The sequence below is a fragment of the Scyliorhinus torazame genome, chromosome 4 (assembly GCF_047496885.1).
Source record: "Scyliorhinus torazame isolate Kashiwa2021f chromosome 4, sScyTor2.1, whole genome shotgun sequence".
In the NCBI taxonomy this organism is placed as follows: Eukaryota; Metazoa; Chordata; class Chondrichthyes; order Carcharhiniformes; family Scyliorhinidae; genus Scyliorhinus; species Scyliorhinus torazame.
This window is the reverse complement of record NC_092710.1, coordinates 223,045,200-223,117,288: the sequence shown is the minus strand read 5'-3', so window position 1 is coordinate 223,117,288 and position 72,089 is coordinate 223,045,200.

Here is a 72,089-nt window from a genome sequence, read left to right as displayed (position 1 = left end):
CTTGATACTGGTGCTTCTGCCAATTTGCTCAATAGGCTTGACTTCTCAAAGCTGAAGCAAACTCCGAAAATCAATCAATCAATTTGTTTACTGCGCGACTACAATGGCGATGTCATCACTCAATGGGATCTTGCTACTTGTTAGTTACCAATAATGACATAGCGATTTCTCTAAGATTTGAGATTGTTGATTCAAACAAGACTTCACTCTTAGGTGCGCAAGCCTGCAAGGATCTATACCTAATCCAGAGGATTTATAGTGCGAGTTCATCTCAACCACTGAGACAAGGATTTCGACTGATCCAAGTCAGAGCGGAATAGGAGCAGTTCTGTTACAAAAGGATGACAACTCATCATAGTTACCTGTTGCCTATGCTTCCAGAGCGATGATGCCGAATGAACAACGGTATGCACAAATTGAGAAAGAATGCTTGGGTTTGCTGACAGGTGTTTTAAAGTTTCATGGTTATGTTTATGGCCTTCCTGCCTTTACTGTTGAAACTGACCACTTGTTCATATCATACAAAAGGATCTAAATGATATGACACCAAGATTACAGAGGATCTTGATGAAGCTGTGTAGATATGACTTCAACCTCATCTGTACTCCAAGCAAGGACTTGATAATAGCTGACACTCGCTCTATCACGTTCAATCAATTCAGAAGAAGAACCTCATGAATTTGTACAGCTCAAGTGCAGCTTCGAGCTGGAACTCTTCCTGCTTCAGATGTGAAACTGAACCTCATACGTGAAGAAACCAAGAAGGATTCAATGCTTCAAAGAGTCATGGACCATCTCAACAATGGTTGGCAAAAAGGGCATTACTCCAAGTTCAGGAATATTCAAACAAATGTAACAGTTGTGGATGGATTTTTACTTCGACTTTATCAGATAGTTTGACTCCCCGACCCATGATTCTTCTGATATATGAAGGTCACCTTGGCATTGAAAAATGCAAGAGCAGAGCAAGATAAGCTGTGTATTGGCCGGGTATCAACCGAGACACCACTGATATGATACTTGGATGCGAAACATGTCAGATATTTCAACCTGCACAATGCAAGGAAAAACTTCAACATTCATTGGAGACATCTCCATGGTCGAAAGTAGAGATTGATTTGTTTCACTGCAATGATCATGATTATGTGTTAATCATCAACTACTATTCAAATTATCTGGAAGTCATCAAGTTATCAGATCTCACATCCAAATGTTATAGAAGCGACAAAGGAAACTTTTGCCAGACATGATATTCGAACCACTGTCATGTCTGACAATGGGCCATGTTTCGATAGTTATAAATGGGCTGAATTCTCTCGAGAATACAACTTCGCTCACATCACTTAGAGCCGCACTACCCTCAATCAAATGGTGAAGTTGGGAAAGGAGTTCATATCATCAAACAACTTCTTTACAAAGCTTTGAATTCTCATGCAGACATGAATCTAGCGTTATTCACCTATAGAGCAACTCCGCTTCCCACGGGTCTATCACCAGCGCAATTGTTGATGAACAGGGAATTAAGGACTATCTACCGTCCATTTCACTACCTGATCCAGATCATCTACCTGTAATACAAGAGATAAAACATCAATGAGAGAAACAAAGAATACATTATGATCAACATGTAAGTACTCTGGACTCACTGCTTCCAGGTGACACAGTCAGGATCAGAATGCCTGAAGGAGGTTGGTCTGCTCCTGCAAAAGCTATTAGACAAGCAGCACCACGCACCTATATCATTCAATCAGCTGAAGGAACAATTATTCGACGTAGTCGTCAAGCACTATTGAAACTCAAACAACACAATAACATCTTTCTAGATCTACAACTCCATGAAAGTATTTTTAATGAGACAATGGCAACTTCTAAAGTCCGTGAAGATTCACAGAGGACAGTAAAAACTTCTGAGTCTCCTCTTCGTGGTTTAAGAAGGTCAACCAGGAAAAGAAGGAAGCCGGACAGACTCAATTTGTGAATCATTCCTGTTCAACTTTTTCATTATTGATTTTTCAATACATGTCAAAGTTATATACATATCGTGTATTTTAATAATGTTATACATTTTTTCCTTTGTTAATAGAAAAGAAATGTAAAAGAAAAATGGGGATGTAATGATATGTATATAGGCAAGCTAGTGAAGGGTTAATTATTACATCTCAGTGTAATTCAAACACTAGAGGGCACCACTAGTTCTCAGTATACATAATCAGACCTCAGGGAATGCTGGGTAGTTAGCAAAGGAAAAAGCCTGAGAACAGCACGAGGAGTAGATTAGATTAGAGAGAGTTAGCACAAGGATATTATTGGTGGCTACTAGATTATTGATTACTGCTAGATAGATTCAATATTACTTTATCATTAATTATAGCTCAGTAGCCACTGACCAGGCACAGAAAGAGATCAAGAAAAACAATTTAAGGCTCTAGTGGCTTTAGTCACTGATTGTAATCTATTGTCACCGAGCTCCTAGCTCCTTGACTATGATATCAAAATAAAAAGCGGACACCAGTGCGCCCATTTCCAGAGCAAAAAATATCAAATGTTGTTGGGTTAGACCCAAAGGACACCTGGAGAACAATTAGTGGTGTATTTGTCTTCCATCGTTTTTAAACATCTAGGATGGTCACCTAAGCAATAGGTTTTCTGCATTTTAGAGTCATAGCGTGCGATTTAACAAAGAAAAAAAGAGTCCCATTTAGGGCACGTTTAGCAGGGTGTTTCTTGGCGTTATTAAAAGGGACTCTTTTTTTCCGGGCCCCACCGAGGCTACACTTAGCTCCATTTCCTGCACTGTTCGTCAGTGCAAGAAGAGATTGGGGCGCCATCTTTAAATGCCGTCCCGATCACTCGATCCCTCCACCGGAGCAGCCGGACCCTCCCCAACGCCCCAACTTACCGTTTTGGGGGACCTCGAGCCGCCTTACCCCACCTTATAAGGGCAGGGCACCCCCGGGCCCAATCCAGGGTGTCAGGCTGGCAGTGCCAAAGTGTCCAGGTGGCAGAGGGTGACAGGATACCACCCACCCAGAGCCCGACTACCTGGCAACCTCTAAACGCCTGGTAGACCCCTCCTCAATTGCTGTTATGCCTGCTCCATATTTGTGGAAACCATTGCTAAACGGCACCACAGAGACGTTTCCCAAGCATTCAATCTTACGCCTTGGAAAACTCCGCACTGACATATTCAAGTGAGGCTAACTGCTCACTTGAATATGCTGATCTGGATCCTGCACTGTGAGTGCAAGATTCAGATTGCGAGATCTAGGCGTCCTGAGTGTTGTAAATCTTGTGAGAAGCCTCTTACGGGATTTACCGGCCTCGTCGCGTCACCAAGTTAGACCTGACGAGGCCATTCGATCACGCCCATCGAGTCTTACTGCAAAAAAGGTCTTTCAGCCCATCATGTCTGTGGTAGCTATCAAGCACCTTTCTATTCTAATACCATTTTCCAGCACTTCATCTGTAGTCTTGTCTGCTATGGAGTTTCAAGTGCTCATCTAAATGCTTCGTAAATGTTGTGAGGGTTCCCGCCTCTACCATACTTTCAGGCAGTGGGTTCCAGATTCCCACCGCCCTCTGGATGCCCTCTATATCTTCTTCCCTCTAAATTTCCTGCCCATACCTTTAATCTATGTCCTCTGGTTGTTCTTCAACTAAGGGGAAAGATTTCTTCCTCTTGACCCTATCTATGTCCCTCATAATTTTGTACACCTGAATCAGGGGCCCTCTACTGAGGGATCTGCTCCATTCAGGTTCTTTGAGTGTGAACGTGACCTCAGGCCGCCATCAAACAGGAGGGTTTTCCTTTTACTTTTCAAATTTATGTTGAGCCTGGAGGAATGTCACAGCATTTCCATCAGCCACGATCCGGTCTACTCCCATTCAGCATTTCTCTTCATATCTCTCTGCTCCTCCACCTCCTGGCAGTTACCTGCTGGTAAGGTTTACCAGCTGGGACCTGGATTATGTGGGCCCTGGCCTAATTTCCCATCCTTCTGGTGCACTCCTGGTAGTATGGGCTGAGGATTCTAAACCCCATTTCCTTATTCTTTGCGGGAACATTTTTGGTGAGTTTGCTATTTTGTTTCCCCCATCTATCAGTTGGAGTGTTTTACTGTTTTGTGCAATAACCCTTCTGGTAGTTTAGTCTTTCTTTTTGGAATTGCTCTTGCCACATGGGAGGTCAGAGGAGATTTAATAAGGGAGACCATTTTTCAGGTTAGTTTTGAACCTTTAGGTGACAGCTGTTTGAGTTGGCTAAAGGTTGGAGGAATATACACATAGTTATGCAAAATCTGTATGAGAGCAAGGGTGTCAGTTGGTGTTCTTGAATCATAAGAACATAAGAACCAGGAGTAGGCCATATGGGCCTTCAAGCCTGCTCCGCCATTTAATGAGATCATGGCTGATCTTTTGTGGACTCAGCTCCACTATCCCACCTGAACACCATAACCCTTTATTCCTTAATTCTCCAAAAAACTATCTATCTTTAACTTGAAAATCTTTAATGAAGGAGCCTCAACTGCTTCACTGGGCAGGGAATTCCATAGATTCACAACCCTCTGGGTGAAGAAGTTCCTCCTAAACTCAGTCCTAAATCTACTTCTCCTTATTTTGAGGCTATGCCCCCTAGTTCTGCTTTCACCCACCAGTGGAAACAACCTGCCCGCATCTATCCTATCTATTCCCTTCATAATTTTTTTGGTGAAGATAAAATCTAAAATAACTTGAAGTGTTCGACTTTGAAAGATATGAATGGTTGGCTCAGAGCTGGGTCTGGTGATGGGTTCAGTGCATCAGGAGACACAGAGGAAACTATTTATTGGCCAGTCATGATTTACACATTACAGTTTGGTGCTGGTTCCTTACAAAGTATTTATCCTGTCTTCCTCATTTGTTCCCAGGGCCTACAGATAGTGCACAGGGTGTCAGGCATTCTTGCCAATTGTTGTGATGCATGGTGCCCTGGTGTCTTCCGGAAAGGGGCCCTGGAGTTTCAAATTGGAGAGATGAGCTTTCAACATCATGAAACTATATGTGCTTTTAGCCAACTCTATATGTGGTTGTGGGTGCTGTGACTCTTCTTTTTAGAGTCAGCTCTCTGTACTTCATTTACTCTGTACCATACACTATCCCCGCCACCCATCACCACCCTGAGTGCCTCCCCCACAGCACACCCTACCTGCCCCACTTTTCCCACCCATGGCCAAGCCTGACAAGTATTGATTTTGAAGTTTGATGATGGCTGAAATAAATATTTATGTTACATGTGGGTATTTACCTTTAAATATGCAATCGCTTCAATTTGGATCTGAGCTCTGATTGGATTTACTTCCTGTTAGTCTGTTTCTGTGCTGTATATTCAATGTAGCTTCATAATTACTCAAGTAAGATTAATTGGAAATGTCAGGACAGTCACCGCATTAATTTGTTCATCTGTTTTGTGTAGGCAACGCAGCAGAAATATTTGAAAGCATTTCTGTGAAAAACATATCCCTGTTACGTACACCAGCAGGGCACATTCTACTCGTAACGTTTAGTAATGGACACTTTACCCATGAATAGTACTGCAGCAGGAGTTTCTGGATATCACAGTGCAGACTCACTTCAGCGTTTGATTGACTGCTTGCCAGGATTCTGCCGCCCCCAGACCTCAGAGGCTGTGCCAAACCTCTAGGAATTAAAGATTAATCCCTTGCTTGCATGCTGCTGTGAGCAATGTCGGAGAAAATAAATATCAGCATAGTTCTCTTTTAATTTCCATTCAACACTTATGTTTATTCATTATAAATATGTTGGCGATGGGGGAAAGGCTGATTGAGAGCTACCGTTGGGGTGGAAGGTCATCTGATGAAATCTCCAGGAACATATGAACCAGAGTTGGCAACAGTAAAGACTTTATTTTGTAAAATGTCTGCCGTAATTTGTTTTGTTGATTAAGTGGCTTAACAACAAGGTGGAGCCAAGGAGAAGGGTCAGCGTTTTTTTTTCAAATTCCTGCTTTGCGATGCAGAATTGATTTTTGTTTTACAATTCAATTCCTTTGCGTTTACGAAAGCTGTCTGTCTGCCTCTTTGCTTTACTGTTACAATTATTGGAAGAATATATTTGGGTGGGATCTAACAGTCACTTCAGTGGCATTTCCAGGACACTTCAAAAATAGGTGCAGATCAACCTGAACAAGCTGCCTTCGTGCAGTCATTAAATCATGCCTAAGGCGCTTAAGGATCGCTTGTCCCTTTTTTTAGAACTGATGTTTTAAAAGTTTAATCATCACTGAAGCAGTTTGTGGTGAACTTTGAACCATCTTTGGTGCCACTCCTTCCACAGATTTATGACGGCAAGAAACATGGCAACTGATCATTGATGTCTTCTCGATTTATTTTGCTATTTTTGACTAATGGTGTGAAAAAAGGAGCGAGGCAAGTTTTGAATTTGAATGCATTCTGGCAGCTTTATGTGTGTCGTGCGCAGTTATTTATTGGAAACATTTGCTCAACTTAAACTTAAAGATCTCAGTGGGGTCTTTTCACTAGCTTTTGTTTCTCCTGAAAAATACCGCTCGCAGTAAACCGATAAATGGATCAACGAAACCAACATCTCCACTGAATAGCGATTGTTCTCCAGAGAACTGACTTACTACTTTATAAAGATAGCATCTCCCAGGCTAAGAAGCACCAATGCACATAGGTAATAAATAACTGCTTGGAGTTGATTCAAGATTAAGTGTTTGATATTTGAAATAACGGATTTAATTAAGATAGTGGCCATGTGACTAGCTTATCTGGTAACAATGCGGGGAGGTTGTCAAAGTGGGCTGATGACTTGTTCATCTCTCTCTGGTGGGGGAGAATCCAGTTTACACTTGTTTCCGTTGACTGTTCTGCTGTAACTGAGGAACTGCTGTGTAGGACCTCTGAACAGTTAATGTTGTCTTCGTGGTTGCCACATTTAACGTGGCCTGCAGATATTTTATGTAATGTCCGAAGGGACCTCCGCAAATGTCCTCTCGAAAAGAGGCGTTGAGCCACAATCCCGATTGGCGTTTGTGGGTTGGTTTGAATGGTTGGAGCAATCAGAACACACTTTGCAAAACTAAACTAACATCCACAATTTGGGTAAAATAAATCTAATTTTCAACCTTCATTTTGGGGAACATGCACTCGGGTTCCAAAACCGAAAAATGTTTCTTGAAATCGGGGTCAATTCCAGAAGCATTAGTGTTGGTGAAGTGTGTCGAAGAACTTGACCATGGAAATGGATAATTTATTTACATTCATTAATCATACCTTTTTAAAAATAAATTTAGAGTGCGTAATTATTTTTTTCTCTATTAAGGGGCAATTTTAGTATGGCCAATCCATCTGACATGCACATCTTTGGGTTGTGGGGGTGAAACCTTTGCAGACACAGGGAGAATGTGCAAACTCCACATGGACAGTGACCCAGAGCTGGGATCGAACCCGGGCCCTCAGCACCTCAGTGCTAACCACTGCACCACCGTGCCACCCTATATTCATTAATCATACCTAACTGAAGAATTTCATTGAATTCTTTGGACTGATATTAACATCTTTAAAATGTTTGGCCTTAGCAGTGAATTTGACAGTATTGGTATTTAACAGTTTGCAGTTTCATAAAGAAGCTCTGTAACCTTAATATTTATTTATGATATGAATCGAAAATATTTTAAGTCTCCAGGAACAGCATAGCACTAAAATATTAAAATTCAGCTCTGTGCATGTTAATCCTTGCTGACATATGTACAGCAACATTTGGGTGCAAATTGAGTTTGGATGTGAATGCTCAGGCAGCGCTGGTTGACCACAAACACTATTTTCACGGGGTTTCATGGGAGGGGACAAGTAAAATCATGTTGCAGAACTGCACTGTCTCATTTAATTGTAAGAAATAATTCTTGCCATCATTTTGCATGAAAGCAGAATATTGAAGGCACGGACTTTGTAAATAAAATTAAGGTATTATACATCAATTGGCCCTTGCCGCTGCATATTACAAAAGCAGTTCAGTGAGCTGGATTTCTGTCAGCTCATTTAAATTCGCTGGGTAAGAAATTGGGATCAGATCCACTTCCTTTCCTGTTACCGCCGGGACTGAATTACGTACGGTTCGCAAAGTGAGACAGGACATGCTAATAGGCCAGCACTCTGCCCACATGAATTTGGAGCAATTCCCATTTCCACTGGCGTCGGATTCACTGGGATCGGAATTGGCACTGGAGAGCCTGACAAGCTGGAGCTGCTTATTAGCACTCCACTCCCCACACATGGAGAGTGAGCTGGACAGAATGCTAGGCGCAGTGGAGGAGAGATGGGACACCCTCTTCCCCAGTGTGGGCAGGAGGCTAAAGCCAGCCATTGTAAACAGGGCCTGGGCAGAAGTGGCAGAGGCGGTCATTGCTGCAGCCTCACCAGGAGGACAGGGACCCAGTGCTGAAAAAAGATACACAACCTCCTTAGTGTAGCTCGAGTGAGTCACCACCTCTGAGACCCGGCATCACTTCTGCCCCTCACTCCTCACTCCCAATCTCCTAGAGGCCAACAAAAGCCCACCCGCCTGCATCTCCTTTACATCCCACCCTCCATCAAACCCCAACACCTATATTGTCCTCTTTGGCCAGGTGCCTTGCACATACATGGGCAGCATGGTAGCACAAGTGGACAGCACTGTGGCTTCACAGCGCCAGGGTCCCAGGTTCGATTCCCCGCTGGGTGACTGTCTGTGCGGAGTCTGCACGTTCTCCCCGTGTCTGCGTGGGTTTCCTCCTGGTGCTCCGGTTTCCTCCCACAGTCCAAAGACGCGCAGGTTAGGTGGATTGGCCATGATAAATTGCCCTTAGTGACCAAAAAGGTTAGGACGGGTTATTGGGTTACGGGGATTGGGTGGAAGTGAGGTCTTAAGTGGGTCGGTGCAGACTCGATGGGCCGAATGGCCTCCTTCTGCACTGTATGTTCTATGCTCTATGTTCTATGTGTCGCGAACTACAGACCCCCTGGAGGACTCGCCTCTATGCGTCCCATCGTTGCCTTTATGTGTCCCCTAGGACAAGGGGGCTCATAATCAACTGGAGCGGCAGAAAACTGATGGGGGAATGCCAGACCTGAGAGTCCAAAACCCGCGGAGCAGAGGGCGATGGAGCTAATGGGTCAGGCAGTTGGGAGGGCAGTCTCAGAAGCGCAAGCTGGCACGTGGCAACCAAGTGAGCTCCTAATGCAAAATGATGTCGCTGTTACAAGTGAGTCACCCCTCTCCGTCAGACCACTCAAGATCTCACCATGTCAATAGTTTTTTTGTCATGCAGGATCATCATCAGAAGAGGCCGGGCCACCTGGGGTCACTGCCCCCCCCCACCCCCCCCAGCTACATCCCCAGCACACCCCGGAGCACCAGTCCAGGGAAGACTCCGACTTCTCGGCAGTGCTGTCACCTGCCCCCTCCACCATCACAGAGACTATCATCTGAGTGGGTGGGGCATTTTAGTGAAGAGGCTCCTGGCTCACCTTCTGGTGGGCTCTTAGCACTGAGGGAGCGGGTGGTAGGAGGGCTGCCCGATCCTCGGAAACAGCTGTAGCTCAGAGAGGTGTCGTAATTGTGGAAAGTATGATCCCATCTCCGGTAGAGATGCAGACACAGAGCCAGGATTTACACGATGGGGTGTCAGCAACTTTGCAGCACCTGCAGGTGCAGCTGGAGGAGTCCAACTGCCTTCAGGTGCAGGAGATCGTGCCGACAATGCTTTGTACCCAGGCCAACACTGAAGGGGACAAGACCTGGGTCAAGATGTCAGAGCCATGGGTCAAGGTTTCCAAGGCTTGGGGCAACCTGTGAAGGTCAATGGCTGAGGCTCAGGACAGGGGAGCCCAGTCACAGGCGGACATGTCCCAGGCGCACAGCATAACCAATATTAAAGAACATTATTTCAGCTGGTATCAAAATCTAGCTTTAAACATCCATTATTTTCCAGGAAGCAATTCCATTATAATCCACGTCAAAATGTAAAAATGGTAAATTTCTTCAAGATAGCAATTTTGAGTCGTGCTTGAGAAGGTACAAAACTGAAGCCTGCATTCTCCAAACATTCTGCTCCCCGGAACAAATGCCAAAATAAGCTATACAATTTTCAGGGTTCATGTCATTTTAAACCAAAGTTCAGTTTATATCACAAGAGAGACAGTAGAGACAAGGACCTATTTTCAAAATACGACCTCAGAAACAAAAATAAACTATAAAGAGCCTTGGACACACCACCTGAGAATAACCTCATTGACTGTCATTTCAGAGGCTGCCACTCAGAGTTGCCCATGGCTTTACCAAATACAACCCCTCTCCCAGCCCCACCAAAAATAAAACCTGGTGCCTCGTAACTCCATACAAACCAGGGATGAGCCCCGAGCCGCAGACATTTCAATTTTTCTTTCCTCCCTGCTGACCACCCCATTGCTGGCTTGCCCTCACTGCAGAAGCCGCGGACGTTTTCAAACTTGGCCGCCATTCTCAAAGTAAAAGACGGACACTCCTCCCGCGATCAGGACCACTGCAGCAATGGCCCGCCCGATCATTCCGCAACCCTTGCGACACCCGCCCGCAACCTCGGATCGTGTTTTCCGGGTCCTTAGGGGGGAGGGGGAGCAGCCCCAAGTCGTGGTCCACATTGGCACCAACGACATAGGTAGGAAAGGGGACAAGGATGTCAGGCAGGCTTTCAGGGAGCTAGGATGGAAGCTCAGAACTAGAACAAACAGAGTTGTTATCTCTGGGTTGTTGCCCGTGCCACGTGATAGTGAGATGAGGAATAAGGAGAGAGAGCATTTAAACACGTGGCTACAGGGATGGTGCAGGCGGGAGGGATTCAGATTTTTGGATAACTGGGGCTCTTTCTGGGGAAGGTGGGACCTCTACAGACAGGATGGTCTACATCTGAACCTGAGGGGAACAAATATCCTGGGGGGGAGATTTGTTAGTGCTCTTTGGGGGGGTTTAAACTAATGCAGCAGGGGCATGGGAACCTGGATTGTAGTTTTAGGGTAAGGGAGAATGAGAGTATAGAGGTCAGGAGCACAGATTTGACATCGCAGGAGGGGGCCAGTGTTCAGGTAGGTGGTTTGAAGTGTGTCTACTTCAATGCCAGGAGTATACGAAACAAGGTAGGGGAACTGGCAGCGTGGGTTGGTACCTGGGACTTCGATGTTGTGGCCATTTCGGAGACATGGATAGAGCAGGGACAGGAATGGATGTTGCAGGTTCCGGGGTTTAGGTGTTTTAGTAAGCTCAGAGAAGGAGGCAAAAGAGGGGGAGGTGTGGCGCTGCTAGTCAAGAGCAGTATTACGGTGGCGGAGAGGATGCTAGATGGGGACTCTTCTTCCGAGGTAGTATGGGCTGAAGTTAGAAACAGGAAAGGAGAGGTCACCCTGTTGGGAGTTTTTTATAGGCCTCCTAATAGTTCTAGGGATGTAGAGGAAAGGATGGCGAAGATGATTCTGGATATGAGCGAAAGTAACAGGGTAGTTATTATGGGAGACTTTAACTTTCCAAATATTGACTGGAAAAGATTTTAGTTCGAGTACAATAGATGGGTCGTTTTTTGTACAGTGTGTGCAGGAGGGTTTCCTGAAACAATATGTTGACAGGCCAACAAGAGGCGAGGCCACGTTGGATTTGGTTTTGGGTAATGAACCAGGCCAGGTGTTGGATTTGGAGGTAGGAGAGCACTTTGGGGACAGTGACCACAATTCGGTGACGTTTACGTTAATGATGGAAAGGGATAAGTATACACCGCAGGGCAAGAGTTATAGCTGGGGGAAGGGCAATTATGATGCCATTAGACGTGACTTGGGGGGGATAAGGTGGAGAAGTAGGCTGCAAGTGTTGGGCACACTGGATAAGTGGGGCTTGTTCAAGGATCAGCTACTGCGTGTTCTTGATAAGTATGTACCGGTCAGACAGGGAGGAAGGCGTCGAGCGAGGGAACCGTGGTTTACCAAGGAAGTGGAATCTCTTGTTAAGAGGAAGAAGGAGGCCTATGTGAAGATGAAGTGTGAAGTTTCGGTTGGGGCGATGGATAGTTACAAGGTAGCGAGGAAGGATCTAAAGAGAGAGCTAAGACGAGCAAGGAGGGGACATGAGAAGTATTTGGCAGGAAGGATCAAGGAAAACCCAAAAGCTTTCTATAGGTATGTCAGGAATAAGCGAATGACTAGGGAAAGAGTAGGACCAGTCAAGGACAGGGATGGGAAATTGTGTGTGGAGTCTGAAGAGATAGGCGAGATACTAAATGAATATTTTTCGTCAGTATTCACTCAGGAAAAAGATAATGTTGTGGATGAGAATGCTGAGCCCCAGGCTAATAGAATAGATGGCATTGAGGTACGTAGGGAAGAGGTGTTGGCAATTCTGGACAGGCTGAAAATAGATAAGTCCCCGGGACCTGATGGGATTTATCCTAGGATTCTATGGGAGGCCAGGGAAGAGATTGCTGGACCTTTGGCTTTGATTTTTATGTCATCATTGGCTACAGGAATAGTGCCAGAGGACTGGAGGATAGCAAATGTGGTCCCTTTGTTCAAAAAGGGGAGCAGAGACAACCCCGGCAACTATAGGCCGGTGAGCCTCACGTCTGTAGTGGGTAAAGTCTTGGAGGGGATTATAAGAGACAAGATTTATAATCATCTAGATAGGAATAATATGATCAGGGATAGTCAGCATGGCTTTGTGAAGGGTAGGTCATGCCTCACAAACCTTATTGAGTTCTTTGAGAAGGTGACTGAACAGGTAGACGAGGGTAGAGCAGTTGATGTGGTGTATATGGATTTCAGCAAAGCGTTTGATAAGGTTCCCCACGGTAGGCTATTGCAAAAAATACGGAGGCTGGGGATTGAGGGTGATTTAGAGATGTGGATCAGAAATTGGCTAGCTGAAAGAAGACAGAGGGTGGTGGTTGATGGGAAATGTTCAGAATGGAGTACAGTCACAAGTGGAGTACCACAAGGATCTGTTCTGGGGCCGTTGCTGTTTGTCATTTTTATCAATTACCTAGAGGAAGGCGCAGAAGGGTGGGTGAGTAAATTTGCAGACGATACTAAAGTCGGTGGTGTTGTCGATAGTGTGGAAGGATGTAGCAGATTACAGAGGGATATAGATAAGCTGCAGAGCTGGGCCGAGAGGTGGCAAATGGAGTTTAACGTAGAGAAGTGTGAGGTGATTCACTTTGGAAGGAATAACAGGAATGCGGAATATTTGGCTAATGGTAAAGTTCTTGAAAGTGTGGATGAGCAGAGGGATCTAGGTGTCCATGTACATAGATCCCTGAAAGTTGCCACCCAGGTTGATAGGGTTGTGAAGAAGGCCTATGGAGTGTTGGCCTTTATTGGTAGAGGGATTGAGTTCCGGAGTCGGGAGGTCATGTTGCAGCTGTACAGAACTCTGGTACGGCCGCATTTGTAGTATTGCGTACAGTTCTGGTCACCGCATTATAGGAAGGACGTGGAGGCTTTGGAGCGGGTGCAGAGGAGATTTACCAGGATGTTGCCTGGTATGGAGGGAAAATCTTACGAGGAAAGGCTGATGGACTTGAGGTTGTTTTCGTTGGAGAGAAGAAGGTTAAGAGGAGACTTAATAGAGGCATACAAAATGATCAGGGGGTTGGATAGGGTGGACAGTGAGAGCCTTCTCCCGCGGATGGATATGGCTGGCACGAGGGGACATAACTTTAAACTGAGGGGTAATAGATATAGGACAGAGGTCAGAGGTAGGTTCTTTACGCAAAGAGCAGTGAGGCCGTGGAATGCCCTACCTGCTACAGTAGTGAACTCGCCAACATTGAGGGCATTTAAAAGTTTATTGGATAAACATATGGATGATAATGGCATAGTGTAGGTTGGATGGCTTTTGTTTCGGTGCAACATCGTGGGCCGAAGGGCCTGTACTGCGCTGTATTGTTCTATGTTCTATGTAACCCACCCGCGGTTCACAACCCTGACTTTGAAAAACCTGTCCTGATGTAAGCATCACCCCAACCCCTCAAATTTGCCTTCTCAAGCCTACTCCAGCACATTAATCCTCACACCAACTTACCTTGCAGATACACCCAGGCCTCTCTGCCTCTGCACTTCCTCACACCTCCACCTGTCCATACACCACCGACACTAATCCTCACATTGATGCAACATTATGCCTCTCCTTCATTGTCACCATCAACAGAGACACTCCCGGTGGGATTCTCAGTTCCTGAGACTAATTGTTGATGCCGGGGCAGGATTCGTAGAGATCTTTGACAGCAAAACTGGCGCCACAACTGGACCAATTCAACAACCACGTGGAACACAATCGATTCCAATGAGAAACGGTGCCGGATTCGCCAGTTTCACGATTGACACTCAGGAGGCTGACAAGCTGCAGCTGCTTATACACACTTCACTCCACACACACCATTTCAGCCAACAAGATGGCAGCAACGAGTGCGGCACCCCATTTCACGGGCACCGAGTTTGAGACGCTGCTAGACACTATGGAGAAGAGGCGGGCGACTCTGTACTCCAGCCCGTTGCCGTCGCTTTGCCTGGGCACAGGTGGCAGAGGCAGTCAGCGCCGTGAGCAACATCGTCCGGACCGGCCAGCAGTGGCGTAAGAAACTGCACAACCTCCTCAGGGCGGCCAGAGTGAGTAGGCAGCACTGTGCCGCTAGCAAAAACACCCGTCCCACAACCCGTAATGCCACACGGACGGCGTCCAAACCCTCACTCTACACCACATGCCGGCACCCATACCAGCCACCATGGCCGGTGCCCTGGCAACTGAAGCCACCAGCTAGCCACCCAATAGGCTGCATGGATAGGACTGTGTAACACTGTTGCATTTTCTGTTGCGCCCCCCCCCCCTCCCCCCCACCCCGCCGCCCCTCCTGGGGAACGCTGCACATAACCGCCGGGAGAGGGAAAAGGCTGGAGGGAGACCGCAGGACCTATGGCCCCTCGCCATGGCAGAGCAGTGGGCCCTGCAGTGGTCGCAGGACTGAGGAAAGGGCAGTTGCCGGGGTGGAAGTCGGCCTCAGGCGAGGAAGTGAGACTCCGCTGAGTTAGGTTTTCCCGTGACACGTGTATCACCCCCCCCCCACCCCCAACACCACCCTCACCCCACACCCAGACCACCCCCACACCTGGTATCTGTGTGGGTGTTCTTGTTGCAGTTCTCCACGTCGGTCTGTGTCCTTCGGATAGGCTTCATCAGCCACGACTGCAGTGGATAGCCCCTGTCGCCCAAGGACCAACCCCCCAGCTGGGGTTGCACATCGAAGAGGCTGGGAATTGTCGAGTGTGCCAGGTGCACACTGCCCGGCTGTCGGGCGCAGAGATGCATGATGCGCAGCTGATGGTCACATATCAGCTGCACGTTCATCTAATGAAACCCGTTTTGGTTGGTATGGAGCAGCTCGTCATCTGCATCGTCGGGCGACATGCATCCCGTCGATCACCCCCTGGACCGGGGCAATTCGGCGATGGCGGTGAACCCTGCTGCCCGGGCATCCTGTTGGGCTCGGTTACATTGACGTGGATGTACTGAGCCGCCTGGGCATATAGGGCTTCCATGTCGGCACGGATGCAACTGTGCACCGAGGTCTGTGAAATCCCGGACTGGTCCCAACCTGGCGCCTGGAAGGACCCCGTCGAGTAAACGTTCAGGGCGACCGTCACTTTGACGGCCACCGGGAGCGGGTGTCCTCCCCCATACCCCCGTGCTTCCAGGTGTTATATGATCTGGCAGATTTTTCGCACTGTCCCCATGCTCAGCCAAAGTCTCCGATGGCATGCCTGGTCTGACAGGTCCTCGAATGACATGCGGTGCCGGTACGCACGAGGTCTCATGCGGCGTTTCCTTTGCTCCTCCTCATCCTCGACTTGATGGGCAGCCAGCTCTCCATCTTGCCTCCTGTTCCTCTGGGGCACGCTCTACTGATGCACGCTCCACTGCTGCAGCTTCCTCCTCCCCGAGCAGCTCCAGCTCGTGGAGCCGCAGGGCATCACCCAGGGTTGCGGCGATTAGGAGGAAGGCCACCATTGCTGTTTGAATTCCAACATCCGTTGTCTGCAGAAGGTGAAAGGCTGACATGTTAGCATGGTGAGTACCCCCCCATGCCAAACCAAGTCCACCCAGCTACATGATGGCTCCAATTCACACTGCTGGCTCCGCCACAACACGATTCCCCCCCCCACCCCGCCATCTCCGCACCACTGGACCCAACGTTGGCCAGCACTGTGGGGGCCCCCAGCCCTGGCGGCTGTCCCTGATGCCAGGGGGACCGTCGGGTGGCGCTGCCCTTGACAGCGGTATGCTCTGTGATCCCCGCCCGGTGCCCCCGTAGTAACTACAGCGGGCGTTCCCCTTGGGTGGATCACCTGTTGCCCCACCGGTGGGTGGTGGCTGGTTGGGTGGTGGTGGGTTTACTTAAGGGTGGAGTGCTGGGGTGGGGTGGGGTGGGGGGGGGGGGGGGGGTTGGGGCCCCCATATGCCTGGTGTCACTGCGGTACCAGGGAGCAAGATGGGTGTTCAGTGTGGTGCGCAGCAAGATGGCTGCCGTACAGACCGCGGCAATGGCAGTCTGTGCCTGGACACTGTCCCAGTCCCAAGGGGGGGGTCACCCTGGCCACAAGGCCCATTCCCTGTTCACCCCCCTCCCCTTCTGGCCCTGGCAGGGGTCCCCCTATCCTGCCAGCCCGACCAGTGTGCAGCCCTGCAGCCCACACTAGTGCCTCTCCATGTCCTACCTCCTCTCCCTCCCTCATCAGCCACGACGTTGTTTCACGATTTTAAAAAGTACAAGTGAACTGCGCCATCGGGAACTCGGCCCATCGGAGAATTAGCGGAGGCCCCGGAGAAGGCCGGGTTGCGCCCGCTAATGAACTGCAAAGGTTGTTTATTGTACATTTGTTTTGGAAAGCATTGATGCCGCTGTTGAGCTGACGGAGTATTGCGATTTGGTGTCTAAATCGGCACCCGCCACTATTTTGGCATCGGAACCGATTCTCCACCCAATTGCGTGGCACCCGTCACGGTTTTGGCATCAGCCAATGGAGAAACCCCCTGGGCTCCATTTTGCCAATTTCTCCTCTTGTGCTTCTAGCTTTAAACTCCAGAAAATTGCTTCTTTGGCATGTTCCTTTAAATACTGGAGCTGGAATCGCATTGCACAAGTTGTTATCACGCCTGCCCATGCGAGTTGGATGAATGAAACATGATGTGGTAATGCAGTAGCTGGGTTAAAAATCCATTCCCAGATGTTTACCCATTAGACCATTTAGTTCCAGCTTTCTCACATGATACTGCAACCTCCCAATCACGCGTGCAGCCAAGGGATTCTGAAATCTCTCATCCGCAATACCCTGACTCATAGTACCCCGCACCCCTGGCCCCATCGGTGGCCAGCATACTATTATAATTCTGTAGAACTTCAACCCACTGTAAGGATTAGCAGGAAAGACTGAGTTCCCTAGAATTGCTATTTCTGTGCCAGGCACCTGCAAATGTTAAATTATTTCTCTGTGCGAGTCTTTGGCTGGGTGGATCTTGGGATACAAGTGCAAAGGACTACTACAGATAAAGATTTGTGCAGAAAGTATTGTGACTGGCAAAATTTCTAAAATTCCAAATTTAAACCATGCCCGAGTAAATCTACCCAGCTTTCCGAACTTATTCATTGAACCTTTTTTCCCCAGTTGGTCACACGCTGACATAAGAGTGACAGTTGTATTTTAAATTGGTCTCATGAGCAGTGTTGCATGATCTAATTTTAGATTAGGACACCAACTGCTGACAATATTAAGATAGTGATCACTCACCAAAATAATAGATGGCAATTCACTGCACAGAATGGTCCATCCTTGAAGAGGTTCATCTTGTTCTATACAAAAGCTGTATATGACAAATGTTTAATATTTCGATACAGCCGCATTCTAAATCAAGGAAACATGGAAGGCTAATGGCAGATATAGTCCTGGAAAGTTTGGGATTCAGGCTTAAAGGAGAAAATAGGGTGGCACAGTGGCGCAATGGTTATAATAATAGTGATAAACTTTATTGTCCACAGGTAGGCTTACATTAACACTACAATGAAGTTACTGTGAAAAGCCCCTAGTCGCCACATTTCGGTGCCTGTTTGGGTACACGGAGGGAGAATTCAGAATGTCCAATTCACCTAACAAGCACGTCTTTCGGAACTTATGGGAGGAAACTGGAGCACCCGAAGGAAACCCATGCAGACCATGCTTAGCACATCTGCCTCACGGCGCCGAAGCCCCAGGTTCGATCCCGTCCTCTGCTCACTGTCCATGTGGAGTTTGCACATTCTCTCCATGACTGAGTGGGTCTTACCCCCACAACCCAAAGATGTGCAGGGTAGGTGGATTGGCGACATTAAATTGCACTTTAATTAGACAGGAAAATGAATTGGGTACTTTAAATTTTTACTTTCAAGCACCAAGGTCTCACTCATTTGGGCTCTCGTTCTAATTTCAATATGGTTTAAAGTTCTGATGCATGTTCATCTAAAAATTACAAATAGCCCATATTTTTAAGATTCCATCAACCTGTTCCTATTATCAAACTTTAAGTACAGCCATGTAGTAAAGTTTCAGGTTTTCATTCATTGCAAAACCCACTGCGTGATTTTGAGTTTTGGTGAAGTGTGCTTGTTTGGCAACAGCTTCCAACTGAGTATTTCTATTTCTACAAACGCTAGCCTATGTTTGGTTGCACTTATGGATTTTTAAAGTTATTGGATGATAGTTATTTTAATACCACTTTGAAAATCAAAACTCCCCAATTTTACAGAGAACACAGTAACATCTGCATTTTTGAACGTCTGTATTTTTATTGAACCTGCTCAAAGCCAAAGTTCACAACTTTATGTTGAGCCATGTCTGTAGGAGAAAGTATAAATCTGTAATGTCAGCGAACACTAATCGCTCTCCACTGAGGCCAGATATTGTTGCCAAAAAATTCACTCTTTTGTTCAGATTTGCACATTATTTCTTGCTATTCTTGGGAACACAAATTAATTGTACTTTGTGAAATGCTCATTGTAAAGTCCCTGGGCGGGATTCTCCAATAATGGGACTCTGTCCCCATGTCCGCAAGAAAACTGGCACGAATCATTTCGAGAAAATCTAGGGTGATTCTTCCTTTTTCAGGGGTCTTGCAGGGCCCCGGAGTGATCCATGCAGCTCTGCGCATGTGTACGGCGGCCGCCTGCGGTGCCGGTCCCACGCGATATGGTGGACCCACACAGCTGGCCAGCGCCGAAGAAGTATGCCCTGCCAGATTGCGCACGCCCGCCGATCGGTGGCCCCTGATCGCGGGCCTGGCCATCGTGGAGGCGCCCTCCCGGTGACGGGTCCCACCGCCCCCCCCCCCACCAGGATGACCACTGCAGCCGCGACTCCGAGCTCCCGTCGGGTGGAACCATACGAGAACCACGCCGGCGGGAACTCGTCCGGTTGTCCGCGGAGAATCGCCGCGGGGGCATCTTTCAACTGCCGCCGCGTCGACCGTGCGTGCTCAGGCGGCGAATCTCCGGTCGCCGGAGAATCGCGCGAAGGCGCCACAGTTCTGACGCCCCATTCTCCGATCCCGCGCAGGGCACGATTGGGCTGCGGAGGCTCGGAGAATCCCAGCCCCTCTGGGGAATATTACTAATTGCTAAGCCAGTCCTTTGAAATCACTACAGCAGCCATATGTCTCTGCTAAAATGAGTTGTACTCTTACCTTCAGATGTTAACTGTTCCCTGGTCTGTTCTTCATTTAATACGGCAACTGTTCAATTGAATTTTGGCCAACATTTGTTCCATATATCTAATCCAGATAAAATCAAGTATCTTCTCAATCTTTGTAATAATAGTGTGTTAATAAAATGTTATTGAAGAAAAGAATAAGATAAATGCATGTGTGATCAAAATTGCACAAATGGACACAAATTAAACATATAGTTGGATTTTCAATTGGGTTTGATTGGATTGGATTTTGTTTATTGTCACGTGTACCAAGGTACAGTGAAAAGTATTTTTCTGCGAGCAGCTCAACAGATCATTAAGTACTTGAAAAGAAAAGGAAATAAAAGAAAATACATAATAGGGCAAGACAAAGTACACAATGTAACTACATAACATCGGCATCGGATGAAGCATACAGGGGTGTAGTGTAAATTAGGTCAGTCTAAAGAGGGTCGTTTAGGAGTCTGGTAACAGCGGGGAAGAAGCTGTTTTTGAGTCTCTTTGTGCGTGTTCTCAGACTTTTGTATCTCCTGCCCGATGGAAGAAGTTGGAAGAGTGAGTAAGCCAGGTGGGAGGGGTCTTTGATTATGCTGCCCGCTTTCCCCAGGCAGCGGGAGGTGTTGGTGGAGTCAATGGATGGGAGGCAGGTTCATGTGATGCACTGGGCTGTGTTCACGACTCTCTGAAATTTCTTGCGGTCTTGTGCTGAACAGTTGCCATACCAGGCTGTGATGCAGCCAGATAGGATGCTTTCTATGGTGCATCTGTAAATGTTGGTAAAAATTAATGTGGACATGCCGAATTTCCTTAGTCTCTTGAGGAAGTATAGGCGCTGTTGCGCTTTCTTGGTGGTAGCGTCGACGTGGGTGGACCAGGACAGATTTTTTTGAGGTGTGTACCCCTAGGAATTTGAAACTGTTAAAGATATCCGCGATTGTTGGTTTCCTGCTCAAACCGAGCATAGAATGCATTGAGTTCATCGGGGAGGGGTGCGCTGCTGCTGGAGATGCTGCTCGGCTTCGCTTTGTAGCCCGTTATGTTGTTTCGGCCTTGCCACAACCGCCGAGAGTCTGTAACGCTAGTCTGTGACTCTAGCTTGGTCTGGTATTCTCTCTTGGCATCTCGGATGGCTTTGCAGAGGTCGTACCTGGATTTCTTGTATACGTCAGGGTCACCTGACTTGAACGCCTCAGACCTGTCCTTCTGTAGGGAGTCAATCTCGCGTTTGAGCCATGGTTTCCGGTTGGGGAACGTACGTACTGCTTTCTTTGGCACGCATTCGTCCACACATTTGCTGATGAAGTCTGTGACGGTTGTGGCATACTCATTTAAGTTGGTCGCTGAGTTCTTAAATATCGACCAGTCCACTGTCTCCAAGCAGTCACGTAGGAGTTCTTCTGTTTCCTCGGACCAGCACTGCATGACCTCCTTAGCTGGATTCTCCTGCTTGAGTTTCTGCTTGCATGCCGGGAGAAGGGGCACTGTCTTATGGTCTGATTTCCCACAGTGTGTTTGGGGGATGGAACGGTAGGCGCCCTTGATTTCTGAGTAGCAGTGGTCGAGTGTTGTCGCCCCTGGTGGGACAGGAGATGTGCTGGTGGAATTCTGGCAGTACGCTTTTGAGGTTGGCCTTGTTGAAGTCCCTGGCCACGATGAACAAGGCCTCCGGGTGTTCTGTTTCATAGTTGTTTATAACTGTACAGTTCGTCCAGCGCCTTCTTCACTTCTACCTGGAGTGGGATGTAGACCGCTGTGATAATGGCTGAAGTGAACTCACGTGGAAGATAGTGTGGGCTGCACTTCACTGTCAAGTATTCCAGGTCCGGGGAACGGTAGGTTGCCAGTGTCGCCACATCCAAGCACCAGGAGGAGTTGATGAGGAGGCAAAACCCTCCACCCTTCGCTTTGCCTGATGTCGTGGTGCGGTCTGCCCGATGAATTGAGGAGAACTGGAAGCGGGAGCTTGTTCAATGTCCTGACATGCCCACAGTGATATTCAAATCTTCAGCCAATTGAAGGCCATAAAGTGGGATCACTGTACAATCAGAAACAATGGGCTGTCCTTCATCGCTGGAGGGTCAGCACTCAGTGATCGGCAGCCCCACCAGCCAAGGGAGTTGGCGATCTGAAGGTGAAGAATTCAATGGACAAGTGAGCGGCATGGTTGCCCAGTGGTTAGCCCTCCTGCCTCACAGCACCACGGGCCCATGTTTGATTCCGGCCTGTGTGGAGTTTGCGCACTCTCACAGTGTCTACGCGGGGTTCCTCCGGGTGCTCCGGTTTCCTCCCACAGTCCAAAGATGTACAGGTCAGGTGGATTGGCCATGAAATAATTGTCCACTAGTGTCCAAAGATATGCAGGTTAGTTGGTGTTACGGGGATAGAGTGCGGGAGTGGGCCTAGGTAGTGTGCTCGTTCAGAAGATTGGTGGAGACTCGATGGGTCGAATGGCCTTCTTCTGCACTGTAGGGATTCTATCAATTCTGGATGATGATAGTTTGTACTGATGCCTTATAAAGGCCCAGCTGCCTGACTATGATCCTGGTCGGACAATCCTTACAAGAGGCAGCCAACGACTGCTGCTGTTGCCAGGCTGCCATTTTAGACTGTCTGGAGATTTCCTTGTGAGATCCATCGGGCTCCACCCCAACCCAGCCTGAGTCCACCGCATCCAACGTGGGATGCCCGAGTTGCCAACTGGTAAATTAAATTGTTTAATGGACCTTGTCATTATAAACAATGGCCTTAATGCGCTGCCCACCAGTTCCCGGCAGGCAGCTAACCCGATTCCGAGCCAACCACATTCAAAATGGTTTGAGGTCAGGAATGTGGCAGTGAACCAGACCCTAAGTAAGACTCTGAACTGTGTTCAAAACTCCAGCAAGTGTCTAAATTTAGCAAGGTTGCAAATATTATACGGCCTAAAATGGGGGCAACAATAACTAATGTAGCAGGACAAATGCCTGCAAGTGATCCCCATGGGGGTTTGGGTCAATACTAAATTGGTCAGTGACTATTTTTCAGGAACATTGATGGCCATTTGAAATAAGCAGAGGTACTCATTTCAGACAGACTACGAAATGTACTTGCGCAAGCATTCCAGATCCTTAGTTTTCAGACGAATAGTCCATAAAGGAGGCCACTCATTGAAAAAAAACACTAAACATTTCAAAAATGTTGCTTATTATTGAATCAAAAGTAACAGGTGTGCTCCTCTTTGATCCGCAAATCTACTGCGAAGCATTCACTCACCTCCAGATGGCTTCCCTCCTATGAGACTTACCTCCTGTTCTCGTCTCAAATTGTAATGTTTAAAGCAAAGACAGTCACGTTCCATCAGGGTGCCTAATTGATTTTCACGAGACTCCAGGGCAAACTTACTTTGTTCCTCGCACCTCGATCCAGAAAACCATTGCTAAATGTGAAAAAGAACTGAGGCACTATTGTATCTAATTTAATAACTGAGCTATGAGGAGACACTGGATAAACTGGAGACAGAATTTACAAAAGAATCAGTATGCCCACAGGATTTTCCTTCCATTAATGTAAGACATGGCAGATGTTGGTTAAACTCAAGAAACCGATGAAGAAATAGTGGGAGTGGTTTTTGCAGATTCATACTCTGTGAAACATTAAACCAGAGTGTTAACTTGTAAAATTACCACTGTGCCTTTGTAAAATTGAAAGGAACACAACAACCATTGAGCAGCATTGATGAGATGAAGATGTCATGATTCAGCCATTGTTGTGCACCAGTTTGTACTAATAGGTCATGACTAAGAATTAAGTTGATAAAGATAGAAGTAAATCAGCAGCAAAATATCGGTTAAGGTTGAATGAATCCCATTGGGTAAAGGTCTGTCGACATAATCCACCTGAACATCCCCCAGTAGAGGTCCCGGAATCAGGACTATACGGTTTCACATGACCTCCCCGGAATATGAACTTCCCCTTTAAGGCAGGCAGGCCTACCCCTTTAAGAGGGCGGGGTTTCCCCTTTACAAGGAGAGCCCCAGTAGTATAAAAACCCCGGCCTAGCTGCATGTCAGGGAAGGAGCCCCTGAGAGGATTGGAGGAGCATTGTAATTGTATCTAAATAAACCTTGTTTTGTAATTTCTACTTTTGTCAATGCGTTCTTCCTGCCGCAGATTCAACACTGGCGACGAGGATTCAGTCGAGCTGCCATCGATGCTGGTTGCTTTGCGCCCAGGCCACCTTGTCTAGGCTTCGGCAGGCCCCACCACTAACCACCGAAATGCCACTCATAGGAAAGCTGGAACCTTTTGATGCACGTATAGACGACTAGGGCAATATGTTGAATGCATGGACTATTCTTTTCGAAGGAATGTGATTATTGGCGATGCACAAAAGCTTTTATATTACTGACTGCTTGTGAAGAGCCCCCCAACAGTGAGATAAAGAACGTGATTCACCCAGATGCCCCAGATTCCCAGCCATTCGCTGCCTTGGTGACGCTGGTGGGGGAACATTTCGACCTGAAACCACCTCTCATCGTATGCCGTTTCCGATTCCACACGGCTGCTCAGGCCCTAGCTGAAACAATGAGTAATGTCCTGGCCCGCCTCTGAAAACTGGCTGAGACTTGCGAGTTCGGAGTGACACTGAATGAGACACTAAGGGTGTGCGAACTCGGCCACGCAACGGAAATTGCTAGCTGAGGTCCACCTGGACCTTTAATGTGTGGTGGCGATAGTCTGATCACAGGCTCATCCGTCCAGGAGCACCTACAAAACCTGGCCGAGGTGCTGGAGCGTTTTGTGGATGCCGGCGTCCACCTCCGACAGGAGGAATTTGTATTCAACGCTGTCAAATGTGTATTCAACCTGGTGGAAGAGAAGGTACAAGCAATTCGACAGGCTCCTAAATCAGCTGACCCACTGGAACTCCGTTCCTGGGAATGGTAAACCACTATGGCAAGTTCCTCTCAAACCTGGCCACCACTGTCCACCGTCTGTAGGAGAAGGGCAACACTGGGATTGGGGCCGAGAGCAGAAAGTGGCTTTCATTGAGGTGAAGCAAAACCCTCCTTGTCAAAACTGTTAACCCACTTTGACCCATCCCAGCCAATGCTGTTGACCTGTGGTACTTCTTCGCAAGGTGACATTTGAAGCTAATGGAGGTGACATTTACACAGTATTAACTAATCCCACATAAAGCATGAACAATATACCATAACTACCTGTCATAACCCTCATGGGACTTACGAAGTGGCAATGATTGAACTCCCTGTGAACCTCGCCAAATACAAACTCACTCATTAAAGGGGGCAGGGAGCCCTAAACCATGTATAGTTATCTTCTGTAAAAAGGCGGCCAGTTTGGGTACCAACAGGAGAGACCCAGCTGGGATCTTTCATGCTATGTAAATAATAGTTATCATAATAAATGTTATCGGAATAAGTGGGTCTTTTTCTGTTTGGCAGGCAGTGAGTAGTGGAGTACCGCAGGGATCTGTGCTGCGACCCCAACATTATATATTAATGATTTGGATGAGGGAACTAAATGTATTATCTCCAAATGTACAGATGATACAAAGTTGGGTGGGAGGGTGAGCTGTGAGGTGGATGCAGAGATGCTTCAGTGGGATTTGGACAGGTGAGTGAGTGGGCACATGCATTGCAGATCCAGCATAATGTGGATAAATGTGAGGTTATCCATTCCGGTAGCAAAAATAAGAGGGCAGATTATTATTTGAATGGGTGTAAATTGAGAGAGGAGGATATTCAGGGAGACCTTGGTGTCCTCGTGCATCAGTCGCTGAAAATAAACACGCAGGTACCACAGGCAGTAAAGAAGGCAACTGGTAAGTTGGCCTTCATAGTGAGAGGATTCAAGTATAGGATTAGGAATGTTTTACTGCAATTATATAGGTCATTGGTGAAGTATTGTGTGCAGTTTTCGTGTCCTTGTCTCAGGAAGGATGTTCTTGCTATGGAGGGACTGCAGGCTGGTTTGCCAGGCTGATTCCTGGGATGGTGGGACTATCATATGAGGAGAGACTAAATCGGTTAGGATTATATTCACTGGAGTGAGAGGGGATTGTTGTATCTGTCCAATTCAGATACTTCAACCAGCTCTTTAATTAAAGTTTACCCAGGTGTCTTTATTTGTGAATAGAACAAAGTAGGACACAGATATAGTGCAACACACTTTATTAAATATAGTTAACCCATAAATTATCCACTATACATACAAGAAACACCCAGGATTCGACAATACTACCCGCAAGGTGATTTGGTAAGCTGCAGGTCTGATCCCTGAGTCCCTCTGATTCCTCTTTACAAAGGTGATTCTCACTGGCTGTTTGCTTGCTTGCTTCCTTCTGGTCTGGTCAGGGTCACCTCACACACTGAGTCTTTGCTTTGAGTCCTTTGCTCCCAGTCTTTTCTTCCAGTCTATGCTTCCAGTCTTTTTTCGAGTTGTTTGCTTCCAGTCTTTGCTCCCTAGATGTCTGGAATGCCTATTTTTTTTATCCCCCTATCCCCACCCACCTCCTTTCTCCACCTGCCCTTGGCCTTCGGCCAATGGAGGCTCAGGAGGCAGGGTCTCAGTGCCCAATGGTCTGGTTAATGACCTGTTGACAGGGCACCTGAGCCCGCCTTGGGAGGAGTGATGATTGCTTGATGGGTTATCAGGAACTGTGGACAATAGGCTAATGCATTTTAAGTAAGAGCGATAATCACTTGATGGGTTATTCAGGGACTGCTTCAGACAGGCCCCGGCAGCCTGTCTGAATTCTGAATATTCGGATCATGCTGGCTTCTGCAGACTGTGGTTTTTAAAGTACCCAATTCTTTAATTTAAGATATCCAATTTAATCGGCCTTAAAACTAGGCCCTGATTATATTACTACAGGATCTCATTGAAACGTACAAACTTCTAACAGGATTAGACAGGTTAGATTCAGAAAGAATGTCCCGGATGGTGGGGGAGTCCAGAACTAGTGGTCATAGTTTGAGGATGAGGGCAAACCTTTTAGGACTGAGGTGAGGAGAACTTTCTTCACCCAGAGAGTGGAGAATCTGTGGAATTCACAGTTGAGGCCAAAACGTTGTGTAATTTCAAGAAGGAATTAGATATAGCTCTTGGGGATAAAGGGATCAAGGGATATGGGGGAAAGTGGGGTCAGGGTATTGAACTTGATGATCAACCATAATTAGCATATCATTATTGCACCTCTACATCTGAATCAGTCCCCTGCCGTTAGAAAGTACGCTATTGAGTTGGACGATCAGCCATGATCATAATGAATGATGGGGCGGGCTCGAAGGGCTGAATGGCCTCCTCCTGCTTCTATTTTCTATGTTTCTAAATCTTTATTTGCTTTTAACACCTCGACGTGATCTCCTTCGTGGTCTACAAAACTACCATAACATATTGTTGTAAGGTTGTGCTGACAGTAGAGAGTAATGGTCAGAATGAGGGAGAGCCTTTGGTCCCATTTTTCCATCCTGTGCTCACAACCAGCAATGTACCACATCAGCTCTGCAGCCTTATAAAATCACCCCACTCCAACTCCCAGAAAAAATAAAACCCTTGGCGACAGCACAATTTCAAAAATCATCATTAATTCTTCAGCAGAATTGCTCGTGGAAGAAGGGAATCAGATATTGCACAATGAATTTGAGTGTCAATTAGTAGCTGAACACAATGTTACATCTACAAAATATTGAATAAAACTCAAAGCACATGTCGAGTAAAATGATGCATAAATGCTTATGATACTCAAGGGAGTTCGGTCCCATTCAATTCCTACTTCATTCATTAGTTGTGCAATGCCATTCCTTTTTGGTTATTGTGTTCAGCATGGTATCAGTATACCCTGTTAATTTATATGTTATTAAATAGTTTCATTGCCATTCAGCCCTGTAGTATGTATATAAAATTACTAATATTTTTGTGAATGGTGAATCAATGAGCTATCTTCAAATTGAAATAAATTTCTTTCAGTCTGTTGGTTATGTAACACATGTAGCTTGCCCTGAAGTGCATCATGATCAATGGATTGGGCTTTTGCACATTGCTCCTTTCAGTTTAGATTCCTGATTAGATATCAAACTTAAACCTTGATCACCTTCATCATTCTTCTCAATCTTTTTTGGAGGTAGTTGCTCAAGCCTAACCATTTTGGTTCTGAAATATCGTGGATTGCAATCGAGCAGCTTCATCAATTGAAGCCATTATTTGAATATGTGGCCATGGATAGTCCTTTGCACTGAAAGGCCAGCAGGTTTCAGGCAAACCAAAGAGAATCTTTCACAAAGTTCATGATCCTCAACAAGCTGTTGAAGTTTAATCTCAGTCTGCGGCTCTGGGTACAGCTCATAGTTCTGCTTTGGGAAGGTACTCATATAGGGACTGAAATAAAGAGAGAAAGACTAACACTTTATAGTCCATTAAGTAATTTTTGAATTGTGCTGATCCCGACAAATATTGGGAGAGATTTAACGGAAACATTTCAAAGTGCCACTTTGGGCACAATTGGTGGGGTGTTTCTCGACGGGCGTGTTGCTGAGATTACGGCCCGTATTTAATGTCACTTTGTGCGGAAATCAGCCCCCATAAGCTTTTCGCCTTTACTGGCTGTCTCATTGTCTGATTCACCAGACTCGCACCTCAGCATCTCGCTGCTAACAAGGGAGAGCTGGTTTTAAATGCTCCCTCACTACTCACTCCCAGTCAACCCACAAGCATGACAGCATGCAGACTGGTTCCTCGCTTTGGGAATGTTGCTGTGGCCAGGCTTCTCGACGCTCTGGATGCAAGACCAGACATCCTGTTCCCTCGAGGGGTTTGAAGGACCAATACAGCCTAGGAGGCAGTGCAGTGGGCAACATGACAAGGAGGACCAACATCCAATGTAGGAAGAAGACCAACGATCTCCACCGAGGTGCAAGGTTAAGTTACCACCTCGCTCCAGTTCTACCTGCCACCCCTCAAATTCCACCCCTCCAAATCACTGGCTGACACCTCACTTCCTCCACACGTTCAATCTTCATGCTTGTTCTTCAGAACCCACTGGCACTAACCAGCATAACCCCTTCATGTCCAGGTACGGTGCCCACACGTGTCACCTGCTATAGACCCTCCCGACCCATCAAACATATGGTTCAGATGCCCTCTCTTTATCCCTGCAGGCGAAGGTAGCCCATAATAAGTGGAAAAGGGCCAAGGTGGGATGGGGCGAGAACCAGCGATTCAAGGATCCACTGCCCCTTCATCCAGATGACATGTCTCAAGTGATTTATTAATGTCAGCCAAAATGATCCTTCCCTCTCACTGACCACATCTCTATTCTCTCACAGGATCTCTGTCTGCTGGGGCCAGGCCATCCGGAGTCTCTCCCCACCCCCCCGACTTTTTCATGGCTTTGAGTTCTGATTTTGAAAGTGCGGATTTTGAAAGACTGGATCCACACAGTGGTGCATGGAATGGAGAACCCCAAGGGATCGTAAGGGAAGAAATTGAAAGATAAGCAAGGGCTGGGTAGAAGTGGCTGCTGAAGCTAACATGGCCGAGGTTCGGATCCTTGCTGCGACGGCCCAGCCATCGATGGAGGAGCTAATGCACGTCATCCAAGAGGGCTTCGACAGACAGAAACAAGATTGTCTCGACCCAATAAAGGAATCGGTCGATCGGATGGGAGACAGGCTGGATGCCCAGGATCGGACGATCCAGACGTTGGAGAAAGCGCTCGCAGACAAGGAGGAGCACCAAACGGTGGTGGAGCTGGAGGTGGGGATGCTGAAGGATCAGCAGCAAAGGCTGTTAGAAAATGTGGAAGAGCTGGAAAACAGCGCGCACCGTCAGTACTTAAGAAATGCCGGTCTCCCTGAAGGGGCTGAGGGGGCTGATGCTGGTGCTTTTGTGGTAAATAGCCCTGTTTAGCACAGGACTAAATCGCTGGATTTGAAAGCAGACCAAGGCAGGCCAGCAGCACGGTTCAATTCCCGTATCAGCCTCCCCGAACAGGCGCCGGAATGTGGTGACTAGGGGCTTTTCACAGTAACTTCATTTGAAGCCTACTTGTGACAATAAGTGATTTTCATTTCATTTTTTCATAAATATGTTCCAGAAGCTGTCATAATATACGCCAGTATATCATGGTGCAGACACACACTGATGGACACACAGTGGGACCAATCAACACACACAACACCGCAGCCAATCACCAGTTAGAGCACACGCACTATAAAGACAGGGGCATCAGAGTTCCCGCTCACTCGAGCTGCAGCCTCCTACAAGGACAGAGCTTACAGCTTACAGCACAGATCTTCACCATGTGCTGAGTGCATCGACTGGTTAGGACAAGGCAAAGGTCTTTAGTTAAAGCTAGTATCATGTTAACCCACAGTGAGAGTATGTTAAAAAAATGATTCAATAAAATAGTGTTGCACTATTTCAGGTGTTGGTGACCTGTATGTGTTCCACGGATCCAGAGCGCCCAACACAACATGATACCAGGAGTGGTGGGATACTAGCACTTCTTAGACCTATCTGCAAGTGATCTGCCTTCCGCCAGCATTCCGTCATCTTGCAACATGGACAACATCTGCCCGCCGCCGCCGCTCCACATCGCTGGCAACCTAGGGGCCAACTGGAAGATATTCAAACAACGCTTCCAGCTCTTCCTTGAGGCCACAGACAGGGAGGACACCTCGGATACCAGGAAGATTGCTCTCCTCCTCTCCACGGCGGGAGACCATGCCATCCACATTTTCAATTCTCTCACCTTTGCGGATGATGAAGATAAAACAAAGTTCAAGACGGTCCTCCTCAAGTTGGACACTCACTGCAGCAAAGAGGTGAATGAAAGGTTCGAGCGCTACGTGTTCCAACAGCGTTTGCAGGGTAAGGATGAATCATGATACGCGACCAGATCATTTTCGGTGTTCAGTCGGACCCCTACGACAGCAGCTCCTCAAAGTAAAGCAGCTCACCCTAGCTACCGCCATTGAGACCTGTGTCTTACACAAAAATGCCACGAGTCGGTATTCCCACATCCAGGCGGCTGAAACAGCGTGGCAAGGTCCCCACGAGGCGGAATGGGTTCAAGCAATTGAGCAACTCCAGGGCCTCAGCCTGGATGAGGGCGGCCATTTCGCGCACTTTTCGCGGACTCCCGCACTTGTGCGCAGCAAACGAGGGGACGTCGACGTCGAAGAACGTAATGCGCAGGCGCGCACCATGCACGACAGCACCGCGCATGCACGGTGGCACAGCGAAGTTGCTGACGCTACGACGTGCGGCAACTGTGGCTCCGCCCATTTAAAACGGCAATGCCCAGCAAAATCACGACAGTGCCTAAGATGTGGCAGACTTGGCCACGATGCTTCCTTCTGCCGAGCAGCTCAGCCTGCCAATTCATATCGCTTTAGCCAGCCTGCAGGAATGTCCGGGCAATTCAACCCACGGTCACCGAGTCCGATGCGAACCTCCCACACAGCAGTGACACCGAGGACCCGAAGGCGCCTTTTCGAGTCGGTGTCGTGACAAAAAACAGGGTGTCCCCGAAGCAAAGACACCAGCCACTGTCGGTATACAGCATCGATCCAGACGATGAGGGGTGTGCCACCCTGATGGTCAACCAGTCCCAAATACGATTCCGCCTGGAAACTGGTGCCTCCGCCAATCTCATTGTGCGGTCTGACTTCCAAAGCCTTCGTGTCAAACCAGCCATCCTTCCATCAGCCTGCTAGCTATTGGATTACAGTGGCAATGCCATTGCTGCCAGCGGCTCGTGCCAGCTTGAAGTGACGCACAGGTCACGCAAAACCATCCTTCCTTTTGAAATCGTGGGCTCCTCGAAGGCCTCCCTGCTTAGCGTGCAGGCATGCAAGCTGTTGAACCTAGTTCAGAGAGTTCACTCTCTCTCTCCTGATGACACGTCTACCTTTCAGGACACTGACTTCAGGGCGCAACCCGACACCATCATCAACCAGTACCACGACGTCGTCGAAGGCATGGGCAGGCTCCCATATACCTACAAGATCTTTTTGAAACAGAATGCCACGCCTGTGGTGCACACACCTCGCAGGGTCCCAGCACCCCTTAAGGACCGCCTCAAGCAGCAGCTGCAGGACCTCCAGGACCAAGGAGTGATTTCCAGTGTCACGGAACCAACCGACTGGGTCAGTTCCATGGTATGTGTAAAATAGCCTTCCGGCGAATTGTGAATTTGCATTGATCCCAAGCATCTAAATCGCAATATCATGAGGGAGCATTAGCCAATTCCCAAGCGTGAAGAGATCACATGCGAGATGGCTCGCGCCATGCTCTTCACCAAACTCAAAGAACAAAGAACAAAGAAATGTACAGCACAGGAACAGGCCCTTCGGCCCTCCAAGCCCGTGCCGACCATACTGCCCGACTAAACTACAATCTTCTACACTTCCTGGGTCCGTATCCTTCTATTCCCATCCTATTCATACTCGACGCCTCAAAAGGATTCTGGCAAATCTAGCTCGACATATCCAGCAGGAAACAGTGTACATTCAATACCCCCTTTGGCAGATATTGTTACAACAGGATGCCGTTTGGGATCATATCTGCTTCAGAAGTGTTCCATAGCATCATGGAACAAATGATGGAAGGCATTGAAGGTGTTCGTGTCTATGTCGACGACATAATCATTTGGTCCACCACCCCGCAGAGGGCATGTCAGTCGCCTCCAGCGCGTATTCAAACGCATACGTGAGCAGGGCCTACGCCTCAACAGGGCCAAATGCTCTTTTGGTCAGACGGAACTCAAGTTCCTAGGGGACCACATCTCCCAGTTGGGTGTGCGGCCGGATGAGGACAAGGTGGCTGCTATCATAGCCATGAAAACGCCAGCGGACAAGAAGGCGGTCCTCCGATTTCTGGGCATGGTCAACTTTTTAGAGAAGTTCATCCCTAACCTTGCCTCTCATACCACGGCTCTCAGGAACCTGGTCAGGAAGACGACGGACTTCCAATGGCTCCCTGCCCACGAGCGCAAATGGAGAGAACTCAAAACCAAACTCACCGTGGCCCCGGTCTTCGCTTTCTTTGATCCAGCAAAAGAGAAAAACTTTTTGACCGATGCCAGCCAATCCGGCATTGGGGCAGTGCTCCTGCAACGCGCTGAGGCCTCATCATGGGCCCCCGTTGCATATGCGTCACGCGCCATGACTCCCACGGAACAGCACTATGCGCAGATAGAAAAGGAGTGCCTGGGCCTTCTGACCGGTGTGGTTAAGTTTCACGATTATTTGTACGGACTTCCTCAATTCACCGTCGAGACTGACCATCGCCCGTTGGTCAATATAATACAGAAAGACTTGAACAACATGACACCTTGCCTCCAGCGTATTCTTCTCAAGCTCCGGCGATATGACTTCCAGCTGGTATACACTCCAGGCAAAGACCTCATAATTGCTGACGCTCTCTCCAGGGCAGTCAACACTCCATGTGACCCAGCGGTATTCGTCTGCCAGGTTGACGCCCATGTGGCCTTCGTGGCCTCCAATCTACCTGCCATGGATGGACGCCTCATCCAAATTCGCCGCGAGACGGCGGCTGACCCTTTGCTACAGCAAGTCATGCGCCACCTAACATACGGGTGGCTCAAGGGCCGATGCCCTCAGTTTTATAATGTCAGAGATGATCTGGGGGTAGTAGATGGGGGCCTTCTGAAACTGGACCGCATTGTCATCCTGCATAGCATGCGCCAGCTCGTCCTGGGACAGCTACACGAGGGCCATCTTGGCGTGGAAAAGTGCCTACACGGGCCCGAGAGGCAGTGTACTGGCCGGGTATTAATGAAGACATAGCCAACGCAATGCTCAACTGCCCCACTTGTCAGCGCTTTCAGCCGGCCCAACCACGTGAGACCCTGCAGCCCCATGAGTTGGTCACGTCACCTTGGACCAAGGTGAGCATCGACCTGTTCCACGCACTGGGTAGAGACTATGTCCTGATCGTGGACTACTTTTCAAATTACCCGGAGGTGATACGGTTGCACGATATCACATCGTCTGCAGTCAGCCGTGCCTGTAAGGACACCTTTGCTCGACACGACATCCCACTCACGGTTATGTCGGACAATGGCCCCTGCTTCGCCAGCCAGGAATGGTCCAACTTTGCCAGGTGGTACAATTTTACACACGTGACATCCAGTCCCCTGTACCCCCAATCCAACGGCAAAGTGGAGAAGGGAGTACATATAGTCAAACGGCTCCTCTGCAAGGCTGCAGATGCTGGGTCCGATTTCTACCTCGCCTTGTTGGCCTATCGCTCCGCCCCACTGTCCACTGGCCTGTTGCCAGCCCAATTGCTCATGGGTCGTACCCTGAGGATGATGGTGCCGTCCATTCATGTCCCAGACCTCAACCACGTTCCGGTCCTTTGACGGATGCAGCTGTCTCGTGCACAGCACAAGGCGGCTCATGACTCCCGTGCAGATGATCTCCCTGCTCTGGCTCCAGATGACAACGTCCGCATCCATCTTCCGGATGGTGGTTGGTCTGCAACCGCTGTGGTCCTTCGGCAGATGGCCCCCCCGCTCGTTCCTGGTTCGTCTACCGGATGGCTCCATTCTGCGCCGCAATCGATGTGCCCTTCGACTCGTTCCACACTCGCTACGTGATCCTCCACTGTCGCCTTGCCCTCCTGCTGACCCTGCCATGGACTATGCAGAGATCCTGGTCACTCTGCATCCTCCTGACTCTGATGAGTCCAGCCGGCTCCTCAGCCGGCGGCTCCCGACCCACCCTTGAGGCGGTCAACCAGAATTCGTCGCCCACCTCAGAGACTTAATTTGTGAACTTATAGACTTTCTGAATTGTTCTGTTCTTCCGTTTGATCGTTGACATGGTTTGTATATAGTGTTCATCTCGTTATTCTTGTTGCATACTGTTTTTCTGCACCAGGCACCTTCCCATTTAGCACACTGGGCTAAATCGCAGGCTTTGAAAGCAGACCAAGGTAGGCCAGCAGCATGGTTCAATTCCCATACCAGCCTCCCCGAACCGGCGCCTGAATGTGGCGACTAGGGGCTTTTCACAGTAACTTCATTTGAAGCCTACTTGTGACAATAAGCGATTTTCATTCATGTACATAGTTCTGTAAATATGTCTTTCACACGCACGTAGTCAGGGACATTCTCACCATACACTATTTATTGCCACACATGTACATTCTTTTATAAAAGGGGGGATGTCATAATATACACCAGTATATCATGGTGCAGACACACACTGATGGACACACAGTGGGACCAATCAACACACACAACACCGCAGCCAATTACCAGTTAGAGCACACGCACTATAAAGACAGGGAGCATCAGAGTTCCCGCTCATTCGAGCTGCAGCTAGCTAGTAGGACAGAGCTCACAGCCTGCAGCACAGACATTCACCATGTGCTGAGTGCATCAACTGGTTAGGACAAGGCTTTAGTTAAAGCTAATATCGTATTAACCCACAGTGAGAGTATGTTAAACAGTTAATGGTTCAATAAAATAATGTTGCACTATTTCAAGTGTTGGTGACCTGTATGTGGTCCAGAGCGCCCAACACAACAGAAGCTTCTGGGGGAGGGGGCTTTTCCCCGACCGTTTGAGGTTGACAGGGCATACAGAGCGATGGAGAGGAAGCCACGGCCGGGGGATCCACGGCCGGGGGATCCCCCAAGGGCAATGGTGGTTCGGTTCCACAGATTTTTGGATAAAGAGTGTGTCCTCCAGTGGGCCAAAGGTACCAGGAGCTGCAAGTGGGACAATAGCATGTTGCATATCTATCAGAACCTGAGTGTGGAGGTGGCCAGAAGGAGGACAGGCTTCAGGCAAGTGAAGGAGATCCTGTTTACAAAGAAGGTGAAATTCGGGCTCCTCTACCCGGCGCACCTTTGGGTCACACATGAGGACCAGCACCACTATTTTGAGTCGCCCAAAGAGGCGATGGCTGCCAAGAAGAAGGGTCTGGCGCAGAACTGATAACTTTTCAGACTTAAGCGGCAGTATCTTTCTCTTTTTTTTTGAACGATGTATATATGGTTTGATTGTTGCCTTTTTTTTTTATTTGTCTTTGAAGTTTGGGTGAAGATGGGGGAGTAAAAGATATTACGTTTTTGTTGGGTTTTTCCATGTTTTGATGGATGGAGGCTTTAAAAAAATGTTGTATTACTTTAAATTGTATTATTGAGGGGTTTTCTTGGGGGGGGGGTCTCTGTCTCTCTTGAGCTGTCTCCTATGGTAATTAGGAGATTGTTCGGTTTTGGTTTGATGCGGGAAGCAGTTTAGATGGGCGGGGGGGGAAGGGGAGTAGGGAACAATAGGTGGGATACTTTGTGGCGCCGGAGGCGAGGGCCACCAGGCTAACTGGGTGAGCTAGTCCACGGAAGCATAGTGGGAGGGGGGGGGGTGTATTGGTTCAATACGGGGCAGGGGTTGGGTTATAGGGTGATGTTGCTTGGCGGGGGGGGGGGGGGGGGGAGTTACTCTGCTGATGAGGGAGGGATCTGGGTTCGGGGACGGAGAGGAGGTCGGGGTGGGTGCTACTTGGAGGGGGCAGATGGCGGCACGGTGCATGGGCAGGCGGTGGGCCCAGAAAGGAGGATGGCTGATCGGCGGGGGGGGGGGGGGGGGGCGCGTGCCCCCCAACCAGGCTGATCACCTGGACCGTTAGAGGGCTGAATGGGCCGGTCAAGAGTTCGCGCACCTGAGGGCTCTGAAGGCGGACGTGGTGATGTTGCAGGAGACACACCTGAGAGTGGCAGATCAAGTTAGGCTGAGGAAGGGCTGGGTCAGTCAGATCTTCCATTCGGGGCTGGATACCAAGACGAGAGGGCTGGCGATTTTAATTCATAAGCGGGTGCAATTCCAGGCAGGCAGTATAGTTTTGGACGGGGGGGGGGGCCGTTATGTTATGGTGAGCGGTAAGCTGGAGGGGAGGAAGGTGGTATTGGTTAATGTCTATGCGCCGAACTGGAACAATGTTGAATTCATCAAGAGGGTGATTGGACGTGGGCTTGTTGGCGGACGAGGCGGTGTGCGAGAGGGTAGGGAAGTGCATGCAGGACTACCTGCAGGTCAACGACATACGGGAGGTCACAGCAGCGGTGGTCTGGGAGGCGCTGAAGGCAGTGGTGAGAGGGGAGTTGATTTCAACCCGAGCTCATAGGGACAGGAAGGATAGGGCAGAGACGGACCGACTGATCAAGGAGATCCTACGGGTAGATAGGAGGTATGCGGTGACCCCAGGGGCAGAACTGTTAAGGGAGCACCGGAGGCTGCAGGCTGAGTTTGGGGTACTGTCCACGGGCAAGGCAGTGGAGCAGCTCAGAAAGGCAAGTGGGACGCTACATGAATATGGAGAGAAGGCCAGCAGAATGTTGGCACAGCGGTTGAGGAAGAGGGAGGCGGCCAGGGGAATTGATAAGGTGGTTGACGGAGGTGGGAACCTGGTAGGGGACTCGGCTGGGCTAAACAGGGCGTTTAGGGACTTTTATAGCGGACCCTATCGCTCGGAATCCCCCACGGGGCACGAGGAGGTGAAACTCTTTCTGGACGGGTTCACTTTCCCAAGGGTGGGTAGGGAGCTGGTGGGTGAGTTGAGGGCTCCGATTAGGGCCGAAGAAATATCTGAGGGCTTGAAGGCGGTGCAGTCGGGTAAAGCTCCGGGGCCAGACTGGTTCCCGGTGGAATTTTACAAGAAATTTTCGGGGATATTAGGGCCGTTGCTGGTTAAGGTTTTTAATGAGGCGAGGGCTAGAGGGGTGCTGCCCCCGACGATGTCACAGGCCACCATCACGTTAATATTGAAGCGGGACAAGAACCCGGAGCTATGTGGGTCCTATAGGCTGATCTCGATGCTTAATGTGGACGCTAAGTTGCTGGCCAAGGTATTGGCCTCCAGGATTGAAGATTGTGTGCCGGAGGTGATTATGGAGGACCAAACCGGATTTGTCAAGGGTAGGCAGTTGGTAGCCAATATAAGAAGGCTGCTTAATGTGATCATGATGCCCCCGGAGAGAAGGGAAGTTGAGGTAGTTGTGGCCATGGACGCAGAGAAGGCGTTTGACCGGGTAGAGTGGGACTATCTATGGGAGGTGCTGGGACGGTTTGGGTTTGGTAGGGGCTTTATCGACTGGGTCAGGCTGTTGTACCAGGCCCTGGAAACCAGTGTAAGGACGAATAAGACGACCTCAAACTATTTTAGGCTGCACCGGGGGACAAGACAGGAATGTCCCCTCTCCCACTGTTGTTTGCGTTAGCCATAGAGCCGCTGGCAAATGCTCTGAGATCTTCTAGGGGCTGGAAAGGGCTGGTTGGGGGCGGGGGGGGTTTGGAGCATAGAGTATCGCTGTATGCGGATGACTTACTCCTATATGTAGCAGATCCAGGGGCAGGGATGAGGGAGATTATGGCGATTCTGGGGGAATCCGGCCGGTTTTCGGGATACAAATTGAATATGACGAAGAGTGAGATGTTTGTAGTTCAGGCAAGAGGTCAGGAGGGCCAGCTGGGGGAGTTACCGTTCAGGTTAGTGGGAGACAATTTTAGATATCTGGGGATACAAATGGCGCGCGACTGGGACCGGTTACACAAGTTGAACTTGTCCCGGCTGGTTGAGCAGATGAGGGGCGAGTTTCGGAGATGGGATGCGCTTCCGCTGTCACTGGCGGGGAGGGTGCAGACGGTTAAGATGACGATTTTTATTTGTGTTCCAATGCCTCCCGATTTTAATCCCGCGTTCCTTTTTTAAGAGGATCAACAAAATTATTTTGGGCTTTGTTTGGGCGGGTAAGACCCCACGGGTGGAAAAAGTGATGCTCGAGAGGAATCGGGGGAGGGGGGGGCTGGCCCTGCCAAATTTTAGTAATTATTACTGGGTGGCCAATACTGCGATGATAAGGAAGTGGGTAGTGGGGGTGGCTTGGGAGCGGATGGAGGCAGCCTCATGCAGGGGCACCAGCCTGGGGGTGCTGATAACAGCACCATTGCCGTTCCTGCCGGTGAGATATTCTACCAGTCCCGTGGTGGTGGCGGCCCTGAGGATCTGGGGTCAGTGGAGGAGGTACATTGGTGCTGTGGGTGCATCGGTTTGGTCCCCAATATGTGACAACAATCGGTACGCTCCTGGGAGCCTAGATGGGAGATTTCGGGTATGGCAAAGGGCGGGAATTGAGAAGATGGGGGACCTGTTTCTGGAGGGGAGCTTCCCCAGCTTGAGGGCGTTGGAGGAGAAGTTTGGGTTGGCAGCAGGGAATGATTTTAGATATCTTCAGGTGTGGGACTTTCTGCGCAGGCAGGTATCATCCTTCCCACTCCTGCCACTAAGAGGGATCCAGGATAGGATAGTGCCTGGGGGATGGGTGGGGGAGGGGAGTGTCTCGGACATCTACAAAGAATTAATGGGGGCGGAGGAGATGCATAGAGAAGAGCTGAAGAGTAAATGGGAGAAGGAACTGGGGGGTGAGATGGAAGACGGCCTATGGGCGAGGGGCTGAGCAGGGTCAACGCGACCGCTTCATGCGTAAGGTTCAGCTTGATCCAATTTAAGGTGGTGCACCGGGCGCACATGACAGCGGCCCGGATGAGTAGATTTTTTGGGGTGGAAGACAAGTGTGTCAAGTGTGCGGGTGGACTAGCGAACCATGTTCACATGTTCTGGGCATGCCCAAAACTTAGGGGATATTGGCAGGGGTTCGCGGATGTCATGTCCAGGGTATTGAAGCCATGATGTGGAGATGCCGGCGTTGGACTGGGGTGAGCACAGTACGAAGTCTTACAACACCAGGTTAAAGTCCAACAGGTTTGTTTCAATGTCACTAGCTTTCGGCTCGCTGCTCCTTCCTCAGGTGAATGAAGAGGTCTGTTCCAGAAACACATATATAGACAAATTCAAAGATGCCAAACAATGCTAGGAATGCGAGCATTAGCAGGTGATTAAATCTTTACAGATCCAGAGATGGGGTAACCCCAGGTTAAAGAGGTGTAAATTGTATCAAGCCAGGACAGTTGGTAGGATTTTGCAGGCCAGATGGTGGGGGATGAATGTAATGTGACATGAATCCCAGGTCCCGGTTGAGGCCGCACTCATGTGTGCGGAACTTGGCTATAAGTTTCTGCTCGGCGATTCTGCGTTGTCGCGGGTCCTGAAGGCCGCCTTGGAGAACACTTACCCGGAGATCAGAGGCTGAATGCCCTTGTCTGCTGAAGTGTTCCCCGACTGGAAGGGAACATTCCTGCCTGGTGATTGTTGCGCGATGTCCGTTCATTCGTTGTCGCAGCGTCTGCATGGTTTCGCCAATGTACCACGCTTCGGGACATCCTTTCCTGCAGCGTATGAGGTAGACAACGTTGGCCGAGTCGCACGAGTATGTACCGCGTACCTGGTGGGTGGTGTTCTCACGTGTAATAGTGGTATCCATATCGATGATCTGGCACGTCTTGCAGAGATTGCCATGACAGGGTTGTGTGGTGTCGTGGTCACTGTTCTGAAGACTGGGTAGTTTGCTGCAAACAATAGTTCGTTTGAGGTTGCGCGGTTGTTTGAAGGCAAGTAGTGGGGGTGTGGGGATGACCTTGGCAAGATGTTCATCGTCATCAATGACGTGTTGAAGGCTGTGAAGAAGATGACGTAGTTTCTCCGCTCCGGGGAAGTACTGGACGACGAAGGGTATTCTGTCGGTTGTGTCCCATGCCTAAGGACGGGAGACTTTGATGATCATGACATTTGTGCTGACACCAAGATGCTCGTGTACAAAGCAGTTGTCCTCCCAACCCTTCCATATGGCTGAGACACCTGGACTATGTACAAACGTCACCTCAAGGCCTTGGAGAGCCATAGTCAATGCTATCTGAGATGGATTCCCCACATCAGCTGGAAGGACAGGCACTCTCTCAGTGTCCTTGAAGGAGCTAAGAGCACCAGCATGAATGCCATGATAATCCAAAACCAACTCCGCTGGGCTGGCCATGTGCTTAGGATCTCAGAGTACAGATTGCCAAAGATAATCTTCTTTGCCCAGCTCAAGGAAAGCTTCCTAACAAGACGAGGACAAAGTAAGTTCTATAAAGACACCCTGAAGGCTTATCTCTGGAAATGCAAGATAGATGTCAACTCCTGGGAGACGCTTGCTCAGAAGAGGGGGGAACCACCTGATTGAAGGGACATAATTCTTCGAGGACACCTGATGGCAAAAGGAGGCTCGGAAAAGGAGTCTGAGAGAGAATACCAGTGATGTATTCACTGGCAGCACGGTAGCATTGTGGATAGCACAATTGCTTCACAGCTCCAGGGTCCCAGGTTCGATTCCGGCTTGGGTCACTGTCTGTGCGGAGTCTGCACATTCTCCCCATGTGTGCATTGGTTTCCTCCGGGTGCTCCGGTTTCCTCCCACAGTCCAAAGATGTGCGGGCTAGGTGGATTGGCAATGCTAAATTGCCCACAGTGTCCAAAATTGCCCTTAATGTTGGGTGGGGTTGCTGGGTTATGGGGATTAGGTGGGGTTGCTGGGTTATGGGGATAGGGTGGAGGTGTGGACCTTGGGTAGTGTGCTCTTTCCCAGAGCCAGTGCAGACTCGATGGGCCGAATGGCCCCCTTCTGCACTGTAAATTCTATGTCAATGTCTATGTAGAGTCTATGGATCGATTCCACCTCCTGGGAACTCCTGCCTATTGTGCGGTCAGCAATCTTTCTCCAGGATTGGGTTCATCAGCCACACAAGGACCCACAGAACCTATGACTTATAACAGAGAGTTTCTTATGTCGACAATCATACTTGTTAGCGAGTGATCGCTGGAAAAGATCATAACTCGTTTTTTCCATTTTTTTCATGTTGTTTCAGTGCATGCCCATGGAACTAAGCCATAATACCTTGAAGTGCCCATTTAAGCAGCTTCAGATAACAGGTCTTTGAAGCCATGGCGTGTGAAGTAATGAAGGAATTTTTTACGTTTATACAGTACAAAAGTGCTGCAACGAAACAGAAAAAAGGAAAGGGAATTGTTAGTGTTGCCAACTCTGGTTGGGTGCATTCCTGGAGGTTTTAGGATGGATTTTTGCTGTCAGGAAGCAGAACGCTCGAGTTCGGAAATGTTGTGACTCGGATTAAAGTATTCGGTTACACAGAAGTTTCACTCTGGGGAGTGGATGCAGAATAGATTCAGGCCCAACAACCCTGGAAGCAGATCCTAGGCGACCATGGGTGCAGGCGAGTGTCAAGGTGGGCTGGTTAGTAGGCTTGTCTCAGTTCTCTGGGATTCAGGAACTCTGAGCTTGACTGTTTATCTTAAATTGGTTGCTAATATAGCTATTAGCACATTTAGGGTTATTCAGCAAGTGCTGTTCAATCACAGATTCACATTCACCAGCAGAGGTGTTGCTTTATATTTTGCATGTATTGGCTGGTTGAGTACGGTTTGTACTCTGCCTCTTACAGACAGTCAAAGGTTGATGCTGTTTGATTTGATCAAACAATTGTTGGGATGTACGGCCTACATGCCTGGCATTGCATCAACACTGAAATTCGTACACAATGTTGCTCAATTGTGTGGTAGGAAGTACATCTTTTTGAACTGACGGTAACATCCTGTTTGATAAAATATTGGGAAGTAATATGGCTCATTTGTGCTTACTGGAAGTGACACATTTATACAGAAGAACCCATTTTCTACAAACCCCCCAGCCATTTCCTATGGCCCCTCATACCCTCTATTTCTGCACATGCCCCCTAGCCATGTTCCATGCCCTCTCACAGTTCCTATGCCAACTCAATGCTATCTCATGCCCTGTCACTCCCCATGGATCCTCCTACTATTGATGGATAGGAATAGATTTAAGCCGTGTGCATTTCTGGAATTACCCAGGAGCTTGGGGAGCCTGGTGATTCTGTTGCTTTCCTCATGGCAATGCCTTGCTATTCAGACTCGATTTGACAACAAATCAGCATCCATTCTCCTGCAGTATAAACTGTTGTGATTATTTGAAATTTGGTATTATTCTGTTTGTCCTGATGAGTCCAAGTTGAAAAGCTTCAGCAACATGTCTCACTTTTCAGCAATATTCAAATCCTTTTTTAAAAATTAATTTATGGGATGTGGGCGTCACTGGTTAGGCCAACATTTATTGCCCATTCTTAGTTGCCCTTCAGAAGGTGACGATGAGTTGCCTTCTTGAACTGTTGCCGTCCTTGGGGGGTAGGTACACTCACTGTACTATTAAAGAGGGAGTTCCAGGATGTTGCCCCAGTGATAGTGAAGGAACGGCGATATATTTCCAAGTCAGGGTGGTGAGTGACTTGGAGGTGGAACCTCCAGGTGGTGGGGTTACCAGGTATCTGCTGCTCTTATCCTTCTAGATAGTTCTGGTCATGGGTTTGAAAGGTGCTGTCTAAGGAACTTTGGTGAGTTACTGCAGTGCATCTTGTAGATTGTACACACGTCTGCCACTGTTTGTCAGTGGTAGACGGTTTGAATGTTTGTGGAAGGGGGAGCAATCAAGCAGGCTGCTTTGTCCTGGATGGTGTTGAGCTTTTTGACTGTTGGAGCTGAACTCATCCAGGCAAGTGGAGAGTATTGCATTATTTGCGCCTTGTAAATCATGGACAGGCTTTGTGAGGTCAGGAGGTGAGTTATTCGCCATAGGAATCCTAGCCTTTGACCTGCCCTGGTAGCCACAGTATTAATGTGACTAGTCCACTTCAGTTTCTGATCAATGGTAACCACCAGGATGTTGATTGTGGGTGTACAGCGATGGTAATACCAAGGGGCGGTGGTTGGATCCTCTTTTTTAGGAGATGGTCATTGCCTGGCACTTGTGTGGTGCAAATGCAACTTGCCACTTGCCAGCCCAAGTCTGGATATTGTCCAGGTCTTGCTTCATTTGGACATGGACTGCTTCATTATCTGACGAGTCGCGAATGGTGCTGAACATTGTGCAGTAATCTGCAAACATCTCCACTTCTGACCTTGTGATGGAAGAAAGGTCATTGATGAAGCAGCTGAAGATGGTTGGGTCTAGGATACTACCCTGAGGAACTCCTGCAGTGATGTCCTGGAGTTGAGATGATTGACATTCAACCACCACCACCAGCTTTCTTTGTGCCAGGTATGACTCCAGCCAGCGGAGAGTTTTCCCCATGATTCCCATTGCCTCCAGCTTCAGGCTCCTTGATGCCAAACTCGGTCAAAAGCTGCCTTGATGTCAAGGACAGTCACTCTCACCTCACCTCTGGCATTCGCTCTTTTGTCCATGTTTGAACCGAAGCTGTAATCAGGTCAGGAGCCGAGTGACCCTGGCAGAACCCAAACTGAGCTTCCGTGAGCAGGTTATTGCTGAGTAAGTGCTGTTTGGTAGCACTGTTGATGACTCCTTCCATCACTTTGTTGATGGAGAGTAGACTGATTGGGTGGTAATTGAATGGGTTGAATTTGTCCTGTTTTTGTGTACAGGACATACCTGGGCAATTTTTCACATTCCTAGGTAGATGCCAGTGTTGTAGCTGTACTGGAACTGCTTGGCTCCAGGTACGGAAAGTTCTGGAGCACAAGTCTTCAGTACTATTGCTGGAATATTGTCAGGGCCCAAGGCCTTTGAAGTATCCAGTGCCTTCAGCCATTTCTTGATATCAGGTGGAGTGAATCGTATTGGCTGAGGACTGACATCTGTGATTTTGGGGTCCTCCGGAGGAGACTGAGATGGATCATTCCCTCGGCACTTCTGGCTGAAGATTGTTGTGAATGCATCAGCTTTGTCTTTCGCACATACGTGCTGGGCATCTCCATCATTGAGGATGGGGATATTTGTGGAGTCTCCTCCTCCAGTGAATTGTTTAATTGTCCATCACCATTCACGGCTAAAGAATTTAGACCTGATGCATTTGATGTGGAATCGCTTAGCTCTGTCTATTACTTGCTGCTTATACTGTTTGGCACACAAGGAGTCCTGTGTTGTAGCTTTACCAGATTGACACCTCATTTTCAGTAAGCCTGATGTTGTTTCTGGCATGCTCTCCTGCACTCTTCATTGAACCAGGGTTGATCCCCTGGCTTGGTGGTAATGGCAGAGGGTGGATATGCTGGGCCATGAGGTTACACATTGTGATTGAATACAATTCTGCTGTTGTTGATGGCCCACAGCACCTCATGGATGTCCAGTCTTGAGTTGCACAGTCTGTTCAAAGTCTATCCCATTTACCATGGTGGTTGTGCCACACAACACAATGGACGGTATCCTCAGTGTGAAGAAGGACTTTGTCTCCAGAAGGATTGTACGGTGGTCACTTCTACCAATACTGTCATGGACAGATGCATCTGCAGCAGGCAGATCATTGAGGATGAGGTCAAGTATATTTTTCCCTATTGTTGGTTCCCTCCCCACCTGTTGCAGTCCCAGTCTAGCAGCTATTTCCTTTAGGACCCGGCCAGCTTGTTCTGTGGTGGTATTACCGAGCCACTCTTGGTGATGGACGACCAAGTGACTGGTTATACAATTTTTTTCTTTCTAAGATCTCATTTGTCAATGTTCCAATGTTTATTTGGACAAGATTAAGAGGTGTGATGTATTTGAAACTTCCGTTGTTGATAGTTTAATGTAGGAAGAGCATTTCTTTCCGAATAGATGTTCTTTTCCAAGTATTTACACACTTGCCATTGTTATTACATGGTTCATTGCTTATAGCGCATACTGGGTGAATGGGGCTGGAAGTGCAAACATTAGGTTGAAATGAATAGTAGGAATCCATGGGGAGTGACAGGGGCATGAGATGGCACTGAGTTGGCATAGAAACTGTGAGAGGCCATGGAGCATGGCACACATAAAGTGTATTAGGGACCATGGGAAATAGCTGGTGGGTGCAGAAGATAAGACCCTTTGAAAGGTAAGTTCTCAAATCCAGACTATGGTTCATGACTCCTTTGAGGGACCATGCAGTACCAGTCATGGAGAGGCTGGCCTGACTGCATCATAAATGCCAGAGGTTAGGAGATGGCTAAACCATAATGAAGCCAGCTAGGTCGGGAGTGGAAGATGTGGGCTCACTACCCACACACTTATCCCACACTGGTGGAAACTCCCAGCGCTGGGAATGGGAGTGGAAATTCCGGAATCAGATCTCACCAGAGTCTTCCTGACCCTGCGAAAGTCCGGCCCTTGTTTCCACTTTTCCAGCCCCTATGCTTCTGTCTATGGCCAAAGAAAATGTCCATGCTTGCATCACGTAGCCTTTCCTTGCCAATCAGCTGAACAAACTCTTTACTACCCAATGGAATAATTCTTCACTGTCAGTCAAACATCCTTTTCTCAATATTGTTGTAACATCCAAGGAGAAATCTTGTAATGAAAATAAATATGCAATTTATCTTGCTAGCACTGTGACTATTTTCCTGGGATGCTCACAGGAGTGCCCCAGAAATGAATCTTCAGTTCCCTGAAACTCGAGGACCTTCCTGGAAGTTTGGCAACCTATTATTGTAGGAAATGGAATTTGAAATGAATCATTCTCCACTGTCGCCACCAGGGAAAACACAAAGTGGCATATGTGATCCAGTAATTACAGATGTCGTCTCCTCGATGTCGTGTCTGCTTGTGCCCAGAAGCAGCTGCCATCAATCGTGGGTTAATGAATGCATTCTGCTGGAAATACTACATGGTGAGATGATGGGATTGTATGTTTCTTTCACTCACTATAACTCAGTTTAAATCCACATAGATATGTTGCCTGGGCCACTTCACAGATACATACCTCTGGAAAAAACAATGTTCTTTGTGTGAAATCTATGCTGGATATATATATATATATACATATATATTACAGATAGGGCACAAGAGGTCTCTCAGCTGCTCCATGTGTGAGGGCTGCTGAGGGAGCAGTGAGAGTACTGAGGACCTGACCTGGTGAGATCAGACAGCGTAGAGCCTACAGAAGACCCAGAAGGAGCAGTGAGAGGAGCATGAGTGGTGAGGAAATGGCGAGAGCATCGAGAACCCGACCTAAGCGAGGCAGAAAAGTGCAGGGCCTATAAAAAGCACAGTAGGAGCAGTGAGAGAAGAGGGAGTGCTGAAGGAGAGGGCCCAACCCAAGCTGCATGGCCTACAAAAGGACAAGAGGCAGCAGCGAGAGGAGCGGGAGCACCGGGCAGCAGCAAGAGGACCCAACATAGGCGAGGCCAGGCATCGCGGGACCCACCAAAAAGTTACTCCTGAAGGGGGGGGTCACGTAATGTGAGCACGGGAGCATTTGCCTTTCCACGAGCTGTGCCTCTGCTCGTCTTAATCCTTCATTTCATCCTGGTGTACATTTCATACTTGCTTTTTCTTGGGCTACATGGCTTGTGCTATGTCCCTGGAAGTTCCTGATTAGTATTTTGGCGACAAAGAAGTGGAGATAAAATGCTAAAATTCTCATTTATTTGTGGCGTGGACTGGACTGGCGTGGGCGCAGCCTATAGTGGCACAGTTGCAGCTAAGCGGATTCTCGTCTTGACAATGCCGTGTGCATCGGATGATGGCTGCCATCGAAGGTGTTATCTTGATTGAGAATTTCGACTCTACAAGTGCTGGTCTTTAGAGCTCACTTCGAGGCAATGGTGGGTACCTTAAGAAGAGCGGTGGAATCGCATGAGTGTGTGCTTGCATTTTAACGAGAATTGTCCCAGGTCTGGGCCCTTCTTCATGTAATCGAAATCCTGTTGCATGGTGTGTCATGTATTACCGACCACCACACAGACCCAGCAGAATGAGGTCTTGGCCCAATGACAGGCAAATCCGAGATGACTGGAGATCAATCTCTGCTGTAGGATAGGGAATAACAAACACTCATTGTCCACCAGTCATCTGCCTGCCGGTCACTGACGTCATTATTGAGTGTGGTATCACTCTCTGGGCACGGCCGGCGTTGGGGATCTCCTGTGCTCTCACCTCTCCCTCAGTGCTCCCTCTCCCCTCACTGCTTCTTCTTGGCCTTTTTTCAATAAGTATCTGAAATAAGATTTTATATTTTATAAAATAACATAACAAAGTTATAAAATAATACATCGCCATAAGCAAGGAAGGGGAAAAAAAAACAGAAACGACATAACCAACATGAGTACAGCATGGAACAGGAGAGCGACATCATAACTGGCTTAATACAATCATTAGACTGAATTGGATACCTACATCGCCCCACCAGAGACCAAAGAACCTGACGCAACCTGCATCCAAATCAAGATTACCAAACAGGATAGGATTATGAAAATAGGACAACATTGCAAAATGGCGTACACTCTCCCACGCCACACATGAGAAATCAGGATAAACGTCCCGCACCATGATCAGGTGTTACATCCCCCTCAACTCCAGCAGCGCCAACGACATCAATGACCAAACACAGGCTTTTCTTTCTGGGTACCAAACCACCAGCATCCATGTAGGAAACAAGAACGCATTTGGCATACTCACCCTTGCAAAAACAAAGGAAAGTATACGGAAACCCAGCTCTAAGTGAAGTTACATACATACTACACAACACAACTAAACCCCCAAAACAGGTCCAGGACAGATCCACAATCATTCTATACAATTATGAAATGAAGAGCGGTAGAGAAGCAACAGTGACAACATGTTCAGACAATGGTCAAGCCTTCAGGGTCTTCCAAAGTAGAAAAGAAGGAAAAGAAGATTAAAAAAAAGAACCTACCCGAGCTATCCCACCTAGTGACAACGCCCACCAATGAAGATGAGAACAGGCCACTCAATCAACATACTCTCGTATTTCGCACTCCCCTACAGGAAAAAAGACAAATTAAAAATCAACAACATGATCAACAGAGATTATTGTGGGATCATAGAGTAAATTGCAGGATAAAGAGTCTACCATGTCATACAAGAACGTAAAGGTAAGACAGGATCCACAAGCACTAGTCAGGATCCCTCAAGGATTCCACTGATTGAAGCACGAGACGCCATCACTTCCACCGTGCTGCCTCTCCAATGGCCTGGCGGTCGACAAACTCAATGTCAGCTAAACTATGAGCTGGTTGGTCATTGACTTCAGGAAGCAATGGTGCCGAGGTGGAGATGGTCGACAGCTTCAAATTCCTAGGTGCAAACATCACCAACAATCTGTCCTGGTCCACAAATGTCGCTATGACCAAGAAAGCACAACAGCGCCTATACTTCCTCAGAAAACCATGGAAATTCGGCATGTCCACATTGACCCTTACCAACTTCTACAGATACACCATAGAAAGCATCCTATCGGGCTGCATCACAGCCTGGTATGGCAACTGCTTGGCCCAAAACCTTAAGAAACTACACCACAGAAAGTCGTGAACACAGCCCAGTCTATCGCACAAACCTGCCTCCCATCCATTGACCCTGTCTACACCTCCCGCTGCCTGGGGAAAGTGGGCAGCATAATCAAAGACCCCTCCCACCCGGGTTAATCTCTCTTCCAACCTCTTCCATCGGGCAGGAGATGCAAAAGTCTGAGAACAAGTTCAAAAACAGCTTCTTCCCCTCTGTTACCAGACTCCTGAATGACCCTCTTATCGTCTAAACAGATCTCTCCTTGCATCTTCTCTACCGAGTAGTACCACATTCCGTATGCTTCACCTGTGTCTGTGTCTATGTATTTACATTGTGTATTTATCGAATGTCCGATGTTTTTTCATGTATAGAACGATCTGTCTGGACTGTACACAGAACAATACTTTTCACTGTACCTTGGTACACGTGATAATAAATAAAATCCAAATCCAAGAGGTAGTCAATGCCCGCTGGAGAGAGCATTTCGAGGACGTCCTCAACCAAGACGTAGCTCTTGATACCATTCCGCCAACACACCACCTGCCACCATCTCAGCACAACCCCAGTCTGCCATAAGGTTGAAACAGCCACCCGACAGCTGAAAAACAACAAGGCCTCCAGTGCTGATGGAATCCCCATTGAAGCACTAAAATATGGTGGACAGACATTCTTGTCACAAATGTACGGCCTCATCACCCTTGTCTGGGAGGAAGAGAGCATGCTGTCAGGTCTTAGAGATGCCATAATTGTGGCCATCTTCAACAAAGGAGACAGATCCGACTGCAGAAATTACTGTCCGCCACAGGCAAGGTCATTGCGAGAATCCGCCTCAACCACCTCCTCCCAGTGGCTGAAGAGCTCCTCCCTGAGTCTCAATGTGGCTTCCACCCATCAAGAGGTACAACGACATGCTCTTCAATGCACAACAGATCCAGAAAAAGTACTGCAGAGAGCAGCACCAACCTCTGTACCTGACCTTCTTGCAAAGGCCTTCGACTCTGTGAATCATGACGAATTGTGGAACGTCCTCCTCAAATTTGTCTGCCTGCAGAAATTTGTCACCATTCTCCGCCTGCTCCCCTGTGACATACAAGCCATGATCCTCACCAACGGATCCACCACAGACCCAGTATGTGTGCATACTGGGGACAAACATGACTGTGTGATCGCATCGATGGTCTTCTCCATTTTCCTCTCAGCAACACTCCACCCTGTCATCCTGAAGCTCCCCACTGGAGTGGAGCTAACCTATCGGACAAGCGGGAAACTGTTCAACCTCCGACACCTCCAGGCCAGAACCAAAAATCCTCAACCTCTGTAATTGAGCTGCAGTATGCAGATGATGTCTGCTTGTGCGCACACTCAGAGGCCGACCTACAAACCGTTGTCGACGCATTGATCGAGGCGCATGTGAGAATGGGCCTTAGTTTAAACATTCATAAAACTAGGGTTCTCTACCAATCTGTTCCCGTCACACAACACTGCACCCGCTCGCCTCCCCCCCCCCCCCCCCCCCCCCCCAACCATCAAGACCTTCGCCGAGTTCCTGGACAAATTGAAGCATTTCCTATACCTTGGGATCCTCCACTTGATGCGAGCAGACATGGACGATGAAATCCAACATCAACTCCAATGTGGCAGTGCAGTCTTTGGACGCCTGAGGAACAGAGTGTGCTAAGACCGAGAGCTCAAATCCAGCATTGCGTCCCAAAATCCTGCACTGGCAGGCTAGGTGTACCAATGTGAGCATCCTTTCCCAAGCCAATATCCCCAGTATTGAGGAACTGGTCGCACTCGACGGGTGGGCCACATTTTTCACATGCCCAACAAAAGGCTCCCTAAACAAGTGCTCTACTCTGAGCTCTGTAATGACGAGAAATCACTAGGAGGGCAGACGATAGGCTAAAAGGACACTCTCAATGCCCCTCTAAATAAATGCAGCATCCTCACTGACATGTGGAAATCGCTTTCCCTATGACGCACAAGCTGGAGAGGGGGCAGCACGGTAGCACAGTGGTTAGCACTGTTGCTTCACAGCTCCAGGGTCCCAGGTTTGATTCCTGGCTTGGGTCACTGTCTGTGTGGAGTCCGCATTCTCCCTGTGTTTGCGTGGGTTTCCTCCGGGTGCTCCGGTTTCCTCCCACAAATCCCAAAAGATGTGCTGTTAGGTGAATTGGACATTCTGAATTCTCCCACTGTGTATCCGAACAGGCACCGGAATGTGGCGACTAGGGGCTTTTCACAGTAACGTTTTTGCAGTGTTAATGTCAGCCTACTTGTGACAATAAAGATTATTATTATTACGTATCTGCGAAGGCACCAACAACCTCAAGAGTCACCGAGTGGAGCACGTGCAGGACAAGTGTCAGCTGCGAAAGAGCGTGTTGAATCGTAGAATTCAGAGTGTCCCACCCAGCTGCCTCATCAACTAGCACCTGCCCCACCTGTGGCAGTGTCTGCGGCTCCAGGATTGGTCTATTCACCACCGCAGATCCCTTCCAACCCTGGGAGATGAAGCAAGTCGTCCTCAACGCTGAGGGACTGCCAAAGAAGAAATAAATAAGTGGTTTTTTTCATTTACAGAAATGGCATACATTAATTACAGTGAACATAAGGATGTCATAACAAAAGAAATAGAAACAGGAAGAAGTCACTTAACCCCCTGAGTCTGCTCTACTGCTCAGTAAGATTGTGGCTGATGTGATTGTGGGCTTAACTCTATTTGCCTGCCTGCACCCCGTAACCCTTGACTCCCTTTTAGATCAAAAATCTGTCTACCTCAGCCGTGAATATATTAAATTACTCAGCCTCCACTTCTCTCTGAGATAGAGAATTCCAAAGATAGGAGCCCCCTGAGAGAAGAAATTCCTACTTCCCTCTATTTTAAATTGAATAACCCTTTTTTGTGACCTCTAGTTCCAGACTGCCCCTTGAGAAGAAATATCTACTCTGTCTAGCATCCTCAGACTCTTATATTTTTCAATAAGATCACCTTTCACAAACTGCAGCAAGCATTGGCTCAAAGTTACCTCACTGAACATACCCTTTATCCCAGGAATCAACCTGGTGAATGTTCTCTCGACTGCCTCCAATTAAAGTATATCTCTCCCTAAGTAGGGAACCAAAACTGTATTTTCGGTGCAGTTGCAACAATGCCCTGTACAGTTGTAGCAAGTATTCCCTACTTTTATGCTCCATCTCCCTTGCAATAAAGACCAAGATTTGCCATCCATATTACTTGTATCTGTGCATTAACATTTTGTGATTTGTGTACAAAAACACCTGTGGCGGGGTTTTCCATCGACCGGATCGTGTGTACCCGGCGATGGGCGGAGAACCAGTGCTGACGTCAAAATCTTGGCTGGCACCGGGTTCATGCCAAATTGCAATTCTCCGGTGCCTCGGCAGCGACATCAATGCGGTCCACTCTACACTCTACACGTACAGTAAATGCCATCCGCATATCATTATCTGGCCTGACCCGGTATTCTCCGGGGCCTCTCCAATCCTCCGCATCCACCAGGGGGAATTCCTGAAGGTGAGGTTCAGTTTGCTTTTAAAAATCGTGAAACAGGCACCATGGCTGATGAGGGAGAAAGAGGAGGTAGGACACGCAGAGATGCGATCATGGACTTCCGGTCCTGACACTGGCCGGGCTATCTGGGCATTGGAGGAGTGACCAGGGACAGTCCGTGTGGCCGGGACGTTCCCCACGGGACGGGGTGCCCAGGCACAATCGCCATTGTTGCGGCCTGCAAAGCAGCCACCTTGCTGTGCACTCCACTGACCTCCCACCGTGGGCCGTGGGTTCTGCAGAGTGCCACCTGCCATATGGGTGCCTCCACCAAACCATCCCCCACACCCGACACTCTGTCTTACCAACTCCCACAAATGGCCGCCACCTGCTGGCAGGGCATCACACGGCACCTTCAAGGGCAATGCCCACAGTAGCCCCCACAGGGGGGCGCTGGATGGGGCCTGTGGAGCATACCACTGGCATTGGTAGTGCCAGCCAATGGTGCCCCTGGCAGCAGGGACAGGCGCCAGGGCCAGAGGCCCCCATGGTGCCGGGCAGTGACAGGGCCAGGGAGACTAAAATAGGGTAGGAAGGGGAGAGAGGCCCTTCGGGGCCAGGGTCCGCAGTGCAGACCAGGGCCATCATAAATCCACTGGACCTGGTTGGGCACGGGGGTGGGGGGGCTATGCAACATGCTAATATGTCGGCTTTTACCCCTGCAGACAATGGATATTGGAATTCAACCAGGAATGGTGGCCTTCCTCTTAGTCGCCGCGGACCTGGATGATGCCCTGTGACTGTACAAGCTGGAGTTGCTTGAGGAGGAGGACCAAGCAGCAGCGGAGCCTGCCCCAGAGGAACTGGAGGCAGCCAGTGAGGATGGAAAGCTGGATGCCCAACAGGCTGATGAGGAGGTGGGAAGGAGTCGCAGCATGAGGTATCGTGTTATCGGCAGCATCTGTCCTTTGAGGAACTGCCGAAATGGGCATGCCGTCGAAGACTTCGGCTGAGTTGGAGGACAGTGCGACATACCTGCTAGGTCATGACGCAGCTGGCACCACGGGGGAAGGACACCGACATCTGGTGACTGTCGAGGTGACGGTCGCCCTGAACCTTTACACCAAGAGGTCCTTCCAGGCGCTGAGTGGGGACCTGTCTGAGATCTCACACACCTCGGTGCACAGGTGCATCCGCATCATCACAGAGACTCTATATGTCCAGGTGGCACAATACCCAACAAATTCAATGTGGACCCAGCCCACCAGGGTGCTCGGGCTGCAGGGTTCGTGGTCATCGCTGAGATGCGCCGGGTCCAGGGGGTAATCGATTGGATGCATGTCGCCCTGTGAGCACCTTCAGATGACAGGTCGGTCTTCACAAACCAAAAGGAGTTCCACTCAATGAATATGCAGATAATATGTGACCATGAGATCCACATCATGCACATCTGTGCACGATACGCAGGCAGCGTGCACGACGCCCTCATCCTGGCACACTCGACGGATCCTGGCCTCTTTGAGGTGATTGAATGATTGATTGATTGATTGATATTTATTGTCACACGTACCGAAGTACAGTGAAAAGTATTTTTCTGTGGCCAAGGGAACGTACACAGTCCGTACATAGTAGTCAAAAGAATAATCGACAGAGTACATTGACAAATGGTACATCAACAAATAGTGATTGGTTACAGTGCGGAACAAGGGCCAAACAAGAGCAGCATAGGGTGTCGAGAATAGTGTTCTTACAGGGAACAGATCAGTCCGAGAGGAGTCATTGAGGAGTCTTGTAGCTGTGGGGAAGAAGCTGTTCCTATGTCTGGATGTGCAGGTCTTCAGACTTCTGCTTCTTCTGCCTGATAGAAGGGTCCGGAAGAAGGCAGTGCCTGGGTGTGAGGGGTCTCTGACAATGCTGTCTGCCTTCCTGAGGCAGTGGGAGGTGTAGACAGAATCAATGTGGGGATGGCAAGCTTGTGTAATGCGTTGGGCTGAGTTCACCACACTCTGCAGTTTCTTGGGATCTTGGACCGAGCAGTTGCCATACCAGGCTGTGATGCAGCCGGATAAGATGGTCTCTATCGCACATCTGTAGAAGTTTGTGAGATTCGATGCAGACGTGCCAAATTTCTTTAGCTTCCATAGCAAGTAATGATGTTGTTGAGCTTTCTTGAGTGTTGCATCAACATGAGTGGACCAGGACAGACTGTTGGTGATGGCGATCCCCAGGAACTTAAAGCTATCGACCATCTCCATGCACTTAGGAGCATGAAGGTGGCAGAAAATGTCATAGGCAGGAGTTTCAATGATGTGGTGACACCCTAGGTGCAGGCAGATAGATGGGTAACCGCTAGAGGCCAGGGAGTTGTGAGGAACAAGCTTGAAGATGGAATGTCGAAAAGGAGCAAAGCATCAGCAAATGGATTAGAACATTGAACATAGAACATTACAGCGCAGTACAGGCCCTTCGGCCCGCGATGTTGCGCCGACCTGTGAACCCAATCTAAAGCTCATCTACACTATTCTCTTATCATCCATATGTTTATCCAATGACCATTTAAATGCCCCTAATGTTGGCGAGTCCACTACCGTTGCAGGCAGGGCATTCCACGCCCTTACTACTCTCTGAGTAAAGAACCTACCTCTGACATCTGTCCTATATCTATCTACCCTCAATTTAAAGCTATGTCCCCCCATGCTAGCCATCACCATCCGAGGAAAAAGGCTCTCACTGTCCACCCTATCTAATCCTCTGATCATCTTGTATGCCTCAATTAAGTCACCTCTTAACCTTCTTCTCTCTAACTCAGCCTTTCCTCACAAGACCTTCCCACTACCAATAAAAGCTAACACACCGTACGCCTTCTTAAAAACCCTATCAACCTGGGTGGCAACTTTCAGGGATCTATGTACATGGACACCGAGATCTCTCTGCTCAGCCACACTACCAAGAATCTTACCATTAGCCCAGTACTCTGCATTCCTGTTACACCTTCCAAAATGAATCACCTCACACATTTCTGCATTAAACTCCATTTGCCACCTCTCAGCCCAGCTCTGAAGCTTACCTATGTCCCTCTGTAACCTGCAACATCCTTCCGCACTGTCCACAACTCCACCGACTTTAGTGTCATCTGCAAATTTACTCACCCATCCTTCGATGCCCTTCTCCAGGTCATTTATAAAAATGACAAACAGCAGTGGCCCCAAAACAGATCCCAAAACCACTAGTAACTGAACTCCAAGCTGAACATTTCCCATCAACCACCACCCTCTGTCTTCTTACAGCTAGCCAATTTCTGATCAAAACCGCTAAATCACCCTGAATCCCATGTCTCCGTATTTTCTGCAATAGCCTACCGTGGGGAACCTTATCAAATGCAAGGATTGGGGAGAGGGTTGGGAATTTGCGGTGGCAGGTGGAACTGATGCCAGGAGAGAGGTGGTAACTTACCCTTGCAGCTTCTTGGAGGTTGTTGACCTTCTTCCGACATTGAATTGTGGTCCTCCTTGTCATGCTGCCCGCACTGACAACCGCTGTCACTGTCTCCCAGGCAGCATTGCTGACCCTGCTGCTAGTCCTCCAACTCCCTTGGGGGAACAGATTGCCGCACCTCTCATCCACAGCATTGGGAAGCCTTGTGAGATCGCATCCCCAAAGCGAGGAGCAGGTCTGTGCGCTGCCATGCTTGTGTGTCGGTGGTAGTGAGTGGTGAGGGACTGTAAAAACAGCTCCCTCTTGTTAGCAGCGAGCATCTGAGGTGGAAGTTGGGCAAATCAGATGACGAGGAGCCAGGCATGTCGAGAATCTCATGAGTGCTAATTTTTGTCACTATGTGCCGTTGAATATGGGCCGCGATTTCACCAATGCAGCCGTGACAAAACTCCCCGCCAAATACTTCCAAAACCCGACTTTAACTTTGGCCCGCTGAATCGCGGCTCACATCTACTGGTCCCCCTTTACCTACCCTGCTTGTTACATCTTCAAATTACTCTAATAAATTTGTCACTTTCCTTTCATAAGACTAAATTGATTCTGCTTGATTGCATTATCACCTTCTAAATGTCCTGCTACTATTTTCCTTAATAATGAATTCCAGGATTTTCCCAATGACTGATGTTAGGCTAACAGGCCTCTTTTTTCCTACTTTCATTTTGAAATCTCGTGTTATAGTCCTCTTGCCAATCTGCACCTGAAGTGGCGAGGTTCCACATTGACAATGAAGCATTATTAAATTACTTAGACAGCAATGAAACAAGGAAGCATAGGAAGCAAATCATTGGTTGAAAACATGTTAAGCAATGAGTTTTAGGAGATGTTGAAATTAAAAGACAATCGCAACTCCTGTCATTTTTATGGGGATTTAATACATATCAACACCCAAAGGTGTAAAGCTGTTCTGGAAACAGCTTTTGTGCCAGATCATTGTGTCTAGGCAATTGAACAGGTTAAATTCCTTTTGATTGTATTGCATTTCAAGATATTTTACGAAGGGGGTAATTTTTTAACTTTGTTGCCTAGACAGTAACCTGGCAGAGGCGATTATTTTTCAATTACAGGACCAAGCTGATTTTCATTTTAGTTTATGAAAGGAAAATCAGATGGGTTTCACAGTAGAGCGCCCATTGTCCAATTAGGTTCCAAGATGCTGTAAGCTTTATGTGGTGTGCCTCATTGTTATGGTGATAACTCAAAAAGGGTTAGGGCATTGGTTACTCATACCACATGAGAATTAGGGCAAACTTGATTCACATTATTTTCACTGGACATAATGATTGGTATATTATTATTGATAAGTCAGCCAGAGGGGTGTCACCGTTTTGCTTCTCCTTTGAATGAGAAATTAACAATCTGGAACTGATACCATAACGTGTGACGTAACTCCAGATGAAGTTACGGCCAGCTCCAGAGCTTCCTGGCTTTTGTTTGCAAAGGAATCTGATGCTTCCAAAATTCCCGAGATTCTTGAAAGGTCCCAGCAGATTGGAAAACCACAATTATAACACCTCTGTTCAAGAAACAAATGAAAATTAAAGTAGGAAACTAGAGGCCTGTTAGCCTAACATCAGTCATTGGGAAAACATTTCTTTTGTTTCTTGAACAGAGGTGTCATTATTGTAGTTTTCCAATCTGCTGGGACCTTTCAAGAATCTAGGGAATTTTGGAAGCATCAGATTCCTTTGAAAACAAAAGCCAGGAATGTGAGCAGCAGGCAACTATGAAACATGTCGGCAATAATTAGTATTTTGCACAAGGGACTCACTGAATCCTGCTTACGTAGAAATGAGATGATTACTGCCCAAAGATTTACTCAGCATATGAGAAATTCTTCTTTGTGAAAGATGTCAATCAGCTTTTTAAAGATTGGATTGGATTGGATTTGTTTATTGTCACGTATACCGAGGTACAGTGAAAAGTATTTTTCTGCGAGCAGCTCAACAGATCATTAAGTACATGAAAAGATAAGGGAATAAAAGAAAATACATAATAGAGAAAATACATAATATGAAGATTTTCCTCTACCAATGATAGCTGTGTGCTCTCTTACATATATATTCTGATTTTTGGGGGGGCGCAAAATTGGGTTCTGTAGCACCGCTTGTGCCAAAACTACAGGAGCTCCAAAGTGAAATAGGCAAAGATAGCCATGAGGGTGGGTGGGTTAATGGAGTAATTTGGGGTCACAGCTGATGGGCTGGCAGCTCTATGCGGTAGGACTCCCTCCGAGAGAGAGGTGAAAGTCCCGCTGCGTAACAATCAGAGGCCTGTTAACTGGAAAATTAAAGTGGAGCAAGCCAGCTAACTGGTGATAAGCTCACCCCTGATATTTATGCTAGGGTGTGGGAAACCCACCCTCTATAATCTGGCCCCATGTCTCTGTATTGGCAATTAGTTCAAAAACAGGTAGTTCTACTTATTCCACTGAGTTGAGTTGAGGAGGATCTTCGTCACCCAAAGGGTTGTAAATCTGTGGAATTCCCTGCCCAGTGGAGCAGTTGAGGCTACCTCATTGAATGTTTTTAAGGCAAAGATAGCGAGATTTTTGAACAGTAAAGGAATTAAGGGTTATGGTGAGCGGGCGAGTACATGGAGCTGAGTCCACAAAAAGATCAATCATGATCGTATTGCATGGAGGAGCAAGCTTAAGGGGCCAGATGGCCTACTCCTGCTCTTAGCTCTTACGTTCCACTGCTTCTTTTAGTTTTTTAGTGCCAGGTTTCGGAGAGGTTGGGGGACTGGTGGGGGTGGTCCGTGGGTGTCGAGGGAGGGGGTCCAGGAGGACACTATTTGGCCGGCCGTGTCCGTACGCGGCCGGCAACATGTTGTACGGAGCGACTGCTGCAGGTCGTCGCCGTGGGCATGGGCGGCCACGGACCCGGCAATTCTCCAGCCGTTTATGTCAAGAATACCTGGAGTTTTACCCGGCACCGTTGCTAGCCCCCACGTCGGGGCATCGGCACGGGGGCGGTGCTGACTTTTTCATTGTAAAATTAGACCTTACCTCCTGACATAGTCTCAAAATCGGAGAATCCAGACCCTTATATTCAAGCAAAGAGGGCAAATTCATAAATGTGTCCCTGTGGTGAATGTGAATGAACTTTATTAAAGTGCTGAAGTTAATTTTTGTATAATACAATGCCTGCAGTGTGTTACTTGTTGCTGTGGTTAATATGCTAAGTCCTAATGTGCCATTTGTGGGAAAAAAAAGCAAATATGGCTAATTGGGCACTTGAGCCTGAAGCCCCCGGCATTTAGCTGGCATTAGTAGCCCTGATGTTTGTACACAAGGAGAAGGTGGAACAGCAACAGAATGAGAAAGCTTCATTTAAAGACAAATTGCTTCACATATTCTTTACATATTTTTGAGTCTTCATGCATCATTGAGATTGCATTCAATGCTTCAGGAACAGAAATATGAAAGGGCTGTTTCCAATGGTGCAGGCAGTGGATTAGTGGTATTGTCACTGGACTAGTAATTCAGTGACGCAGAGTAATATCATGGGATCCTGGGTTTGAATCCCAACAGTAGTGGAATTTGAATTAAATAAAAATCTGGAATTAATGAGAATTAATGTGGTTTTATGATCTTACCTTTATAGCTGTTAACCTTTTAAATCAACGTGGCCCAAACCTTTTTAGTGCAATAAACTCCAAACTTGTTTAAATTGCATTTTCTTCAAGGTAATTAGGAATTTAATTCCTAAAGCTAAAAGTTATATTCTAAATTCTGAACTAAGTTTTGCTGTCAACAAACATATGCACACTAATATTAATTACGGGTTCATTGAGTAGTTGAGAAGCTCTAGAGGATGATTAATGCAGGTTCATAATGATTGGTTAGTTATTTTTTATGCTAATAAGATCACGTTCTCAAGAATCATAAGGCTGAAATCCCACTTGAGGTTCATCGGCATTGGGGGAGAGGGGGGTGCAGCCAGCATATTTCAGATACACTCCACATTAGCAGTATAGGAAGGGGTGCTGCCCAAGCTTTCAATAATAATGACTTGAATTTTCAATATAAATTGTGTCTGTAGCCACGATTGAGATACCACCATTTGTAATACTGAGTCGCACATTCTGTTGGAAATAATTTTCACCAAGTGATCCATTTTGCTGCTCAGTTAATAAGATTTAATTGTTAACAATTTGAATTTAGAACATGTGCTTTATGAATTAGCAATTGCATGTTTTATGACTGCAATGCAACTGACATCATTTGGCACCATCATAACAAGAGTAATTATAGATTTCTTTGTTGTGTTTGATGCACAAAGGCACAGTTGCAGACAATAGTTTGTTTTCCTAGTTTGTGTGTGGAGAACCACTCGAACTGGAATTTGTTGTCGGGGCAGACAGGGTAGGTAAGAATGTGGGGTTGAGGTTACAATGCAATCAGCCATGATCTAATTGAATGGTGGAGCAGGCTCGAGGGGCCTAACTTGTATGTTCGTATATATGTAATAAATATGAGTCAAACCAATACTTCAGGTGCACAAACTGTGTATAGTTCATTTTGAAGCGACAAACTTTGTGTTTTGGTATATTTTAAAATCCTTGGTATTTACTATTGGAAACTTTGATTTCTTTATCATATTGCAATGGGATTTAGGGAAAAGGAAAGAAAGAAATAGACTAGCCACGTTTTATAAAAATTAGATGCACGGTGAGAATCGACAGAAACAAGTACCTAGTGCCCTCTGACAGTGGGGTACTGAGGGCTGGTTCCAACTTCCTGGCCCACCTTCAAGATGCACCTGATGATGCCTTCATCCCACCCTATCAGTGTTGGACGGCAGGATGACCAGCATCCAGGGTCGTTGGCCGTGAGCCGGAGTGAGATCATGACCAGTAATTTAAAGGGCCCCCTGCCCCGAAACAGTGTCGGGGACCCAGAAAACGTTGACTTCATTCAGTTTTCAGGATCATTTGGACTTCAGCTACTTCCAGACTGCTAAGGTTAATGTTCATTATTTTGAGTTCTGCTGTTGCCAAACATTGGAACTGAGCAGAGGTGGCATTCTCATTTACTTTGAATTAGTTTTCCACATCTTTTCATGGAGTTGTTCCATGTTTCCGTCCAGAGGTGTCCGCACCATTGGAGTGAGGGGAGAGGCAGGGGAGGAGTGCTAACCCAACTCTCTGATTGAACGACGACTCCCTCAGTGCCCACTTACATGCAGCGTCCAACCGATGTGAGCTGCTGATGCCTACCAGTGGAATGAGAAGGATTTCGAGCCAAACATGTGCTGTGTGGCAGGAGGTAGCCGAGCAGAACAGTCTCATTGGGCTCATCAGGAGAACATGGCCTCAATGCCAGTAAATGGTTCAATGACCTCATGAAGGCGGCCAGGGTGAGTAGACGTGTGCAATGTTGTGCCAGTGTGCTACGAGAGCAGGAAGAAAATGAAGTTTGGTTGGAGTTCTTTAAGGCAGCACGATGCAACAAGGACATAGCAGTACGTGACAATGTCACCGTGCTCTTAAAACTTTGGTCCAGTTGGAGGGTGCAGGGTTTGGCAGATTGTGCAGATGAAGAATGAGCACAGCATCCAGGCTGCCATGGTGTGAATCTGACTGTCGGCATAATATTGCTGATGCACCATAATATGGCAGTCAGTTGGGTCATTAATGACCTTAAATACACACTTAAATGGAATTTAAGTAACAATGTGGACTCCAAATTGTTCAGCCCACCCACCTGCCGTATCATATTAAACTGGCACGATGATACTGGGAAAAAGTGTTCATTAACAGGACTACCATTTCCTCAGGTCAGGCCTGGTTTAGTTAGCATTACCTATTTAAATGTTGGCAGAATATGGAAATTAGTCTGTAATGCTGACAAGCAGAAGGAGAAACAGAATTTGAAATGTTTCAGCACAACATTCAAAGCATTTTTAGTATGACTAAAGTTTGCCTTGGGCCCGAATGCTGAAAGTGCTAAAAGGATGCCTGAGTGCTTCGCACCTTGTCTCGATGAGATTTCACTTGGTTGATAATTAATTTGTTCTGGCCTGTGTACTATGACATCTATCTTGAGTGAACAGGTTCTCAGTCGTTTTAACTTTGCAATCTTCCACAAACCTGTGAACTTGGTCTTCATTTCCTCCCAATTACTGTACATGTTGGAATTTGCATCCACATCTGTGGCTATCTCGATTCAAGCGTTCCAAACATTTCCTCAGACATGAATTTGGCACACAGCACCTTCAAAGCCAGAACACTGTGGGCTACATTCTTCACAGTTGCACTATTGATCCTATTGAACCCCTGTCATCTTCCTCCCATTCCATAGAACATACAGTGCAGAAGGAGGCCATTCGGCCCTTCGAGTCTGCACCGACCCACTTAAGCCCTCACTTTCACTCTATCCCCATAACCCAATAACCCCTCCTAACCTTTTTGGACACTAAGGGCAATTTAGCATGACCAATCCACCTAACAAGCACATCTTTGGACTGTGGGAGGAAACCGGGGCACCCGGAGGAAACCCATGCAGACACGGGGAGAACGTGCAGACTCCGCACAGACAGTGACCCAGCGGGGAATTGAACCTGGGACCCTGGTGCTGTGAAGCCACAGTGCTATCCACTTGTGCTACCATGCTGCCCTAGACTAGAATTGTCCTCACTAGAATTGTTTGTGATTCACTGCCCTTCAGTTGAGCTTCCATTTAATTCCATTCTTTAAGAATTACTGCTTTTACCCTTGCCCCATCAGCTAGCATCTGGTGCTGGGGTAAACAAGCATGGATGATTTTCTATAAAAGCAAAACACTGCAGATGCCCGGAATCTGTGATTTAACAGTTATTTTTGCAACTGAATGTAAAAACACGTTAATGATTCATGGTCGCTAATGTAATGTTCAAAGAAAAAAATGTTACAAACAACGTTTATAACCTTTTTTTCTAAAGAAAGGGGGCTGTATATTGTCATAAATGTAAAGATCTGCAAGGGTTAATGTAATGTCTAAATCAACCACTAGAGGGGGCTAGATGTACAACTATATAAGGCATTGATGCTAAGTCATGTGGGTGAGAGATTGAGGAGAAAGCTAGAGTACAGACTGAAGGAAAGATAGTGTGAGCGAGAGCAGATCATAGTTAATGTAATAATGTAGAGATTAGTAGTAGATGAATGTAGATTATATGTTATTTATCAACTGTCTATTATATAGGAGTGTGTCGAATCCAATTAAGTAGAATTAATAAATTTATAGCTTTGTTCAATTTAAAAGCTATTTGTGGTCTTTGTGAACACTACGCCAACCATCCTGAATTTAGCAACACAAAGAACACCACAATTACCATCAACTACATTTCCAAACCGAGGTCCTCTCGCTCTCCTGAGGAAAGCTACTCGCATGTCGTTTTGAGATGCATGGTAAGTGAGAAATATTTTACTTGACTCAAAGTTTGAACTCTCACAACACTTCAGTGATTTTCAGTAGCTTGCCAGACTGGCATATCTGACAGATATTTTCATCACATAAATAGGCTCAATCTGAGTCAACAGGAAAAATCAGTGGCAATTTTTCATGTGCAGGACAAAACAGAAGCGATGATCAAGAAAATAGAGATGTGGGCTAAATGACTTGAGCAGTCAAATTATGACTTCTTTGTGAATCTCTCAGATTTTTTGGCCGAGGCAGAAATGTAACTTCTGAATAGTGCGAAACATGACTTAAGAGGACACCTGCAAATCTTGACAACACAGCTACGCGAGTACCATTTCTAGGCCTTGATGATGACATTCTCGCAAGAGTGACCAGGAGAGCAAGGCAGCCTTATGGAACTGTCCTGTAATGGATTTCTCTCAGAACTACCTGCCTGACTTTTGGCCTGAAGTTGCCTCGAAATACCCAGAACTGTCCCACAAGGCAGAAAGTTTCTGATGCCTTTTCCTATCTTTGTGAAACTAGATTTTCAGGGTCTGTCGGCATTGAAGACCAAATATCGGAATACGCTTAACCAGAGGCTGGATTCTCCAAATCCCGCCATGCCACATTTCTGTTTCAGCACACCGGCAGGATGCTCCGTTACGCCGGCTGGTCATTGTGGGGCAGCCCGACGCTGTCGGGAAACCCCTGGGCTGCCGGCAAAATGGAGCATCCCGACGGCGGAGAATCCAGCCCCAGATCTCTGGATGAGACTTTTATCCCTGGAACCCGACACCCTGTGTTTGATGTCTATGAAACAGCATCAGCCTTCTCATTAGCTAAGTTTCCACTGTTCGGCCTACTTCAGGTAAGTGTTCTATGATGAGTGCAATGTATTTGTGAGTGTGCATCATAAACTATCAGAAATAGCTGCATTCTTATTAGCCATTGGCTATGTATAAATAATGCTTAAAATGGCTTATGTATGTTGTGGACCGCAAAAGCTTTTGATGACGATCTAGTTAGCCTAGTTGGTTGGACAGCTGCTTTGTGATGCAGAGCGAGGCCAACAGCATGGGTTCAATTCTTGTACCAGCTGAGGTTGTTCATGAAGGCCCTGCCTTCTCACCACATCCCTTGCCTGACGTGTGCTGACCCTCAGGATAAATCACCACCAGTCAGCTCTTTCTCATAGGGAAGAACAGCCTTGGGGACTACGGAAACTTTCACTTTCATTCATGGTCTGCATAAAGGGAACAGTCGGGAAGCGCTACCCGAGGGCATCCTTGTTTGCTTCTTCACGTGATTTTAAACAATATACTTCATGTTGTGGACAAAATATTTTGCCTATGTTGGTTGGCACAGGACTTGGGGAATTGTGTATGGGCTGTTTAATTCAAGCTGCTAATTGTGATTAAGGGTGCAAATCAGTGGACTTGAGCTAAAGTCCGGATTCCCTTCACTGGGATCATGTTTTACAAAAAGCACTGTAAGCTTTGCCAATGTGACGTTATGCCGGCGAGGGGGGGGGATGTCTATTTCAGGGGAAGCATACGGCGGGGAAGCAATTTAACTATTTTATAATTTATTGAAATGAGGTTCCCAACCTTTCTAAGCAGGAACCCTGTTATGTCACCGGTGAGGTGGGTGGACAGCGGGAAAAGAGATCATGCCGGTGAGATTCATGTTTTCCGACTCTCGTGAGATTTTGCACCCACATTGCGAATGTGGGCACAAAATCACAGCGAATAGTAGGAAAAATATCTTAATTATTTTTCCCACGAAAAGTTCAGGCAGCATGATAGAGTAGGCACATCTGATTGGGAAAGATCATTAGAATCAGCCTGAGAATGTTCGGGAGCTGGGATCTCAGGGAAGTTCAAGGACAGGAAGAGCAATAAGTCCCAGATAGATGCACCATGGTGGGGAGTGTGGTGCAGGTGGGAGTGGCAAAAGTGCTTGTGGTAGCTTCAGAGGTGGGAAGGATATAATTCAAAACTGGACCAGGATGCCTGGATATGACCCAAAATGAAAATGACTCAGCACAGACAGTGACCCAAGCTGGGAATTGAACCTGGGACCCTGGCTCTGTGAAGCAACAGTGCTAACCACTGTGCTATCAGCCACTGCCAGCCCAAAAGATGACCGAAAACTGTACTTTCATTTGGGTTAACTCTCTGTGGAGGTGTAAACATTGACAGCAGCTCACCTCAATTGTTCTGATAGCACTTGAGGGTCCTCAGGCCCTTTGCTGCAGGCCAAAACTGACTAATTTCTACCCTATAGAAATGACAGCTGAGAGCCTTCAAACTCTTTATACCAACAGGATCTACAAGGACTGACATCGACTGCTTTTTGGTTGTTGCAAAACCAATGGGCTAATCCCACCAACTGGGAAGTAGCCTTTTCCTATCCTTCAGAGCAAGAAAGTTTAAATTGCTGCATTTAGATAATGATTGAAACTTATCTTGTGTCTTAAATATTGCCAAATTCTTATTTTATCTTTTGGTTTCTGTGAGATAAAAGTTCAAGTATAATATTTGATGATCAGCATTACATGCATTTGCAGTGCAATCGATTTGTTTTCCATTCAGATCAATGAGGAAGATCCAGCCACAGAAATCTAGTGTGGGATGTCAGCGCAAATCAAGTCAATGGACAACCTGATTGTGCTCAAGATGTTCTGTTAAACTTATCATCAGTTACAGGTGATTATTCCAAGGATATATTTTGGTTTCTTTCTCAATGACCACACAGCCTCGTAAACGCAACTGTGAATAATTACTGTTTGGATTCACCCTGAGGGACAGATTTATGTTCAAAAACCATTAACAGTCCACCCCTTTAATAAGGTGCAGAAAACAGCACATCTGGAAGGTTCAAGAACAGCTCATGGGGATTCTTGGTATTCTGCTGAAAAAGGCAGAGCATTGATCTGTAATTGACCTAAATACCCAGTGAATGAGTGCAGCTGCTCTCCCCAATACAGCACTCATTCCGTGATGCCTCAAGTACAATGCAAATGGGAGTGAATCCTTTTACCGGCATAGGCCTATTTATAAAAATAAACTATCAAATTGTTCTTGGAAACCTTAGTGAATTGTTACTTTACTGATTGAAAAATGTATATTGACCAATATCATTTACAGACTAAAATCTAGGGCAGGATTCTCCGCCCCACCGCACCAGTTTTCTGGTGCAGCACTCCCCCACCGGCAAGTGGATTCTCCATCCTGCCAGCCGGCTAATGGGATTTCCCATTGTTGGCAGCCCCACGCCATCGGGAAATCCCTGGGCATGAGTGCACTGCCGGCGCAGTGGAGAATCCAGCTCCTAATGTTTCCATTTTTGCCTCAAAATGTCTGATCCTTAAGGCTTTAAAGATAATAAAATCTTCCCGACACTGTTTAGAAACATAACAATACAATTATAATGATCAATAACTGATGCTAAGTTAAACAGGCACTGTGAATTGGGTTAACTTAATAAATTATTCAAATCATGATGAGTCCCTCTGTGAAAAGGTTTGACAAAAAATGTAAAAGCATTGAAGTTTTATTTTTGCATTTTTTATGTGGCAATTTGGTGTGACACTTGAAAATATCTTTGGTGCACTGGTGCCAAAGGTGAACTATAAAACTGCTGGGAACATGGGGCCGGGCCGGAGAATCCTCGCAACCGGGCCATGCCGCCCCCGACGACGGCGCATTTGGCGCGGCGCCTGTCGTGAGCCGTTTTACGTGGCCGGGCCGCCAATTCTCGGCCCGGGATGGGCCGAGCAGCCGCTCTAAAAAGGCAGAGTCCTGCCGGCACCGTCCACACCTGATCGCAGCCGGTGGGAACTCTGCGCGCAGGTCGGGGGGCCTCCGATGGGGCCTGGACCGCAATCAGGACCCACCGATCGGCGGGCCAGCCTCTCGCTCCCCGGGCCTATTTTCTTCCGCGCCGGCCCCTGAACTCCCGCGCCATGTTGTGTAGGGGCTGGCGCATTGAGGGAGGCCATTGCACATGCGTGGATACCGCGCCGCACAGTTCGCGCCGGGATGGGAGGCTGGAACGCCGTGAACCGCTCCTGCGCCATGCTGGCTCCTTGTAGGGGCCAGAATCGGTACTCCCAGCGGCCCGTTCACGCCATCGTGAAACGCGACGGCGTTTCCGACAGCGTGGACACTCTGCTGCCGAATGGGAGAATCCCGCCCATGGTACCTGTGCACATAAATATATCGCCCAGAAATCTTGCATAATCTTTGCTTGCCACTGAAAGCATTACAAAACACAACCGATGGTAAATCTGCCTCTTGTAATTTCTAAAACAAAATACTCTGAACCAAAGCAACTACCTACTTTTAACTTTCTACCTTGACTAACTGAAAAGAGCTGCATTACTAGTTTAGAGTTTGAGGTATTCTGTACATACATTGAGTACTTGTGTGGTAGAACTCTGCCTTTCCCTACTTCTTAGCAATGCAACCAATGTAATTGTGGCTCCCCACTCTGATTCCCATTGGTAGTGCACTGTAACAGCTTTAGATCTGCTGCTCAGCATACTCTTATTTGTTTATTAAAACTGCTTCATAATTTTCTCTCTTTTCTGTATCAATGTTTTGAGATAGTTATTATGACATGCACAGTAGTAGCATACTGATATTAGGAGTGTTGGTCCTACCTCATTCATGTGTTTAAGGAAATTCCACATTTCACCATGAGTAATTTGAGATTGATAATCAAGTCTCTTATATTAATAAGCACATAAGTAAATTGCAACAACAGTAATGTTTTACCCATACACTATATGTGGCCACTTCAATAACAAGTATTTGACCTTAATAGGCTATTTTAGCAATTCCAGCAAGTGTATAGTTTCAACTCAAGGTGTTCCTTCCCTCAATCTCTCTGAAAAAAGCCTTTGGCAGGAAAATCGGCAGACATTGAAAAATAAATAGAAATAGTAGCAACACATTCATTTTAATCGCCTATACCCGACATGCCAATGACAGAGGGAGACCATCCCACCTTGCCAGGTCAGCTTTCACTCTCCCCACCAAACTAGAGATGTTGTACCTGCGGAGCCCCATTCACTCCCGGGCAACCTGCACCCCCAGGTACCTAAAGTGAGTCCCTGCCCTATGGAATGGCAGCCCCCCCCCCTCACCTCCCCACCCCTGCCCCCACACCCAGCCGAGATACCACAAAAAACTCACTCTTGTCTAGATTGTCTAGAAAGACCCAAACACTCGAAGCAGCTCCAGTATTCCCCCTATCTACACACTCGGTTCCGACACATATAACAGCAAGTCATCGGCATATAAGTAAAAACCCTATGCTCTATCCGCACCCCCCCCCCCCCCCCCCCCCAGCCCGCACTGTCCTTTCCATACCCCTGAACTTCTTAATGCGATGGCCAACGGCTCAATCACGAGTGCAAACAGTAGGGGGGGCATAGTACATCCCTGCCTAGTCCCACGGTGGAGAGAGAAGTATCTCGAGCTGATGTTGTTTGTGCGGACACTCACCCTCGGCTCCTTATATAGTAGCTTTACCCAATTCACAAACTTGGTCCAATCCCAAACGGCTCCAGAACTGCCATCAAGTACCCCCATTCTACCCGGTCAAACGCCTTCTCAACGTCCAATGCCACAACCACCTGTTTCCTTTCCCGGTGCCGGTGCCATAACGACGATCAATACCCTTCTAATGTTTGAAAAGAGCTGCCTCCCTGTCACGAACCCCGTCTGATCCACACCTATCACCTTCGGAAGGCACTCCTCCAGCCTACCCGCCAGTACCTTCGCCAATACTTTTGCGTCCACATTCAGAAGTGATATGGGCCTATACGACCCACACTCCGTCGGATCCTTATCTTTTTTTAGCAACAGGAAAATTGATGCCTGTCCCAAGGTTTGTGGCAACATCCCCTTCCCTATCGCCTCTTCAAACATCCCCACCATCAGGGGTGCCAGCTTATCCTTGAATTTTTTATAATATTCCACCATAAACCCATCCGGCCCTGCCACCTTCTCCGACTGCATCCTCCCAATCGCATCCTTTATCTCCTGCTCCACTATTGCTCCTTCTAATGTAGCCCTATCCCCCTCCTCTAGCCTTGGGTACTCCAACCCATCTAGAAATTCCTGCATCTCACGGTCTTCCCCAGGTGGCTGTGACCTGTACAACCTCTCATAAAACTCCTCAAAAAACTTGTTAATCAGATCCGGCGCCACCACCAACTTCCCTGCCCTATCCCTCACCTGCGCAATTTCTCTTGCCGCTGCTTCCCTCCAGAGCTGATCTGCTAACAGCCGTAGCTCCATGCTCGTAAACTGCACCCCTTGCTCGTCTCAGTTGGCGCACTGCCTTCCTGGTAGATAGTCGGTCAAAGCTCGCCTGTAGTTCCTTCCTCTTTTTCAGCTTTGCCGGGTCCCCATCCTCTGCATAACTCCTATCTACCTCCAACATCTCATCTATTACCCTCTGCCGCTCCAACCTCTCCTCTTTGTACACCCTGGCCTTAAACGAGATCACCTCCCCCCTCACCACTGCCTTTAGAGCCTCCCAGACGACCGCCTTCGACACCTCACCCGTACAGTTGAAACCTACATATTCCTTAATTACCTTTTCAATTTTGTCACAGAACATTTGGTTCCCCAAAAGTCCCACATCTAATTTCCACCCCGGCCTCTGTGCTACCCGCTTCTGCAGCACCATATCCACCCAATGTGGAGCATGATCTGACACTGCAATTGCCGAGTATTCCGACCCCTTAACCCCAGCCAACAAAGCCTTCCGCAACACGAAAAAGTCGATCCACGAATATACCTTATGGACTGTACTCCCGCTCCCTCGGGTGCAGAAACCTCCAAGGGTTCACCCCCCCCCCTCCCCCCATTTCCACCATTAGCCCAGCTAACGCCTTCGCCCCCCCCTGATGGGACCAGTGAGCACAGTCGTGACCTGTCCAACCTTGGCTCCTGCACCAACTTCCAGTCACCCGCCACTATCAGTTCGTATGTGTCCAAGTCGGGGAATGGCCCCAAGCACCTTCTTTGCGAATCCCACATCGTCCCAATTGGGGCCATATACACTTACCAGCGCCACTAACCTCCCCTCCAGTGCCCCTGTCACAATCACATATCTACCCCCCTGATCTGCCACCACCTTCTCGATCTGGAAGTTTACTCTTTTGCTGACCAATACCGCTCCCCCTCGAGCCCTTCTGTCAAGTCCAGAGTGAAACACCTGACTAACCCAGCCCTTTTTAAGTCTCACCTGGTGCTTCACCCTCAAGTGAGTCTCCTGCAGCATTGCTACATCGGCTTTCAAACTTTAAGATGCGCAAGCACCCTTGACCTCTTGACCAGACCTCCTAACCCCCTCACGTTCCACGTGACTACCCTAACTGGGGGTCTCTCACACCCCCCACCCTTCTTATCCACCATCATCATACCACCAGGCCCTGCCCCATACACCTGACCCGCCCCTATCCATCATTAACATCGAACCCCTTCCCCCCTCCCAAAACCCCCCCTACATTTTCTCTCGAAAAAACATCTCCCAGCATCAACGCCTCGCTCGCCTCATTTGCCCATCGAAACCTGCCAACCAGGCTCCAATGTCCATTGGCAGGTTTCACCTCACCTCCGTTCACTAGCCGACTTTAGTTAGCTAGCGCGGGTGGCTCCCCCCGTCACGCTATACCGTCCCCTCCCACCCAAGTCCCAGAGAAAGAAAAAATAAAAACAACAATCCAACCCATACAATTCAGTAAACTAAGGTATAACCGTCGCAACACAGAATGCCAATCAACCCAACCAATAACTTGAACTCTGTTACAATGTGAAGAGAAGTAAATTACAATACACGTCAGTAAAACGAAAGTGATAATATTTATACATTTTCCAGCTCCCCAATCACAGTCCACAGTCTCTCTTCCAGCTCCACTCCTCACGTCTGTCCCAAGCCTTCTGCCCTCACGAACGCTTCAACCGTCTCCGCTGTCTCGAAATAAAGTCTTGGGCATCATACATCACCCCCAGTATACCATACCAAATTGCACCCCCTTCTTGTACAGTGCCGCCTTCACTCGCCCGAACGCCGCTCGTCTTTTTGCCAACTCCACCGTCAAGTCCTGGTAGATCCGAACTCCGGCACCATCCCACTGCACCTCGCGCTTCTGCTTCGCCCAGCTTAACACCTTCTCCTTCATGCAGTACTTTTGGAAACAAATGATTACTGCTCTTGGCGGCTCATTCACTTTGGGCTTCGGCCTTAACGACCGATGAGCTCGGTCCAGTTCGTACTGAAAGGGGTTCTCACCCTCCCCCATCAGCTCCGCCAATTTCATATTGAAGTACTCTGTTGGCCTTGGACCCTCTATCCCTTTGGGCAAGCCCACAATTCTTAGATTGTGCCGCCTCGAGCAGTTCTCCAAGTCCTCAAGCTTTGTTCGGAGCCCTCTGTTGACCTCCACCGCCCTCCGCAGTTTGTCCCCCATCGAGGTGAGCTGGCCGCTGTGCTGCGACGCGGCCTCCTCCACTTCTTTCATCTTCTCGCCCAGCTCTCTCATCTCGGCCGATGTCTTTGCCACAGCTACTCTCACTGTGGCGATTGCCTCCTCCACCAATGACGTCAATGTGAC